Below are 71591 nucleotides of genomic sequence, written 5' to 3'. Positions count from 1 at the left end.
ATCCCATTGTGTGTGAGAGTCTGCGATGATCCCATTGTGTGAGAGTCTGCGATGATCCCATTGTGTGAGAGTCTGCGATGATCCCATTGTGTGTGAGAGTCTGCGATGATCCCATTGTGTGAGAGTCTGCGATGATCCCATTGTGTGTGAGTCTGCGATGATCCCATTGTGTGAGAGTCTGCGATGATCCCATTGTGTGTGAGAGTCTGCGATGATCCCATTGTGTGTGAGTCTGCGATGATCCCATTGTGTGAGAGTCTGCTATGATCCCATTGTGTGAGAGTCTGCGATGATCCCATTGTGTGTGAGTCTGCGATGATCCCATTTTGTGTGAGAGTCTGCGATGATCCCATTGTGTGTGAGAGTCTGCGATGATCCCATTGTGTGTGAGAGTCTGCGATGATCCCATTGTGTGTGAGAGTCTGCGATGATCCCATTGTGTGAGAGTCTGCAATGATCCCATTGTGTGTGAGAGTCTGCGATGATCCCATTGTGTGAGAGTCTGCGATGATCCCATTGTGTGTGAGAGTCTGCGATGATCCCATTGTGTGAGAGTCTGCGATGATCCCATTGTGTGTGAGAGTCTGCGATGATCCCATTGTGTGAGAGAGTCTGCGATGATCCCATTGTGTGAGAGAGTCTGCGATTATCCCATTGTGTGAGAGAGTCTGCGATGATCCCATTGTGTGAGAGTCTGCGATGATCCCATTGTGTGTGAGAGTCTGCGATGATCCCATTGTGTGAGAGTCTGCGATGATCCCATTGTGTGTGAGTCCGCGATGATCCCATTGTGTGAGAGAGTCTGCGATGATCCCATTGTGTGAGAGTCTGCGATGATCCCATTGTGTGTGAGAGTCTGCGATGATCCCATTGTGTGAGAGTCTGCGATGATCCCATTGTGTGAGAGTCTGCGATGATCCCATTGTGTGAGAGTCTGCAATGATCCCATTGTGTGAGAGTCTGCGATGATCCCATTGTGTGTGAGAGTCTGCGATGATCCCATTGTGTGTGAGAGTCTGCGATGATCCTATTGTGTGAGAGTCTGTGATGATCCTGTTGTGTGAGAGTCTGCGATGATCCCATTGTGTGTGAGAGTCTGCGATGATCCTATTGTGTGTGAGTCTGTGATGATCCCATTGTGTGAGAGTCTGCGATGATCCCATTGTGTGTGAGAGTCTGCGATGATCCCATTATGTGAGAGTCTGCGATGATCCCATTGTGTGAGAGTCTGCGATGATCCCATTGTGTGTGAGAGTCTGCAATGATCCCATTGTGTGAGAGTCTGCGATGATCCCATTGTGTGAGAGTCTGCGATGATCCTATTGTTTGAGAGTCTGCGATGATCCCATTGTGTGAGAGTCTGCGATGATCCTATTGTTTGAGAGTCTGTGATGATCCCATTGTGTCTGAGAGTCTGCGATGATCCGATTGTGTGTGAGTCTGTTATGATCCCATTGTGTGTGAGAGTCTGCGATGATCCCATTGTGTGTGAGTCTGCGATGATCCCATTGTGTGAGAGTCTGCGATGATCCCATTGTGTGTGAGTCTGCGATGATCCCATTGTGTGAGAGTCTGCGATGATCCCATTGTTTGAGAGTCTGCGATGATCCCATTGTGTGAGAGTGTGTGATGATCCCATTGTGTGTGAGAGTCTGCGATGATCCCATTGTGTGAGAGTCTGCGATGATCCCATTGTGTGAGAGTCTGCGATGATCCCATTGTGTGAGAGTCTGCGATGATCCCATTGTGTGAGAGTCTGCGATGATCCCATTGTGTGAGAGTCTGCGATGATCCCATTGTGTGAGAGAGTCTGCGATGATCCCATTGTGTGAGAGAGTCTGCGATGATCCCATTGTGTGAGAGAGTCTGCGATGATCCCATTGTGTGAGAGTCTGCGATGATCCCATTGTGTGTGAGTCTGCGATGATCCCATTGTGTGAGAGAGTCTGCGGTGATCCCATTGTGTGAGAGTCTGCGATGATCCCATTGTGTGTGAGAGTCTGCGATGATCCCATTGTGTGAGAGTCTGCGATGATCCCATTGTGCAAGAGTCTGCGATGATCCCATTGTGAGAGAGTCTGCAATGATCCCATTGTGTGAGAGTCTGCGATGATCCCATTGTGTGTGAGAGTCTGCGATGATCCCATTGTGTGTGAGAGTCTGCGATGATCCTATTGTGTGAGAGTCTGCGATGATCCTGTTGTGTGAGAGTCTGCGATGATCCCATTGTGTGTGAGAGTCTGCGATGATCCTATTGTGTGTGAGTCTGCGATGATCCCATTGTGTGAGAGTCTGCGATGATCCCATTGTGTGTGAGAGTCTGCGATGATCCCATTGTGTGAGAGTCTGCGATGATCCCATTGTGTGAGAGTCTGCGATGATCCTATTGTGTGTGAGTCTGCGATGATCCCATTGTGTGAGAGTCTGCGATGATCCCATTGTGTGTGAGAGTCTGCGATGATCCCATTGTTTGTGAGTCTGCGATGATCCTATTGTGTGTGAGCCTGCGATGATCCCATTGTGTGAGAGTCTGCGATGATCCCATTGTTTGTGAGAGTCTGCGATGATCCCATTATGTGAGAGTCTGCGATGATCCCATTGTGAGAGTCTGCGATGATCCCATTTTGTGTGAGAGTCTGCAATGATCCCATTGTGTGTGAGAGTCTGCGATGATCCCATTGTGTGAGAGTCTGCGATGATCCCATTGTGTGAGAGTCTGCGATGATCCCATTGTGTGTGAGAGTCTGCGATGATCCCATTGTGTGAGAGTCTGCGATGATCCCATTGTGTGTGAGTCTGCGATGATCCCATTGTGTGAGAGTCTGCGATGATCCCATTGTGTGTGAGAGTCTGCGATGATCCCATTGTGTGAGAGTCTGCGATGATCCCATTGTGTGTGAGTCTGCGATGATCCCATTGTGTGAGAGTCTGCTATGATCCCATTGTGTGAGAGTCTGCGATGATCCCATTGTGTGAGAGTCTGCGATGATCCCATTGTGTGTGAGTCTGCGATGATCCCATTTTGTGTGAGAGTCTGCGATGATCCCATTGTGTGTGAGAGTCTGCGATGATCCCATTGTGTGTGAGAGTCTGCGATGATCCCATTGTGTGTGAGAGTCTGCGATGATCCCATTGTGTGTGAGAGTCTGCGATGATCCCATTGTGTGAGAGTCTGCGATGATCCCATTGCGTGAGAGTCTGCGATGATCCCATTGTGTGTGAGTCTGCGATGATCCCATTTTGTGTGAGAGTCTGCGATGATCCCATTGTGTGAGAGTCTGCGATGATCCCATTGTGTGTGAGAGTCTGCGATGATCCCATTGTGTGAGAGTCTGCGATGATCCCATTGTGCAAGAGTCTGCGATGATCCCATTGTGTGAGAGTCTGCAATGATCCCATTGTGTGAGAGTCTGCGATGATCCCATTGTGTGTGAGAGTCTGCGATGATCCCATTGTGTGTGAGAGTCTGCGATGATCCTATTGTGTGAGAGTCTGCGATGATCCTGTTGTGTGAGAGTCTGCGATGATCCCATTGTGTGTGAGAGTCTGCGATGATCCTATTGTGTGTGAGTCTGCGATGATCCCATTGTGTGAGAGTCTGCGATGATCCCATTGTGTGTGAGAGTCTGCGATGATCCCATTGTGTGAGAGTCTGCGATGATCCCATTGTGTGAGAGTCTGCGATGATCCTATTGTGTGTGAGTCTGCGATGATCCCATTGTGTGAGAGTCTGCGATGATCCCATTGTGTGTGAGAGTCTGCGATGATCCCATTGTGTGTGAGTCTGCGATGATCCTATTGTGTGTGAGCCTGCGATGATCCCATTGTGTGAGAGTCTGCGATGATCCCATTGTTTGTGAGAGTCTGCGATGATCCCATTATGTGAGAGTCTGCGATGATCCCATTGTGAGAGTCTGCGATGATCCCATTTTGTGTGAGAGTCTGCAATGATCCCATTGTGTGTGAGAGTCTGCGATGATCCCATTGTGTGAGAGTCTGCGATGATCCCATTGTGTGAGAGTCTGCGATGATCCCATTGTGTGTGAGAGTCTGCGATGATCCCATTGTGTGAGAGTCTGCGATGATCCCATTGTGTGTGAGTCTGCGATGATCCCATTGTGTGAGAGTCTGCGATGATCCCATTGTGTGTGAGAGTCTGCGATGATCCCATTGTGTGAGAGTCTGCGATGATCCCATTGTGTGTGAGTCTGCGATGATCCCATTGTGTGAGAGTCTGCTATGATCCCATTGTGTGAGAGTCTGCGATGATCCCATTGTGTGAGAGTCTGCGATGATCCCATTGTGTGTGAGTCTGCGATGATCCCATTTTGTGTGAGAGTCTGCGATGATCCCATTGTGTGTGAGAGTCTGCGATGATCCCATTGTGTGTGAGAGTCTGCGATGATCCCATTGTGTGTGAGAGTCTGCGATGATCCCATTGTGTGTGAGAGTCTGCGATGATCCCATTGTGTGAGAGTCTGCAATGATCCCATTGTGTGTGAGAGTCTGCGATGATCCCATTGTGTGAGAGTCTGCGATGATCCCATTGTGTGTGAGAGTCTGCGATGATCCCATTGTGTGAGAGTCTGCGATGATCCCATTGTGTGAGAGTCTGCGATGATCCCATTGTGTGTGAGTCTGCGATGATCCCATTTTGTGTGAGAGTCTGCGATGATCCCATTGTGTGTGAGAGTCTGCGATGATCCCATTGTGTGTGAGAGTCTGCGATGATCCCATTGTGTGTGAGAGTCTGCGATGATCCCATTGTGTGAGAGTCTGCAATGATCCCATTGTGTGTGAGAGTCTGCGATGATCCCATTGTGTGAGAGTCTGCGATGATCCCATTGTGTGTGAGAGTCTGCGATGATCCCATTGTGTGAGAGTCTGCGATGATCCCATTGTGTGTGAGAGTCTGCGATGATCCCATTGTGTGAGAGAGTCTGCGATGATCCCATTGTGTGAGAGAGTCTGCGATGATCCCATTGTGTGAGAGAGTCTGCGATGATCCCATTGTGTGAGAGAGTCTGCGATGATCCCATTGTGTGAGAGTCTGCGATGATCCCATTGTGTGTGAGAGTCTGCGATGATCCCATTGTGTGAGAGTCTGCGATGATCCCATTGTGTGAGAGAGTCTGCGATGATCCCATTGTGTGAGAGTCTGCGATGATCCCATTGTGTGTGAGAGTCTGCGATGATCCCATTGTGTGAGAGTCTGCGATGATCCCATTGTGTGAGAGTCTGCGATGATCCCATTGTGTGAGAGTCTGCAATGATCCCATTGTGTGAGAGTCTGCGATGATCCCATTGTGTGTGAGAGTCTGCGATGATCCCATTGTGTGTGAGAGTCTGCGATGATCCTATTGTGTGAGAGTCTGTGATGATCCTGTTGTGTGAGAGTCTGCGATGATCCCATTGTGTGTGAGAGTCTGCGATGATCCTATTGTGTGTGAGTCTGTGATGATCCCATTGTGTGAGAGTCTGCGATGATCCCATTGTGTGTGAGAGTCTGCGATGATCCCATTATGTGAGAGTCTGCGATGATCCCATTGTGTGAGAGTCTGCGATGATCCCATTGTGTGTGAGAGTCTGCAATGATCCCATTGTGTGAGAGTCTGCGATGATCCCATTGTGTGAGAGTCTGCGATGATCCTATTGTTTGAGAGTCTGCGATGATCCCATTGTGTGAGAGTCTGCGATGATCCGATTGTTTGAGAGTCTGTGATGATCCCATTGTGTCTGAGAGTCTGCGATGATCCGATTGTGTGTGAGTCTGTTATGATCCCATTGTGTGTGAGAGTCTGCGATGATCCCATTGTGTGTGAGTCTGCGATGATCCCATTGTGTGAGAGTCTGCGATGATCCCATTGTGTGAGAGTCTGCGATGATCCCATTGTGTGAGAGTCTGCGATGATCCCATTGTGTGTGAGAGTCTGCGATGATCCCATTGTGTGAGAGTCTGCGATGATCCCATTGTGTGAGAGTCTGCGATGATCCCATTGTGTGTGAGAGTCTGCGATGATCCTATTGTTTGAGAGTCTGCGATGATCCCATTGTGTGTGAGAGTCTGCGATGATCCTATTGTTTGAGATTCTGCGATGATCCCATTGTGTGTGAGAGTCTGCGATGATCCCATTGTGTGAGAGTCTGCGATGATCCCATTGTGTGAGAGTCTGCGATAATTCCATTATGTGTGAGAGTCTGCGATGATCCTATTGTGTGTGAGAGTCTGCGATGATCCTATTGTGTGAGAGTCTGCGATGATCCCATTGTGTGAGAGTCTGCGATGATCCTCTTGTTTGAGAGTCTGCGATGATCCCATTGTGTGTGAGAGTCTGCGATGATCCCATTATGTGACAGTCTGCGATGATCCCATTGTGTGACAGTCTGCGATGATCCTATTGTTTGAGAGTCTGCGATGATCCCATTGTGTGAGAGTCTGCGATGATCCTATTGTTTGAGATTCTGCGATGATCCCATTGTGTGTGAGAGTCTGCGATGATCCTATTGTTTGAGAGTCTGCGATGATCCTATTGTTTGAGAGTCTGCGATGATCCCATTGTGTGAGAGTCTGCGATGATCCTATTGTGTTTGAGTCTGTGATGATCCCATTGTGTGTGAGAGTCTGCGATGATCCCATTGTGTGTGAGAGTCTGGGATGATCCCATTGTGTGAGAGTCTGCGATGATCCTATTGTGTGTGAGAGTCTGCGATGATCCCATTGTGTGAGAGTCTGCGATGATCCCATTGTGTGTGAGAGTCTGCGATGATCCCATTTTGTGTGAGAGTCTGCGATGATCCCATTGTGTGTGAGAGTCTGCGATGATCCCATTGTGTGTGAGAGTCTGCGATGATCCCATTGTGTGTGAGAGTCTGCGATGATCCCATTGTGTGAGAGTCTGCGATGATCCCATTGTGTGAGAGTCTGCGATGATCCCATTGTGTGTGAGAGTCTGCGATGATCCCATTGTGTGTGTGAGTCTGCGATGATCCCATTGTGTGAGAGTCTGCGATGATCCCATTGTGTGAGAGTCTGCGATGATCCGATTGTTTGAGAGTCTGCGATGATCCCATTGTGTGAGAGTCTGCGATGATCCTATTGTTTGAGAGTCTGCGATGATCCCATTGTGTGTGAGAGTCTGCGATGATCCTATTGTTTGAGAGTCTGCGATGATCCCATTGTGTGTGAGAGTCTGCGATGATCCTATTGTTTGAGAGTCTGCGATGATCCCATTGTGTGAGAGTCTGCAATGATCCTATTGTGTTTGAGTCTGCGATGATTCCATTGTGTGAGAGAGTCTGTGATGATCCCATTGTGTGTGAGTCTGCGATGATCCCATTGTGTGTGAGAGTCTGCGATGATCCCATTGTGTGTGAGAGTCTGTGATCATACCATTGTGTGAGAGAGTCTGCGATGATCCCATTGTGTGAGAGTCTGCGATGATCCCATTGTGTGAGAGTCTGCGATAATTCCATTATGTGTGAGAGTCTGCGATGATCCTATTGTGTGTGAGAGTCTGCGATGATCCTATTGTGTGAGAGTCTGCGATGATCCCATTGTGTGAGAGTCTGCGATGATCCTCTTGTTTGAGAGTCTGCGATGATCCCATTGTGTGTGAGAGTCTGCGATGATCCTATTGTTTGAGAGTCTGCGATGATCCTATTGTTTGAGAGTCTGCGATGATCCCATTGTGTGAGAGTCTGCGATGAACCTATTGTGTTTGAGTCTGTGATGATCCCATTGTGTGTGAGAGTCTGCGATGATCCCATTGTGTGAGAGTCTGCGATGATCCTATTGTGTGTGAGAGTCTGCGATGATCCCATTGTGTGAGAGTCTGCGATGATCCCATTGTGTGTGAGAGTCTGCGATGATCCCATTGTGTGAGAGTCTGCGATGATCCCATTGTGTGAGAGTCTGCGATGATCCCATTGTGTGTGAGAGTCTGCGATGATCCCATTGTGTGTGTGAGTCTGCGATGATCCCATTGTGTGAGAGTCTGCGATGATCCCATTGTGTGAGAGTCTGCGATGATCCGATTGTTTGAGAGTCTGCGATGATCCCATTGTGTGAGAGTCTGCGATGATCCCATTGTGTGAGAGTCTGCGATGATCCTATTGTTTGAGAGTCTGCGATGATCCCATTGTGTGTGAGAGTCTGTGATGATCCTATTGTTTGAGAGTCTGCGATGATCCCATTGTGTGAGAGTCTGCGATGATCCTATTGTTTGAGAGTCTGCGATGATCCCATTGTGTGAGAGTCTGCAATGATCCTATTGTGTTTGAGTCTGCGATGATCCCATTGTGTGAGAGAGTCTGTGATGATCCCATTGTGTGTGAGTCTGCGATGATCCCATTGTGTGTGAGAGTCTGCGATGATCCCATTGTGTGTGAGAGTCTGCGATGATCCCATTGTGTGAGAGTCTGCGATGATCCCATTGTGTGTGAGAGTCTGCGATGATCCCATTGTGTGTGAGTCTGCGATGATCCCATTGTGTGTGAGAGTCTGCGATGATCCCATTGTGTGAGAGTCTGCGATGATCCCATTGTGTGTGAGTCTGCGATGATCCCTTTGTGTGTGAGTCTGCGATGATCCCATTATGTGAGAGTCTGAGATGATCCCATTGTGTGTGAGAGTCTGCAATGATCCCATTGTGTGTGAGTCTGCGATGATGCCATTGTGTGTGTGAGTCTGCGATGATCCCATTGTGTGTGAGTCTGCGATGATCCCATTGTGTGAGAGTCTGCGATGATCCCATTGTGTGAGAGTCTGCGATGATCCCATTGTGTGAGAGTCTGCGATGATCCCATTGTGTGTGAGAGTCTGCGATGATCCCATTGTGTGAGAGTCTGCGATGATCCCATTGTGTGAGAGTCTGCGATGATCCCATTGTGTGAGAGTCTGCGATGATCCGATTGTTTGAGAGTCTGCAATGATCCCATTGTGTGAGAGTCTGCAATGATCCTATTGTTTGAGAGTCTGCGATGATCCCATTGTGTGTGAGAGTCTGCGATGATCCTATTGTTTGAGAGTCTGCGATAATCCTATTGTTTGATAGTCTGCGATGATCCCATTGTGTGTGAGAGTCTGCGATGATCCCATTGTGTGAGAGTCTGCGATGATCCTATTGTTTGAGATTCTGCGATGATCCCATTGTGTGTGAGAGTCTGCGATGATGCTATTGTTTGAGAGTCTGCGATGATCCTATTGTTTGAGAGTCTGCGATGATCCCATTGTGTGAGAGTCTGCGATGATCCTATTGTGTTTGAGTCTGTGATGATCCCATTGTGTGTGAGAGTCTGCGATGATCCCATTGTGTGAGAGTCTGCGATGATCCCATTGTGTGAGAGTCTGCGATGATCCTATTGTGTGTGAGAGTCTGCGATGATCCCATTGTGTGAGAGTCCGCGATGATCCCATTGTGTGTGAGAGTCTGCGATGATCCCATTTTGTGTGAGAGTCTGCGATGATCCCATTGTGTGTGAGAGTCTGCGATGATCCCATTGTGTGTGAGAGTCTGCGATGATCCCATTGTGTGTGAGAGTCTGCGATGATCCCATTGTGTGTGAGAGTCTGCGATGATCCCATTGTGTGAGAGTCTGCGATTATCCCATTGTGTGTGAGAGTCAGCGATGATCCCATTGTGTGAGAGTCTGCGATGATCCCATTGTGTGAGAGTCAGCGATGATCCCATTGTGTGAGAGTCTGCGATGATCCCATTGTGTGAGAGTCTGCGATGATCCCATTGTGTGAGAGTCTGCGATGATCCCATTGTGTGTGAGAGTCTGCGATGATCCCATTGTGTGTGAGTCTGCGATGATCCCATTGTGTGTGAGAGTCTGCGATGATCCCATTGTGTGAGAGTCTGCGATGATCCCATTGTGTGAGAGTCTGCGATGATCCCATTGTGTGTGAGTCTGCGATGATCCCATTGTGTGTGAGTCTGCGATGATCCCATTGTGTGTGAGTCTGCGATGATCCCATTGTGTGAGAGTCTGAGATGATCCCATTGTGTGTGAGAGTCTGCGATGATCCCATTGTGTGTGAGTCTGCGATGATCCCATTGTGTGTGTGAGTCTGCGATGATCCCATTGTGTGTGAGTCTGCGATGATCCCATTGTGTGAGAGTCTGCGATGATCCCATTGTGTGAGAGTCTGCGATGATCCCATTGTGTGAGAGTCTGCAATGATCCCATTGTGTGTGAGAGTCTGCGATGATCCCATTGTGTGAGAGTCTGCGATGATCCCATTGTGTGAGAGTCTGCGATGATCCCATTGTGTGTGAGAGTCTGCGATGATCCCATTGTGTGAGAGTCTGCGATGATCCCATTGCGTGAGAGTCTGCGATGATCCCATTGCGTGAGAGTCTGCGATGATCCCATTGTGTGTGAGAGTCTGCGATGATCCTAATGTTTGAGAGTCTGCGATGATCCTATTGTTTGAGAGTCTGCGATGATCCCATTGTGTGAGAGTCTGCGATGATCCTATTGTGTGTGAGAGTCTGCGCTGATCCCATTGTGTGTCAGTCTGTGATGATCCCATTGTGTGTGCGAGTCTGCGATGATCCCATTGTGTGAGAGTCTGCGATGATCCCATTGTGTGAGAGTCTGCGATGATCCCATTGTGTGAGAGAGTCTGCGATGATCCCATTGTGTGAGAGTCTGCGATGATCCCATTGTGTGTGAGAGTCTGCGATGATCCCATTGTGTGAGAGAGTCTGCGATGATCCCATTGTGTGAGAGAGTCTGCGATGATCCCATTGTGTGAGAGAGTCTGCGATGATCCCATTGTGTGAGAGAGTCTGCGATGATCCCATTGTGTGAGAGAGTCTGCGATGATCCCATTGTGTGAGAGTTTGCGATGATCCCATTGTGTATGAGAGTCTGCGATGATCCCATTGTGTGAGAGTCTGCGATGATCCCATTGTGTGTGAGTCTGCGATGATCCCATTGTGTGAGAGAGTCGGCGATGATCCCATTGTGTGTGAGTCTGTGATGATCCCATTGTGTGAGAGTCTGCGATGATCCCATTGTGTGTGAGAGTCTGCGATAATCCCATTATGTGAGAGTCTGCGATGATCCCATTGTGTGAGAGTCTGCGATGATCCCATTGTGTGTGAGAGTCTGCAATGATCCCATTGTGTGAGAGTCTGCGATGATCCCATTGTGTGAGAGTCTGCGATGATCCTATTGTTTGAGAGTCTGCGATGATCCCATTGTGTGAGAGTCTGCGATGATCCTATTGTTTGAGAGTCTGTGATGATCCCATTGTGTGTGAGAGTCTGCGATGATCCTATTGTGTGTGAGTCTGTTATGATCCCATTGTGTGTGAGAGTCTGCGATGATCCCATTGTGTGTGAGTCTGCGATGATCCCATTGTGTGAGAGTCTGCGATGATCCCATTGTGTGTGAGTCTGCGATGATCCCATTCTGTGAGAGTCTGCGATGATCCCATTGTTTGAGAGACTGCGATGATCCCATTGTGTGAGAGTCTGCGATGATCCCATTGTGTGAGAGTCTGTGATGATCCCATTGTGGGTGAGTCTGCGATGATCGCATTGTGTGTGAGAGTCTGCGATGATCCCATTGTGTGAGAGTCTGCGATGATCCCATTGTGTGAGAGTCTGCGATGATCCCATTGTGTGTGAGAGTCTGCGATGATCCTATTGTTTGAGAGTCTGCGATGATCCTATTGTTTGAGAGTCTGCGATGATCCCATTGTGTGAGAGTCTGCCATGATCCTATTGTTTGAGAGTCTGCGATGATCCCATTGTGTGTGAGAGTCTGCGATGATCCTATTGTTTGAGAGTCTGCGATGATCCTATTGTTTGAGAGTCTGCGATGATCCCATTGTTTGAGAGTCTGCGATGATCCTATTGTTTGAGAGTCTGCGATGATCCTATTGTTTGAGAGTCTGCGATGATCCCATTGTGTGTGAGAGTCTGTGATGATCCCATTGTGTGTGAGAGTCTGCGATGATCCCATTGTGTGAGAGTCTGCGATGATCCCATTGTGTGAGAGTCTGCGATGATCCTATTGTGTGAGAGTCTGCGATGATCCTATTGTGTGAGAGTCTGCGATGATCCTATTGTGTGAGAGTCTGCGATGATCCCATTGTGTGAGAGTCTGCGATGATCCTATTGTGTGAGAGTCTGCGATGATCCCATTGTGTGAGAGTCTGCGATGATCCCATTGTGTGTGAGAGTCTGCGATGATCCCATTGTGTGAGAGTCTGCGATGATCCTATTGTTTGAGAGTCTGCGATGATCCCATTGTGTGAGAGTCTGCGATGATCCTATTGTTTGAGAGTCTGCGATGATCCTATTGTTTGAGAGTCTGTGATGATCCCATTGTGTGTGAGAGTCTGCGATGATCCCATTGTGTGTGAGAGTCTGCGATGATCCCATTGTGTGTGAGAGTCTGCGATGATCCCATTGTGTGTGTGAGTCTGAGATGATCCCATTGTGTGAGAGTCTGCGATGATCCCATTGTGTGTGAGTCTGCGATGATCCCATTGTGTGAGGGTCTGCGATGATCCCATTGTGTGAGAGAGTCTGCGATGATCCCATTGTGTGAGAGTCTGCGATGATCCCATTGTGTGTGAGTCTGCGATGATCCCATTGTGTGTGAGTCTGCGATGATCCCATTGCGTGAGAGTCTGCGATGATCCCATTGTGTGTGAGAGTCTGCGATGATCCCATTGTGTGTGAGAGTCTGCGATGATCCCATTGTGTGTGAGAGTCTGCGATGATCCCATTGTGTGTGAGAGTCTGCGATGATCCCATTGTGTGAGAGTCTGCGATGATCCCATTGTGTGTGAGTCTGCGATGATCCCATTGCGTGAGAGTCTGCGATGATCCCATTGTGTGTGAGAGTCTGCGATGATCCCATTGTGTGTGAGAGTCTGCGATGATCCCATTGTGTGAGAGTCTGCGATGATCCCATTGTGTGTGAGAGTCTGCGATGATCCCATTGTGTGAGAGTCTGCGATGATCCCATTGTGTGTGAGTCTGCGATGATCCCATTGCGTGAGAGTCTGCGATGATCCCATTGTGTGTGAGAGTCTGCGATGATCCCATTGTGTGTGAGAGTCTGCGATGATCCCATTGTGTGAGAGTCTGCGATGATCCCATTGTGTGTGAGAGTCTGCGATGATCCCATTGTGTGTGAGAGTCTGCGATGATCCCATTGTGTGTGAGAGTCTGCGATGATCCCATTGTGTGAGAGTCTGCGATGATCCCATTGTGTGTGAGAGTCTGCGATGATCCCATTGTGTGTGAGAGTCTGCGATGATCCCATTGTGTGTGAGAGTCTGTGATCATACCATTGTGTGTGAGAGTCTGCGATGATCCCATTGTGTGAGAGTCTGCGATGATCCCATTGTGTGTGAGTCTGCGATGATCCCATTGTGTGAGAGTCTGCGATGATCCCATTGTGTGTGAGAGTCTGCGATGATCCCATTGTGTGAGAGTCTGCGATGATCCCATTGTGTGAGAGTCTGCGATGATCCCATTGTGTGAGAGTCTGCGATGATCCCATTGTGTGAGAGTCTGCGATGATCCCATTGTGTGAGAGAGTCTGCGATGATCCCATTGTGTGAGAGTCTGCGATGATCCCATTGTGTGTGAGAGTCTGCGATGATCCCATTGTGTGAGAGTCTGCGATGATCCCATTGTGTGTGAGAGTCTGCGATGATCCCATTGTGTGAGAGAGTCTGCGATGATCCCATTGTGTGAGAGAGTCTGCGATGATCCCATTGTGTGAGAGAGTCTGCGATGATCCCATTGTGTGAGAGTCTGCGATGATCCCAAAGTGTGTGAGAGTCTGCGATGATCCCATTGTGTGAGAGTCTGCGATGATCCCATTGTGTGTGAGTCTGCGATGATCCCATTGTGTGAGAGAGTCTGCGATGATCCCATTGTGTGAGAGTCTGCGATGATCCCATTGTGTGTGAGAGTCTGCGATGATCCCATTGTGTGTGAGAGTCTGCGATGATCCCATTGTGTGTGACATTCTGCGATGAACCCATTATGTGAGAGTCTGCGATGATCCCATTGTGTGAGAGTCTGCGATGATCCCATTGTGTGAGAGTCTGCGATGATCCTATTGTGTTTGAGTCTGTCATGATCCCATTGTGTGAGAGAGTCTGTGATGATCCCATTGTGTGTGAGAGTCTGCGATGATCCCATTGTGTGAGAGTCTGCGATGATCCCATTGTGTGAGAGTCTGCGATGATCCTATTGTGTGTGAGAGTCTGCGATGATCCCATTGTGTGAGAGTCTGCGATGATCCCATTGTGTGTGAGATTCTGCGATGATCCCATTTTGTGTGAGAGTCTGCGATGATCCCATTGTGTGTGAGTGTCTGCGATGATCCCATTGTGTGTGAGAGTCTGCGATGATCCCATTGTGTGTGAGAGTCTGCGATGATCCCATTGTGTGTGAGAGTCTGCGATGATCCCATTATGTGAGAGTCTGCGATGATCCCATTGTGTGAGAGTCTGCGATGATCCCATTGTGTGTGAGTCTGTGATGATCCCATTGTGTGTGAGAGTCTGCGATGATCCCATTGTGTGTGAGTGTCTGCGATGATCCCATTGTGTGAGAGTCTGCGATGATCCCATTGTGTGTGAGAGTCTGCGATGATCCCATTGTGTGTGAGTCTGCGATGATCCCATTGTGTGTGAGAGTCTGCGATGATCCCATTGTGTGAGAGTCTGCGATGATCCCATTGTGTGTGAGTCTGTGATGATCCCATTGTGTGAGAGTCTGCGATGATCCTATTGTGTGAGAGTCTGCGATGATCCTATTGTGTGAGAGTCTGCGATGATCCCATTGTGTGAGAGTCTGCGATGATCCTATTGTGTGTGAGAGTCTGCGATGATTCCATTGTGTGTGAGAGTCTGCGATGATCCCATTGTGTGAGAGTCTGCGATGATCCTCTTGTTTGAGAGTCTGCGATGATCCCATTGTGTGTGAGAGTCTGCGATGATCCCATTGTGTGAGAGTCTGCGATGATCCTATTGTTTGAGAGTCTGCGATGATCCTATTGTGTGAGAGGCTGCGATGATCCCATTGTGTGTGAGATTCTGCGATGATCCCATTGTGTGTGAGAGTCTGCGATGATCCCATTGTGTGTGAGAGTCTGCGATGATCCTATTGTTTGAGAGTCTGCGATGATCCTATTGTTTGAGAGTCTGCGATGATCCCATTGTGTGTGAGATTCTGCGATGATCCCATTGTGTGTGAGAGTCTGCGATGATCCCATTGTGTGTGAGAGTCTGCGATGATCCTATTGTTTGAGAGTCTGCGATGATCCTATTGTTTGAGAGTCTGCGATGATCCCATTGTGTGAGAGTCTGTGATGATCCCATTGTGTGTGAGAGTCTGTGATGATCCCATTGTGTGAGAGTCTGCGATGATCCTATTGTTTGAGAGTCTGCGATGATCCTATTGTTTGAGAGTCTGCGATGATCCCATTGTGTGAGAGTCTGCGATGATCCTATTGTGTTTGAGTCTGTGATGATCCCATTGTGTGTGTGAGTCTGAGATGATCCCATTGTGTGTGAGTCTGCGATGATCCCATTGTGTGTGAGTCTGCGATGATCCCATTGTGTGAGGGTCTGCGATGATCCCATTGTGTGTGTGAGTCTGAGATGATCCCATTGTGTGTGAGTCTGCGATGATCCCATTGTGTGAGAGAGTCTGCGATGATCCCATTGTGTGAGAGTCTGCGATGATCCCATTGTGTGTGAGTCTGCGATGATCCCATTGTGTGTGAGTCTGCGATGATCCCATTGCGTGAGAGTCTGCGATGATCCCATTGTGTGTGAGAGTCTGCGATGATCCCATTGTGTGTGAGAGTCTGCGATGATCCCATTGTGTGTGAGTGTCTGCGATGATCCCATTGTGTGAGAGTCTGCGATGATCCCATTGAGTGTGAGTCTGCGATGATCCCATTGCGTGAGAGTCTGCGATGATCCCATTGTGTGTGAGAGTCTGCGATGATCCCATTGTGTGTGAGAGTCTGCGATGATCCCATTGTGTGAGAGTCAGCGATGATCCCATTGTGTGAGAGTCTGCGATGATCCCATTGTGTGTGAGAGTCTGCGATGATCCCATTGTGTGTGAGTCTGCGATGATCCCATTGTGTGTGAGAGTCTGCGATGATCCCATTGTGTGTGAGAGTCTGCGATGATCCCATTGTGTGTGAGAGTCTGCGATGATCCCATTGTGTGAGAGTCTGCGATGATCCCATTGTGTGTGAGAGTCTGCGATGATCCCATTGTGTGTGAGAGTCTGTGATCATACCATTGTGTGTGAGAGTCTGCGATGATCCCATTGTGTGTGAGTCTGCGATGATCCCATTGTGTGTGAGTCTGCGATGATCCTATTGTGTGTGAGAATCTGCGATGATCCTATTGTGTGTGAGAATCTGCGATGATCCTATTGTGTGTGAGTCTGCGATGATCCTATTGTTTGAGAGTCTGCGATGATCCCATTGTGTGAGAGTCTGCGATGATCCCATTGTGTGAGAGTCTGCGATGATCCCATTGTGTGAGAGTCTGCGATGATCCCATTTTGTGTGAGAGTCTGCGATGATCCCATTGTGTGAGAGTCTGCGATGATCCCATTGTGTGTGAGTCTGCGATGATCCCATTGTGTGAGAGTCTGCGATGATCCCATTGTGTGTGAGAGTCTGCGATGATCCCATTGTGTGTGAGAGTCTGCGATGATCCCATTGTGTGAGAGTCTGCGATGATCCCATTGTGTGTGAGAGTCTGCGATGATCCCATTGTGTGAGAGTCTGCGATGATCCCATTGTGTGAGAGTCTGTGATGATCCCATTGTGTGAGAGTCTGCGATGATCCCATTGTGTGAGAGTCTGCGATGATCCCATTGTGTGAGAGTCTGCGATGATCCCATTGTGTGTGAGAGTCTGCGATGATCCCATTGTGTGAGAGTCTGCGATGATCCCATTGTGTGAGCTTCTGCGATGATCCCATTGTGTGTGAGAGTCTGCGATGATCCCATTGTGTGAGAGTCTGCGATGATCCCATTGTGTGAGAGTCTGCGATGATCCCATTGTGTGTGAGAGTCTGCGATGATCCCATTGTGTGTGAGTCTGCGATGATCCCATTGTGTGTGAGAGTCTGCGATGATCCCATTGTGTGAGAGTCTGCGATGATCCCATTGTGTGAGAGTCTGCGATGATCCCATTGTGTGAGAGTCTGCGATGATCCCATTGTGTGTGAGTCTGCGATGATCCCATTGTGTGTGAGTCTGCGATGATCCCATTGTGTGAGAGTCTGAGATGATCCCATTGTGTGTGAGAGTCTGCGATGATCCCATTGTGTGTGAGTCTGCGATGATCCCATTGTGTGAGAGTCTGCGATGATCCCATTGTGTGTGAGAGTCTGCGATGATCCCATTGTGTGAGAGTCTGCGATGATCCCATTGTGTGAGAGTCTGCGATGATCCCATTGTGTGTGAGAGTCTGCGATGATCCCATTGTGTGAGAGTCTGCGATGATCCCATTGTGTGAGAGTCTGCGATGATCCCATTGTGTGAGAGTCTGCGATGATCCCATTGTGTGTGAGAGTCTGCGATGATCCTATTGTGTGAGAGTCTGCGATGATCCTATTGTGTGTGAGAGTCTGTGACGATCCCATTGTGTGAGAGTCTGCGATGATCCCATTGTGTGTAAGAGTCTGTGACGATCCCATTGTGTCAGCGTCTGCGATGATCCTATTGTGTGAGAGTCTGCGATGATCCTATTGTGTGAGAGTCTGCGATGATCCCATTGTGTGAGAGTCTGCGATGATCCTATTGTGTGAGAGTCTGCGAAGATCCTCTTGTTTGAGAGTCTGCGATGATCCCATTGTGTGTGAGAGTCTGCGATGATCCTATTGTTTGAGAGTCTGCGATGATCCCATTGTGTGAGAGTCTGCGATGATCCTATTGTTTGAGAGTCTGCGATGATCCCATTGTGTGTGAGAGTCTGCGATGATCCTATTGTTTGAGAGTCTGCGATGATCCCATTGTGTGTGAGAGTCTGTGATGATCCCATTGTGTGAGAGTCTGCGATGATCCTATTGTTTTAGAGTCTGCGATGATCCCATTGTGTGAGAGAGTCTGTGATGATCCCATTGTGTTTGAGTCTGCGATGATCCTATTGTGTGAGAGTCTGCGATGATCCTATTGTTTGAGAGTCTGCGATGATCCCATTGTGTGAGAGTCTGCGATGATCCCATTGTGTGTGAGAGTCTGCGATGATCCCATTGTGTGAGAGAGTCTGCGATGATCCCATTGTGTGAGAGTCTGCGATGATCCTCTTGTTTTAGAGTCTGCGATGATCCCATTGTGTGAGAGAGTCTGCGATGATCCCATTGTGTTTGAGTCTGTGATGATCCCATTGTGTGAGAGAGTCTGCGATGATCCCATTGTGTGTGAGAGTCTGCGATGATCCCATTGTGTGAGAGAGTCTGCGATGATCCCATTGTGTGAGAGAGTCTGCGATGATCCCATTGTGTGAGAGAGTCTGCTATGATCCCATTGTGTGAGAGAGTCTGCGATGATCCCATTGTGTGTGAGAGTCTGTGATGATCCCATTGTGTGAGAGAGTCTGTGATGATCCCATTGTGTGAGAGTCTGTGATGATCCCATTGTGTGAGAGTCTGCGATGATCCCATTGTGTGAGAGTCTGCGATGATCCCATTGTGTGAGAGTCTGTGATGATCCCATTGTGTGTGAGAGTCTGTGATGATCCCATTGTGTGTGAGAGTCTGCGATGATCCCATTGTGTGAGAGTCTGTGATGATCCCATTGTGTGAGAGTCTGTGATGATCCCATTGTGTGTGAGAGTCTGTGATGATCCCATTGTGTGAGAGTCTGTGATGATCCCATTGTGTGTGAGAGTCTGTGATGATCCCATTGTGTGTGAGTCTGCGATGATCCCATTGTGTGTGAGAGTCTGTGATGATCCCATTGTGTGAGAGTCTGTGATGATCCCATTGTGTGTGAGAGTCTGTGATGATCCCATTGTGTGTGAGTCTGCGATGATCGCATTGTGTGAGAGTCTGCGATGATCCCATTGTGTGAGAGTCTGTGATGATCCCATTGTGTGTGAGAGTCTGTGATGATCCCATTGTGTGTGAGAGTCTGCGATGATCCCATTGTGTGAGAGTCTGTGATGATCCCATTGTGTGTGAGTCTGCGATGATCCCATTGTGTGTGAGAGTCTGCGATGATCCCATTGTGTGAGAGTCTGCGATGATCCCATTGTGTGAGAGTCTGTGATGATCCCATTGTGTGTGAGAGTCTGTGATGATCCCATTGTGTGTGAGAGTCTGTGATGATCCCATTGTGTGAGAGTCTGTGATGATCCCATTGTGTGAGAGTCTGTGATGATCCCATTGTGTGAGAGTCTGTGATGATCCCATTGTGTGAGAGTCTGTGATGATCCCATTGTGTGAGAGTCTGTGATGATCCCATTGTGTGTGAGAGTCTGCGATGATCCCATTGTGTTTGAGAGTCTGCGATGATCCTATTGTGTGAGAGTCTGCGATGATCCTATTGTTTGAGAGTCTGCGATGATCCCATTGTGTGAGAGTCTGCGATGATCCCATTGTGTGAGAGTCTGCGATGATCCCATTGTGTGAGAGAGTCTGCGATGATCCCATTGTGTGAGAGTCTGCGATGATCCCATTGTGTGTGAGTCTGCGATGATCCCATTGTGTGTGAGAGTCTGCGATGATCCCATTGTGTGTGAGAGTCTGCGATGATCCCATTGTGTGAGAGTCTGCGATGATCCTATTGTGTGTGAGAGTCTGCGATGATCCTATTTTGTGTGAGTCTGCGATGATCCCATTGTGTGAGAGTCTGCGATGATCCCATTGTGTGAGAGTCTGCGATGATCCCATTGTGTGTGAGAGTCTGCGATGATCCCATTATGTGAGAGTCTGCGATGATCCCATTGTGTGAGAGTCTGCGATGATCCCATTGTGTGTGAGAGTCTGCGATGATCCCATTGTGTATGAGAGTCTGCGATGATCCCATTGTGTGAGAGTCTGCGATGATCCCATTGTGTGTGAGAGTCTGCGATGATCCCATTGTGTGTGAGAGTCTGCGATGATCCTATTGTTTGAGAGTCTGCGATGATCCCATTGTGTGTGAGTCTGCGATGATCCCATTGTGTGAGAGTCTGCGATGATCCTATTGTGTGTGAGAGTCTGCGATGATCCTATTGTTTGAGAGTCTGCGATGATCCCATTGTGTGTGAGTCTGCGATGATCCCATTGTGTGTGAGTCTGCGATGATCCCATTGTGTGAGAGTCTGCGATGATCCCATTGTTTGAGAGTCTGCGATGATCCCATGGTGTGAGAGTCTGCGATGATCCCATTGTGTGAGAGTCTGCGATGATCCCATTGTGTGAGAGTCTGCGATGATCCCATTGTGTGAGAGTCTGCGATGATCCCATTGTGTGAGAGTCTGTGATGATCCCATTGTGTGAGAGTCTGCGATGATCACATTGTTTGAGAGTCTGCGATGATCCCATTGTGTGTGAGTCTGCGATGATCCCATTGTGTGAGAGTCTGCGATGATCCCATTGTGTGAGAGTCTGCGATGATCCCATTGTGTGTGAGAGTCTGCGATGATCCTATTGTTTGAGAGTCTGCGATGATCCTATTGTTTGAGAGTCTGCGTGATCCTATTGTGTGTGAGAGTCTGTGATGATACCATTGTGTGAGAGTCTGCGATGATCCTATTGTTTGAGAGTCTGCGATGATCCTAATGTGTGTGAGAGTCTGCGATGATCCCATTGTGTGTGAGAGTCTGCGATGATCCCATTATGTGAGAGTCTGCGATGATCCTAATGTGTGTGAGAGTCTGCGATGATCCCATTGTGTGTGAGTCTGCGATGATCCCATTGTGTGTGAGAGTCTGCGATGTTCCTATTGTGTGAGAGTCTGCGATGATCCTATTGTGTGAGAGTCTGCGATGGTCCCATTGTGTGTGAGAGTCTGCGATGATCCCATTATGTGAGAGTCTGCGATGATCCCATTGTGTGAGAGTCTGCGATGATCCTATTGTTTGAGAGTCTGTGATGATCCCATTGTGTGTGTGAGTCTGCGATGATCCCATTGTGTGAGAGTCTGCGATGATCCCATTGTGTGAGAGAGTCTGCGATGATCCCATTGTGTGAGAGTCTGCGATGATCCCATTGTGTGAGAGTCTGCGATGATCCCATTGTGTGAGAGTCTGCGATGATCCCATTGTGTGTGTGAGTCTGCGATGATCCCATTGTGTGAGAGTCTGCGATGATCCTATTGTGTGAGAGTCTGCGATGATCCTATTATTTGAGAGTCTGCGATGATCCCATTGTGTGAGAGTCTGTGATGATCCCATTGTGTGTGAGAGTCTGTGATGATCCCATTGTGTGAGAGTCTGCGATGATCCCATTGTGTGTGTGAGTCTGCGATGATCCCATTGTGTGTGTGAGTCTGCGATGATCCCATTGTGTGTGTGAGTCTGCGATGATCCCATTGTGTGTGAGAGTCTGCGATGATCCCATTGTGTGTGAGAGTCTGCGATGATCCCATTCTGTGTGAGAGTCTGCGATGATCCCATTGTGTGAGAGTCTGCGATGATCCCATTGTGTGTGTGAGTCTGCGATGATCCCATTGTGTGTGAGAGTCTGCGATGATCCCATTGTGTGTGTGAGTCTGCGATGATCCCATTGTGTGTGAGAGTCTGCGATGATCCCATTGTGTGTGAGAGTCTGCGATGATCCCATTGTGTGAGAGTCTGCGATGATCCCATTGTGTGAGAGTCTGCGATGATCCCATTGTGTGAGAGTCTGCGATGATCCTATTGTGTGAGAGTCTGCGATGATCCCATTGTGTGAGAGTCTGCGATGATCCCATTGTGTGAGAGTCTGCGATGATCCCATTGTGTGAGTGTCTGCGATGATCCCATTGTGTGAGAGTCTGCGATGATCCCATTGTGTGAGAGTCTGCGATGATCCCATTGTGTGAGAGTCTGCGATGATCCCATTGTGTGTGTGAGTCTGCGATGATCCCATTGTGTGTGAGAGTCTGCGATGATCCCATTGTGTGTGAGAGTCTGCGATGATAATTTTATGGAAAAATGCAATCAAAACAACTTGGAACTCTCAGTGCTGTTGGTCTGGAAAGTCTTTTGAATGGTTTCCTATTATTTTGTGATTGTTTGAACTGATATAAGTGGACATGACTGGATGGGATTTCGAGGCTAGAAACAGGAGTGAATTCTTACCCCCATGACGGGCTGAAGAGGTTAAATTGGCAAATTTGTGAATCCTGACCCCACCTTGTCGCCCACGCGCCTGTTTCCGGTTTAACCACGGTGGGTTTTGGTGATGTCAGAGTAACCTGCTCTGGAGAGGCGGGTCAGTCATTATAATGTGTAAATCAGGCTCCGTTCCGGAGATTTTGGCAGCGATTTAAATTGAATGCTGGCCGGCCAGGTTTCCCTGGGCTCGGGAAACCCAGCAGTTAAAGGGAGGCGGGAGCAGCCGGATCCATCGGATAAATGCTTTCCCAACATTGCTTGTGGGCCAGGAGGAGCAGGAATACTTGCCCCGGCCCCTCAGGCAAACTTTCTGCAACGATCAGCCGACGCCACCCACCCCCCACCCCCCCCCCTTCAACCCCCTCACCAACCCGTGAACTTTCCCAGTCCCCCCTCCCGATTGCCATTCCCCAACGGTGGCCTTCTCCAGCAGGCTTTCTCATCCTCTCAATCTGGCCGGCTGCTGGGCGGGAAACGGAGTACTGAGGCCACACTTGGAGTACTGTGTACAGTTCTGGTCACCCTATTATAGAAAGGATATTATTAAACTAGAAAGAGTGCAGAAAAGATTTACTAGGATGCTACCGGGACTTGATGGTTTGACTTACAGGGAGAGGTTAGACAGACTGGGACTTTATTCCCTGGAGAGTAGGAGGTTAAGGGGTGATCTTATAGAAGTCTATAAAATAATGAGGGGCATAGATAAGGTCGATAGTCAAAATCTTTTCCCAAAGGTAGGGGAGTCTATAACGAGGGGGCACAGATTTAAGGTGAGAGGGGAGAGATACAAAAGGATCCAGAGGGGCAATTTTTTCACTCAAAGGGTGGTGAGTGTCTGGAACGAGCTGCCAGAGGCAGTAGTAGAGGCGGGTACAATTTTGTCTTTTAAAAAGCATTTGGACAGTTACATGGGGAAGATGGGTATCGAGGGATATGGGCCAAGTGCAGGCAATTGGGACTAGCTTAGTGGTATAAACTGGGCGACATGGACATGTTGGGCCGAAGGGCCTGTTTCCATGTTGTAACTTCTATGATTCTATGATGATGAGGTCCTGCCGTTAAATTCAGCAGGACCTCCACGTTCCTGAATTTCTGGGTTCCTCCCTCCACAACTGTAATTGGAAAATTGCCCAGGTATGTCCTGTCCACAAAAAGCAGAACAAATCCAATCCGGTCAATTACCGGTTCATCAGTCTACTCTCAATCATCAGCAAAGTGATGGAAGATGTCATCGACAGTGCTATCAAGTGGCACTTACTCACCAATAACCTGCTCACTGATGCTCAGTTTGGGTTCCGCCAGGACCACTCGGCTCCAGATCTCATTACAGCCTTGGTCCAAACATGGACAAATGAGCTGAATTCCAGAGGGGAGGTGAGAGTGACTGCCCTTGACATCAAGGCAGCATTTGACAGAGTGTGGCACCAAGGAGCCCGAGTAAAATTGAAGTCAATGGGAATCAGGGGGAAAACTCTCCAGTGGTTAGAGTCATACCTAGCACAAAGGAAGATGGTAGTGGTTGTTAGAGGCCAATCATCTCAGCCCCAGGACATTGCTGCAGGAGTTCCTCAGTGCAGTGTCCTAGGCCCAACCATCTTCAGCTGCTTCATCAATGACCTTTCCTCCATCATAAAGTCAGAAATGGGGATGTTCGCTGATGATTGCACAGTGTTCAGTTCCATTCGCAACCCCTCAGATAATGAAGCAGTCTGTACCCGCATGCAGCAAGACCTGGACAACATCCAGGCTTGGGCTGATAAGAGGCAAGTTACATTTGCGCCAGACAAGTGCCAGGCAATGACCATCTCCAACAAGAGAGAGTCTAACCACCTCCCCTTGACATTCAACGGCACTACCATTGCCGAATCCCCCACCATCAACATCCTGGGGGTCACCATTGACCAGAAACTTAACTGGACCAGCCATATAAATACTGTGCCTACAAGAGCAGGTCAGAGGCTGGATATTCTGCACCGAGTGACTCACCTCTTGACTCCCCAAAGCCTTTCCACTATCTACAAGGCACAAGTCAGGATTGTGATTGAATACTCTCCACTTGCCTGGATGAGTGCAGCTCCAACAACACTCAAGAAGCTCGACACCATCCAGGACAAAGCAGCCCGCTTGATTGGTACCCCATCCACCACCCTAAACATTCACTCCCTTCACCACCGGTGCACTGTGGCTGCAGTGTGTACCATCCACAGGATGCACTGCAGCAACTCGCCAAGGCTTCTTCGACAGCACCTCCCAAACCCGCGACCTCTACCACCTAGAAGGACAAGAGCAGCAGGCACATGGGAACACCACCACCTGCACGTTCCCCTCCAAGTCACACACCATCCCGACTTGGAAATATATCGCCGTTCCTTCATTGTCACTGGGTCAAAATCCTGGAACTCCCTTCCTAACAGCACTGTGGGAGAACCTTCACCACACGGACTGCAGCGGTTCAAGAAGGCGGCTCACCACCACCTTCTCAAGGGCAATTAGGGATGGGCAATAAATGCTGGCCTCGCCAGCGACGCCCGCATCCCGTGAACGAATAAAAAAAAACACTCCCCCGCTCCCTCGCCACAAATATCGGGGCCAGACTGTTACCAGGTTGAGAGGTCTCCTTATCCCCCTGGAAAGCCTGGATTGCCGCCGTGTCCGATTTTAACCTGCTCTTCTGAGCAAGCGCCAAAGGCACTCACTTGAAGCCGGCATAGTCCATCTTTAGACATGCTAATCGGGCCCGGGCTGATGATGTCAATTGGACCCTGACGATATTTTAACTCAGGCCTCGCAGGGAAGGCACTGCGGCTCTCCTGCCAGGCTGAAGCACTTCATGAAGAGGCCCTGAAAGGGGGTATCTTTTACTTTCCTTTGTGGGGCCAGGAGGAACAATAATGTAATCACCTTTACCCACTGAATTGTCTTTTAATTAAAGTTTTTACTCGAAGGCCTTAGCCTCTCCCAAAAGCCTGGGCTTGGATTTGATATTTTTGCCTCGAGTTGTGATTCCGTGAGCTGGATTTGTATCCTGCGATCTCTTGTTTACCAGGATGCCTCGGTACCATTCAGTCAGCTGTATTGATGAAATATCCTTTAGCTCACAGCTCAGTCGCTTTTTTTCAAATAATTTTGAAAAGCAAGAGGACAAATTTCAAAAGCATTATTGAGGTTAAAAAAGAAGGAACTGTGTGAGAGCAAAACACATGAGAGTGTTCTGATTACACCCCTGTTGTAATGTTTGTTCTGTGTTCCGGAGACTTTAGAAAGCATACAAAGGTGGGGGTTAGAGAGAGGGAGAGAGAGAGGTGGGGTTAGAGAGAGGGCTGAGAGAGGGTGTGAGAGGTGGGGTGGGAGAGAGAGCTGGGGGGTGAGAGAGAGGGAGAGAGAGGCGGGGGTTAGAGAGAGAGGGTGTGAGAGGTGGGGTTAGAGAGAGGGAGAGAGGGAGGTGGGGGTTAGAGAGAGGGAGGTGGGGGTTAGAGAGAGGGAGGTGGGGGTTAGAGAGAGGGAGGTGGGGGTTAGAGGTAGGGAGAGAGAGGGTGTGAGAGAGAGAGGGAGAGAGAGCTGGGGGTTGGAGAGAGAGGGAGAGAGAGGCAGGGATTAGAGAGAGAGATGGAGAGAGAGGCGGGGATAAGAGAGAGGGAGAGAGAGCTGGGAATTAGAGAGAGAGGGAGAGAGAGCTGGGAATTAGAGAGAGAGGGAGAGAGAGGCAGGGATTAGAGAGAGAGATGGAGAGAGAGGCGGGGATTTGACAGAGAGGGAGAGGGAGAGAGAGAGAGGCGGAGGTTAGAGAGAGGCGGGGTGAGAGAGAGGGAGAGAGAGGCGAGGGTTAGAGAGAGGCGAGGGTTAGAGGGAGAGAGAGGCGAGGGTTAGAGGGAGAGAGAGGCGAGGAGGGTTAGAGAGAGGGAGAGAGAGAGGGAGAGGGAGAGAGAGGTGGGGTTTGGAGAGAGAGGGAAGAGAGGTGGGGGTTAGGGAGAGAGGGAGAGAGAGATGGGGGTTAGTGAGAGAGGTGGTGTGTGAGGGAGAGAGAGGCGAGGGTTAGAGAAAGGTGGGGTTAGAGAGAGAGAGAAATAGAGGCGGGGGGTTAGAGAGAGAGCTGAGAGGGTGTTAGAGGTGGGGTTAGAGAGAGGCGGGAGTTAGAGAGAGAGGGAGGGAGGCTAGGGTTAGAGAGAGGGAAAGAGAGATGGGGTTCGGAGAGAGAGGCGGGGGTTAGAGAGAGAGAGAGGCGAGGGAGAGAGAGGCGGGGGATTAGAGAGAGAGAGGGAGAGCTGGGGGTTAGAGAGAGAGGGAGAGGGAGAGGCGGGGGTTAGAGAGAGAGGGAGAGGGAGAGGGAGAGGGAGAGAGAGCTGGGGATTAGAGAGAGAGGGAGAGGCAGTGGTTAGAGAGAGGGAGAGGCGGGGATTAGAGAGAGAGGGAGAGGGAGGCAGGGATTAGAGAGAGAGAGGGAGAGCTGGGGGTTAGAGAGAGGGGGAGGGAGAGGAGAGAGCGAGGGTTAGAGAGAGGGGAGAGAGAGGCGAGGGTTAGAGAGAGAGGCGAGGGTGAGAGAGAGACAGAGAGAGGCGAGGGTTAGAGAGAGGGAGAGAGAGGGAGAGGGAGGCGAGGTGAGGGTTAGAGAGAGGCGAGGGTTAGAGAGAGGGAGAGAGTGGCGAGGGTTAGAGAGAGGCGAGGGAGGGTTAGAGAGAGGCGAGGGTTAGAGAGAGGCGAGGGTTAGAGAGAGGGAGAGAGAGGCGAGGGTTAGAGAGAGGGAGAGAGAGGCGAGGGTTAGAGAGAGGGAGAGAGAGGCGAGGGTTAGAGAGAGGGAGAGAGAGGCGGGGATTAGAGAGAGAGGGAGAGAGAGAGGGAGAGGGAGGCGAGGGTTAGAGGGAGAGAGAGAGGGAGAGGGAGGCGAGGGTTAGAGAGAGAGGGAGAGAGAGAGGGAGAGGGAGGCGAGGGAGAGAGAGAGGGAGAGGGAGGCGAGGGTTAGAGAGAGAGGGAGAGAGAGGCGAGGGTTAGAGAGAGGCGAGGGTTAGAGAGAGGCGAGGGAGAGAGAGGCGAGGGGTTAGAGAGAGGGGGGAGAGAGCTGGGGGTTAGAGAGAGAGAGAGAGGCGAGGGAGAGAGAGAGGCGGGGGGTTAGAGAGAGAGGGAGAGAGAGAGGGAGAGCTGGGGGTTAGAGAGAGAGAGGGAGAGGCAGTGGTTAGAGAGAGGGAGAAAGAGGTGGGGGTTAGAGAGAGGGAGAGAGAAAGGCGGCGGTGAGGGAGAGAGAGAGGCGGGAAGTAGAGAGAGAGAGAGAGGCGGGGTTAGAGAGAGGGAGAGGCAGTGGTTAGAGAGAGGGAGAGAGAGGCGAGGGTGAGAGAGAGAGAGAGAGAGGCGAGGGTTAGAGAGAGAGAGAGAGAGAGGGAGAGGGAGAGAGAGGTGGGGTTTGGAGAGAGAGGGAAGAGAGGTGGGGGTTAGGGAGAGAGGGAGAGAGAGATGGGGGTTAGTGAGAGAGGTGGGTGTGAGGGAGAGAGAGGCGAGGGTTAGAGAAAGGTGGGGTTAGAGAGAGAGAGAAATAGAGGCGGGGGTTAGAGAGAGAGCTGAGAGGGTGTTAGAGGTGGGGTTAGAGAGAGGCGGGAGTTAGAGAGAGAGGGAGGGAGGCTAGGGTTGGAGAGAGGGAAAGAGAGATGGGGTTCGGAGAGAGAGGCGGGGGTTAGAGAGAGAGAGAGGCGAGGGAGAGAGAGGGAGAGAGGCGAGGGAGAGAGAGGCGGGGGTTAGAGAGAGAGAGGGAGAGCTGTGGGTGAGAGAGAGAGGGAGAGGCAGTGGTTAGAGAGAGGGAGAGAGAGGGAGAGGCAGTGGTTAGAGAGAGGGAGAGAGAGGCGGGAGGGAGCGGGAGAGAGAGGCGGGGGTTAGAGAGAGAGAGGGAGAGGCGGGGTTAGAGAGAGGTGGGGGTGAGAGAGAGGGAGAGAGATGGGGGTTAGAGAGAGAGAGGGAGAGCTGTGGGTTAGAGAGAGAGAGAGAGAGAGGGAGAGGCAGTGGTTAGAGAGAGGGAGAGAGAGGCTGGAGGGAGCGGGAGAGAGAGGCGGGGGTTAGAGAGAGAGAGAGGGAGAGGCGGGGTTAGAGGAGAGGGAGAGAGAGTGGGGGTTAGAGAGAGACGGTGTGTGAGGCAGAGTTAGAGAGTGGGTTTGTGAGAGAGGCGGGAGGGAAGCGGGGAGGAGAGGGGAGAGAGGTGGGGATAGAGAGAGGGGGGGAGAGAGGCGGGGTCAGAGGGGAGGGGGGAGAGAGGGTGTGTGAGAGAGGCGGGGAGGAGAGGGGATAGAGAGAGGGGGGAGAGAGGTGGGGATAGAGAGAGGGGGAGAGAGGTGGGGATAGAGAGAGGGGGAGAGAGGCGGGGTCAGAGGGGAGGGGGCGAGAGGCGGGGTCAGAGGGGAGGGGAGGGAGAGAGGCGGGGTCAGAGGGGAGGGGGGAGAGAGGCAGGGTCAGAGGGGAGGGGGGGAGAGAGGCGGGGTCAGAGAGGCAGGGAGGGGAGGAGAGGGGGAGAGAGGGTGTGTGAGAGAGGTGGTGTTGGAGAGAGGGGGAGAGAGGTGGGGTTAGAGGGGAGGGGGAGAGAGAGGTGGGGTTAGAGGGGAGGGGGGAGAGAGGTGGGGTTAGAGGGGAGGGGGAGAGAGGTGGGTTAGAGGGGAGGGGGGAGAGAGGTGGTGTTGGAGAGAGGGGGAGAGAGGTGGGGTTAGAGGGGAGGGGAGAGAGAGGTGGGGTTAGAGGGAGGGGGAGAGAGGTGGGGTTAGAGGGGAGGGGGAGAGAGGTGGGGTTAGAGGGAGGGGGGAGAGAGGTGGGGTTAGAGGGGAGGGGGGAGAGAGGTGGGGTTAGAGGGGAGGGGGGAGAGAGGTGGGGTTAGAGAGAGGGGGAGAGAGGTGGGGTTAGAGGGGAGGGGGAGAGAGGTGGGGTTAGAGGGGAGGGGGGAGAGAGGTGGGGTTAGAGGGGAGGGGGGAGAGAGGTGGGGTTAGAGGGGAGGGGGGGAGAGAGGTGGGGTTAGAGGGGAGGGGGGAGAGAGGTGGGGTTAGAGGAGAGGGGGGAGAGAGGTGGGGTTAGGAGAGGGGGGAGAGAGGTGGGGTTAGAGGGGAGGGGGGGAGAGAGGTGGGGGTTAGAGGGGAGGGGGGAGAGAGGTGGGGTTAGAGAGAGGGGGAGAGAGGTGGGGTTAGAGGGGAGGGGGAGAGAGGTGGGGTTAGAGGGGAGGGGGGAGAGAGGTGGGGTTAGAGGGGAGGGGGGAGAGAGGTGGGGTTAGAGGGGAGGGGGGAGAGAGGTGGGGGTTAGAGGGGAGGGGGGAGAGAGGTGGGGTTAGAGGAGAGGGGGGAGAGAGGTGGGGTTAGAGAGAGGGGGGAGAGAGGTGGGGTTAGAGGGGAGGGGGGGAGAGAGGTGGGGTTAGAGGGGAGGGGGGAGAGAGGTGGGGTTAGAGAGAGGGGGAGAGAGGTGGGGTTAGAGGGGAGGGGGGGAGAGAGTGGGGTTAGAGAGAGGGGGAGAGAGGTGGGGTTAGAGGGGAGGGGGGGAGAGAGGTGGGGTTAGAGGGGAGGGGGGAGAGAGGTGGGGTTAGAGGGGAGGGGGGAGAGAGGTGGGGTTAGAGGGAGGGGGGAGAGAGGTGGGGTTAGAGGGGAGGGGGGAGAGAGGTGGGGTTAGAGGGGAGGGGGGGAGAGAGGTGGGGGTTAGAGAGAGGGGGGAGAGAGGTGGGGTTAGAGGGGAGGGGGGGAGAGAGGGTGGGGTTAGAGGGGAGGGGGGAGAGAGGTGGGGTTAGAGGAGGGGGGAGAGGTGGGGTTAGAGAGAGGGGGAGAGAGGTGGGGTTAGAGGGGAGGGGGGAGAGAGGTGGGGTTAGAGGAGAGGGGGGAGAGAGGTGGGGTTAGAGGGGAGGGGGGAGAGAGGTGGGGTTAGAGGGGAGGGGGGAGAGAGGTGGGGTTAGAGGGGAGGGGGGAGAGAGGTGGGGTTAGAGGGGAGGGGGGAGAGAGGTGGGGTTAGAGGGGAGGGGGGAGAGAGGTGGGGTTAGAGGGGAGGGGGGAGAGAGGTGGGGTTAGAGGGGAGGGGGGGAGAGAGGTGGGGGTTAGAGGGGAGGGGGGAGAGAGGTGTGTGAGAGAGAGTTTATCTTTTTTTAATGTTACTTCAATTTTCAACACTGAAACCACCAGTTGAATTTTGAAGCCAACTAATTCACTCACCTCGGTTTCGTAGACTGTTGGAAGAGGACATTGCTAATCCATTAATTCTAATTTGTAACATCGATGAGAAGGAGGGGGAGACACGGAGAGAAAGAGACAAATATGATCTAAATGTGTATTGTTCGTGTTGAGTATTTGAATGATGCAAGTGATCTGATGAATAAAAACATCCAACATTTTCCTGAGACTCCCGCCAAAATTGCTGTGGTATTCTCACCCAGGTAAAGCAGGGGGACTGTGGCTTTAACAAGAAGTCAGCAGGCAAAGGGAGACCTGTGGTTTTCAAGCACTGGAATTTAAAACTACAATTTGAAGTGCTTACTTTTGTTTTTTGTTTTTATTTCCTGCACCAGGTGTTTTTTTATTCATTCATGGGATGTGGGCGTCGCTGGCGAGGCCGGCATTTATTGCCCATCACTAATTGCCCTTGAGAAGGTGGTGGTGAGCCGCCTTCTTGAACCGCTGCAGTCCGTGTGGTGACGGTTCTCCCACAGTGCTGTTAGGAAGGGAGTTCCAGGATTTTGACCCAGCGACGATGAAGGAACGGCGATATATACCTAGAATTACATAGAATGTACAGCACAGAAATGGCCCAACTGGTCTACACCGGTGTTTATGTTCCTCATGAGTCTCCTCCCTACTTCATCTCACCCTATCAGCATACCCTTCTATTCCTTTCTCCCTCATGTGTTTATCTAGCTTTCCCTTAAATGCATCCAGAACATAAATGCTCCAGAACTAGCCGCACCTCTAGTCAATCTGTTTCAGTACAGCTACAACACTGGCATCTACCCGACAATGTGGAAAATTGCCCAGGTATGTCCTGTCCACAAAAAGCAGGACAAATCCAATCCGGCCAATTACCGCCCCATCAGTCTACTCTCAATCATCAGCAAAGTGATGGAAGGTGTCGTCGACAGTGCTATCAAGCGGCACTTACTCACCAATAACCTGCTCACCGATGCTCAGTTTGGGTTCCGCCAGGACCACTCGGCTCCAGACCTCATTTCAGCCTTGGTCCAAACATGGACAAAAGAGCTGAATTCCAGAGGTGAGGTGAGAGTGACTGCCCTTGACATCAAGGCAGCATTTGACCGAGTGTGGCACCAAGGAGCCCCAGTAAAATTGAAGTCAATGGGAATCAGGGGGAAAACTCTCCAGTGGCTGGAGTCATACCTAGCACAAAGGAAGATGGTAGTGGTTGTTGGAGGCCAATCATCTCAGCCCCAGGGCATTGCTGCAGGAGTTCTTCAGGACAGTGTCACATATAGGCCAGAAGGTTTTCTTCCCTGAAGGACATTTGTGAACCAGTTGGGTTTTTATGAGACGGTCCATTTTACTGATACCAGCTTTTTATTTCCGCATTTTTTAAAACTGAATTTAAATTCTCAAACTGCCCTGGTGGGATTTGAACTCCCGTTCTCTGGATTACTAGTCCAACAATATAGCCACTACACTACCCTACCGTACCCATTCACATACCCGATGGGCAGTGGATTCAGGGAATGGCTTTTTATTTGCAAGTGTGTGAGAAGGAGGTCAGTCTGTGGTGTCACAGTAGACTGAGTTGGGTAGAGGAGAAGCCGTCCGAGATGAACTGCTGTCTGGTGCTCTTTGCAGCAGTGAGCAAAGATTCCTCATCCTGACACTTCAGGTAGTTCTGGATCCACTGGAGTCAGGGTCTTCTCATCAGTCTCGTCAAAAGGCAGCCGTTCCTCATTGTCTCGGCAAAGAAAGTGTCGATGACCAGTTTAGTAGATGCACGTGTTCCTCTGCTGTTGTTCGGGGCACTCTGATTGGGGTCGTTGGTTATGGGAGCAGAGGGTAGGCTTTGTCACCCAGGAGCCATATATTGATTTGATGCTCTCTCCTGAAGAGTTCAGGGGGGGAACGAAGGATGAATGATGAAGGATGAAGGCATTGTGGCAACTTCTTGCACGTCGAGCATTGACATGGGGGATCCGCTGATTGACGTCGCATACCATCGGGACACTGAGGAACTGCAATCCCCCCATGTTCACGTAGTTGACTGGGTGTTCCCAACGCAATGTGGATGCTATTGGTTGCGCCCTGGACCTTGGGGAAGCTAGCAATTCCATAAAACTGTACGGCCCTTTCTCTCTGCTGCCTTGCTGCAATTCCAAAGGTGATGAATTGGGCTGCTCTGCTGTAAAGAACATCAACGATCTGCTGAATGTCCATACTGCTCCCTGACTGATATTACAGAGAATCCCCCGTGGCTGCCTGAAATGACTCTGTGCCTGTGCCATAGAAGTTGTGGGCAGAGGCCACTGAGAGAGCAGTGCAGGCAAATGAGTGCGGCGTCAGATCTTTCGGCAGCAGGTCACAGAGATGCCCCATTGCCTCTTTGGTGAAGTGCACTCTATTTATACATCTCCTCCGAGAGGTTCTGGTACGACCTGTGCTTCCTGTATATTCTCTGGGGTCGGGGGGGGGGGGGTGGGGAAGAGGCGGGGACTAATACTTGATGGGCTTCATCCTCTTAATAGTGCCGGACCCTCCCTAGCTCGGTTCGGTGGCGCTGCTCCTCCTCCTCCAGGATAATGGCACAGAGTGATTGGGAAAGCCGTACCCGCTGATGATGCTGGTACTTGTTGATGTGGTGTTTGTGGTAAAACAGGACTCGAATTGTCTCCTTGGTCGAGCGATGTGATATCCCCCTTGGGAGCCTGGAAAGACCATGGGACATAAGAGTTGAGGGTAGTGGTGACCTTCATGAAGCAGGTGGCACAGCACAGTCACTACAGAGCCTTCGCATCATCACACACTGTACCGCCGTCACACCCGGGTATGCCATCCATTCCCTAAGCGGGGGGGGGTGGGGGTGTTCCTACTATGGAGTGAAGCTGATGGAAGGAGATGTGCATGGCTCCCATTGGAGCCTCGGTTCAGTTGGAGTGTCTCAGACAGGTGCTGGCTGGAGGCTGTGCTGACTTCCACCACAACAGAGGGACGTCAGATGCAGTTGTCCCCCACAGACTGTTGCCAAGCAACTGGCTAAATAGGACACTGGCAACATGTTGTTCACCCATTTTGTAAACAGAGGCAGAGACTTGGTGGGATCTGGAGATACAAATGATGATTCAAACCGAGGACAGGTGCCCTTTGTTGGAGAGTAAATACCCTTGAGGAGCAAAACGAGGATTCCCCGCCTGTCTCTGGCTCGTGCTTGCTTTCTTTGCTCCATTCCGCCTCTCACTGTTACCCTACATTATCACCCACTGCAGTCTTATTCAGAAAGTTGTTATGTTCCAGACCAACTTCCGATAACACTGAGTAACCGTCAGAGGCACTTGGCAAATCCAGAATCATACCACTGCCGCAAAAAAACTGAGTTTAAAAAAAAAAAATGAAATCAGGTTTTGCTCGTGACTCAGCTGTTGCGGCAGTGAGTGGCCAAACATAGCACAAAATCCCAGGTGCTGACCTCACTCGCCGCAGTGTGAGCTGAGCTGGTCGTTGGCTGCTGCAATAAAAACAGAAAATGCTGGAAATACTCAGCAAGTCAGGCAGCATCTGTGGAGAAAGAAACAGAGTTAATGGGCTCGATTTTAACCTGGAAAAACGAGTGGGTTGGGGGGCGGGGGTGGGCAGTAAAAATTGGCAAAATCCAAAGCCCACCTCCATCACGCCCATTTCTGGTTTTCACGGGGGCGGGAGACCAACCCGCTCTCAGGAGGCGGGGCGGGCATTAAAAGCTTTTAAGGAGGCTGTGGGCCTCCATTTTCAAAGCTTTTTTGATTTTAGCCCCTGGGCTGCGGGATTCTCGGGCCTTCTCCTTCACACCGCGCGAGAGGAGGCGAGAAGGCCCGAGACTGCAGGTAAGTGTCTTTCCAGCACAGCTTGTGGGTCCGGAGGAGCAGGAGTGCTTCCCCCCCAGGCCCAACAAGCCTACCTGCAGTGACCCCTCCCCTCCAAACGATCGCTGACCCCCCCTCAACGATCGCTGACCCCTCTCCACCGATGACTGACTGCTGATCTCCCCCCCCCCCCCCACTCAATGACTGGCCTCCACCCCCACCCATCCATCCATCCAATCTAACACTTACCTGAAGGTGTCCTCTACCTCCCTCTTCTCCCATCTGACTGAGACCAGCCTGTCAAACCGTCAAAAAAAATAAAAGATGACCTGACGCCAAAACGGTAAGGATGTCCGGGAAACCCGTACTTCTGAGTTTCCCACCTGCAAATCAACCCCCGACCCCGGCCTAAAATTATGCCCAATGTTTCAGGTCAATGACCTTTCGTCAGATTGGGAAGAAGTTAAAGATTAAACAGTTTTTAAGCAAGTACAGAGGCCAGGGAAAGGTGGGGGGAGGAAATAACAGAAGGGAAGGCCTGTGATAGGGTGGAGTGATTAAATGACAAAAAGGATGATGGTGCAAGGCAAGGAGGGTGGGAATGGGACAAGTAAAGAAACAAAAGAGAGGTCTAGAGGAGCTGTAAATGGCAGCATCAGAACCATCACCAGCACCTGCTGTCCGAAAAAATGGGAGCAGTGGTTCTGATCTGAAGTTATTGAAATCAATGTTGAGGTTGTAAAGTGCCTGATCGAAAGATGAGGTCCAGTGGATACAGTATAGTAAATTGAAAGAAGTCCAAGTAAATCGCTGTTTCACCTGGAAGGAGTGTTTACGGCCCTGGACGGTGGGAAGGGAGGAGGTGAAGGGGCAGGTGTTGCATCTCCTGCGCTCGCACGGGAAGGTGCCGTGGGAGGAGAGCGGGTGTTGGGGGTGATGGAAGGGTGGACCAGGGTATCGCGGAGGGAGCGGTCCCTTCGGAATACTGAAAGGGGAGGGGAGGGGATGTGTTGGTGGTGCGATCGCGCCGGAGGTGGCGGAAATGGTCTGTTCGCCACAAAACACCGCCGCCCTTGTCAGCAGGTTTAATGACAATGTCAGGGTTGGACCTGAGTTCAGAGGGAGGTTAGAGTGGGTAAAGGGAGTCGAGAAATTGAGACGGCTGACTCTGCCACCAGAGCGATCCCACCACCAAACACATCTCCCCCTCCCCTCCCCTCCCCTTTCAGCATTCCGAAGGGACCGCTCCCTCCGCGACACCCTGGTCCACTCTTCCATCACCCCCAACACCCGTTCTCCTCCCCACGGCACCTTCCCGTGCGAGCGCAGGAGATGCAACACCTGCCCGTGCTCGTTCTCAAGAAAGGTCTTCGACCTGAAACATTAACTCTGTTTCTTTCTTCACAGATGCTGCCTGACTTGCCGAGTATTTCCAGCATTTTCTGTTTTTATTTCAGATTCCCAGCATCCACAGTATTTTGATTTTGAGTTGGCTGCTCCAATTAGCCTCAGTGCCACTACGCTAGCCAGATTACCATTGCCAACCACCTGCTGGAAATTGTGTGCGCGTACACATCGGGTGAGGACAGGATTGGGCTCAGCACTGATGCCTTCCCCAGTTGAATAACCTCCCGACTGTCACTGTCTAGGCTCATACATAAAGAAAGGCACTAGGATGAGGTAATGGAGGGCATCTGGGAGCAGGTGTCCTCGCCTTAATGTTCTGCTTTCACCTGATCCCACTAAAACTACAAGCCTGCCCCAACCGTCCAAAAAATGAGGGAGGCACTAATAAAACGAAATGGACGGTCTTTGTAAAGTGAAATCAAATAACACTTGTCGGATTCCGTTTCGAGGCACGGACATCGTATAGTCATGCACCTGGGCGCATTTTAAATAAACGCAAGCAGAGACACCTGCAACTGGTGCTGCTTCATCCCAGGCCTGTGTACAGTTAATATCACCAAACCCAGGAGCAGGCGTACTACAAATTAGACACATTGGCCTTTATCTCAAGGGGGCTGGAATACAAAGGGGAGGAAGGGATGTTTCAGCTGTACGGAGCCTTGGTCAGACCCCATCTGGATATATTGGCCTTGGAGGGGGAGCAGCGCAGATATCGGGGCTAAAAGGGTTAAATTATGAGGCCAGGTTGCATAGACTAGTCTTGTATTCCCTTGAGTTTAGACGGTTGATGATGATAGAAGGGTTCGAGAGAGTAGAAACAGAGAAACTATTGTAATTCTATTTCCTTTGATGGGGAGAATCCAGGACAAGGGACCACTATTTCAAAATTAGAGCCGGGCCATTCAGGAGGGAAATCAGGAAGCACCTTTTCACACAAAGGGTGGTGGAAATTTGGAACTCTCTTCCCCCCCCCCCCCCGCAACAGGCTGTGGGTCAACTGAAAATGTTAACACTGAGATTGATGATTTTTGTTGGGTAAAGAAATCAAAGAATATGGGGCAAAGGTGGGTGGATGGTACAGATCAGCCATGATCCAACTGAATAGCGGGAGATGCTCGAAGAGGCTGGATAGCCTCCTCCTGTTCCAGCCTGAAGAGTGAGGGCGAGGGTGAGCCTGAGGGAGTTGAGGGTGAGGGTCCATACACGGTCCCTGGGAGTGTGACCTGAAAGAAGTGATGGGGGTAAAACCTCAACATAAAATAAGTGGGGGCTCTGACTTTCAGCATTAAACCCTGAAAGTGCAGAGACCTCCCCCCCCCATATTCCCATTCCCCCCCTCCCCCCCACATTGCCCCCCCTTCCCCTCCCCCATTCCCATCCTCCCCGATTCCCATTTCCCCCCACATTCCCATTCCCCCCATCCTCCCCCCCACATTCCCATTCCCCCCCTCCTCCCATTCCCCCCTCCCATTCCCCCCCCCCATTCCCATTCCCCCCCCCATTCCCATTTCCCCCCCCCCATTCCCATTCCCCTCCCCCCCCCATTCCCCTCCCCCCCCATTCCCATTCCCCCCCATTCCCATTCCCCTCCCCCCCCCATTCCCCTCCCCCCCCATTCCCCTCCCCCCCCCATTCCCATTCCCCCCCCCCCATTCCCATTCCCCTCCCTCCCCCATTCCCCTCCCCCCCCCCATTCCCCTCCCCCCCCCATTCCCCTCCCCCCCCCCATTCCCCTCCCCCCCCCATTCCCCTCCCCCCCCCATTCCCCTCCCCCCCCCATTCCCCTCCCCCCCCCATTCCCATTCCCCTCCCCCCCCATTCCCATTCCCCTCCCCCCCATTCCCATTCCCCTCCCCCCCCATTCCCATTCCCCTCCCCCCCCCCATTCCCATTCCCCTCCCCCCCATTCCCATTCCCCTCCCCCCCCATTCCCCTCCCCCCCCATTCCCCTCCCCCCCCCCATTCCCCTCCCCCCCCCATTCCCCTCCCCCCCCCATTCCCCTCCCCCCCCCATTCCCCTCCCCCCCCCATTCCCCTCCCCCCCCCATTCCCCTCCCCCCCCATTCCCATTCCCCTCCCCCCCCATTCCCATTCCCCTCCCCCCCCATTCCCATTCCCCTCCCCCCCCCCATTCCCATTCCCCTCCCCCCCATTCCCATTCCCCTCCCCCCCCATTCCCATTCCCCTCCCCCCCATTCCCCTCCCCCCCCATTCCCATTCCCCTTCGCTGCAATTTTTACCCCAACAACAAAAAAAAACCCTTAGCAACGCTCCCCGAGCGGAAGTACGTGCGGCGGCCGGGCGTCACTTCCTGCGGTGGAGAGCTCGAGGTAGGTGGGTCGGTTTGGGGCTCTCGCGCTCAGTTTTTTTGTTTTTTTCCTCTCTCCTTTCCCCCCTTTTATTCCCCTTCTGTTGAATAGTTTGAGGCATTTCGTTTTCACAGCCGGCAACATGAGCGACACCGAAGAACAAACTTATATCGAAAGGGTGAGTTTCGGTCGAAATCCGGTGGATTTTTTTCTTGTTAATGTCGGGTCTCGGGGGGGTGGTTTTTTTTTGAATAGAGATTAGGTTCGGCGAGGTCCCGCCTCCCCTTCAGCCCGATTGGCCGCTGAGCCAGGCGCCGGGGGCCAATGGAGGCGCGCGGCGCCCGGTCGGCCGGTATTCATTGGCCAGCCGCGGTGCCTGTCACTCAGGCCGCCGGAGCCGGCTGCACCAATGAGGGGCGAGGAACCCGCCCCCCCCCCGCGGAGCTGGTCGCCTGCCGATTGGCCGCGTGGGGCTGTCGATCACGGCGACGGCGCTGCTGCTGCTGCTGCTGCTGACGGCCGGTCTCCCGGGCCTCGGCGCAGGGGCAGCGGCAGCGCAGCAGCGCCGTCGGGACCCTTGCGGCCGCCAAGCCTCCGCGCTGGCTGCATTATTGCAGCATTTCTGCATTGCAACGCGTGTTGGCGGATGCATTTTTAAAATCTGCAAAATGTTTTAATTTTTTGGAGTCCTCCATGATTTGAGAGGGAGATATTGTGGAATGTGGCCGCGTGCTCGTTCTGCAACCTCCTGCCTGCCACACTAGTGCATATTGTGCAGAAAGGCCTTCTAATGCAGTCAATAGCAAATAAAGTCTGTGATTCTAATTTAAGGGGTCTCCATGACTTTTTAAAAAAAAATATATATATATAGATGGGGAGGTGGATTAAAATTGCAGGTTGGAGAAAAAAAGGATTTGAGAAGGGGAGGGTTGGAAATCTGAAACAAAAGCAGAAAATGCTGGAAATGCACAGCAGTTGGAAGAAAAATAGTTCCACATTTCAAATGGGACTCCTGATCGGGACTGGTTAACTCTAGACCGGATGCTGGCCATAGCTGCTAGTTCACATTTCCTGTATTTTTGTTTGTGGGGATGGGGCAGGTTGGAGAGGAAGCTGCAGCAAGGAGCTACAAGTGATGCCATGGCGTGCCCACTTTCTGCAGTGCACAGAGGATCCTGGGCTACAAGCGAAGAGATTGTTCCAAGCTGCAGCCGACCTTAACGGTTTTTCTTCTTTTGGTTTAAATCCAGAGCTGCCTGCTGAAGTTGTCGCCATTTTGGGAGGGGGATGCAGAACGAAGTGGTGAGGGGTGGTGACTGAACATCGCAGCCAGGCAGTGGAAGTAAATTGTGGATGTTGGCAGTCAGTGAATGTGGCTTGTGGGAATCGAGAAATAAGACTTTGAATATTAAATACAGCGAGCATCAAAGTTGTATTTTACCAGCAGTCTTAGTCAAACATGGCCGAGTTGTCAGTTCCGCAGAGTGTGTGGTTTCAAGTGTAGTTGGATTTTGGAAATTAATTACTTAAGTTTACAAGGTTGAATAGTTTTGTTCCCCCAAAAGTAACAAGATAGTTTTTTTTCATATTTCTGTATTAATATCCCTTGTCTATATTGCATATATAATTTAATATCATTAATGTAAATGGCTTGATATGAATTTTCATTGTCTGCTTTGTTCCTGCCCTGCACATGTAAAATAATGCTGTCAGAAGTCTAGGGTTTGAAAAGGGACAGGGGGGAGGGGGAGTACAGATTGAAATCCTGCAGTGTTAAATTAACAGTAATAATAATCTGAAAGCACATTTAATTTGGATTTAGAGTGCCACCATATCACATTTAACAGGCATTGCATCTTTTGATCTTTAACATTTTAAAGCTGATTCTTTGTTGTAATACCACACCCACTGCAAGGAGCAGTTTCCATGACTTTTGCTGACAAATGTATTTTACCAAATTATTGTGCAAATATTTTTCTCTTTAACCCCCTCTCCCAAAACCCTGGTGATATTTAACCGGAGCTACCGACAGTAGAAGACAAGGGGGAGGGAGTTCCAAAATGTAAGTAAGGTATTTGCAGGGCTCAGCGGTAATATTTTCACTTCAGGCGTAACTGTTGTCCACTTTGCTCTGGGTCTCCCATACCCTCTGATGCTTCGTAAACAGTTGCACGGAGCTGCAAGAGAACTTACCCACCATGGGAAAGTACCGACTCTCTGCTCTCCCCCTTTTCCCAAAGCAGCATAGTTTGAGATTAGGAATTTGCAGCATTGGCAAGTTTTTCCCCCCCCATAAGCCCACGTTTTTCCTTTCCTTTGCACGGTGTGTGTTGAAATTTCATTGTGCTGAACATCCCTGACAGGAACTTAGTCTGGTCAATCAGTATTTTAAATACTTAAAAATTCATGACATAGTAAAAGGGTGCCTTGTATTTGCTTCTCAATATATTACTTTGAAAGTTTGACATGTGAAGCTATACAACGTGCCCAACTATGAATGCTCCAGAATCTGGATGGGGAATCCCCTTGGTTTTATTTTTGAGTCAATGAGCAAGATCTGATTTTGGTCAGACCCTAGATTCTACTGTTCATTGTATGTCTGGAAGTTTGATTTTGTCACCCTGCATTTAGAGAGGCCTAAAACATGATGGAGCTCTCCCTAAAGTGTTTGTCAGAGCACCTGTTGTTTTACATTTATTAGTAGTGTCACTGACATTGATGAGGGAAGAGTCCCAAGACAAAAAGAAGATAGAAGCATTAAGGTTTGTTGTTTTTATTTATATACTGTACTATAGGTTGATTTTAATTTTAAGGTTTTCAGTATTTGTGTGCTTTTTAATTGTTGAAACCAATGGCTGTTAGTGTTTATTTACCCACTGGAGCCACTTAGCTGCATTAATACAAATTGGTTTCTTTGACCTGGTAATCCTGTTCACAGGCACGTGGGCAAATGGTTAATTTAGAATCCTGGTTCAAAATCAATATTTTAGAAATTACATACATTTCTGCATAAATTTGTTTCAGCATGTGTAGAGTGCAATTTACTTGTGTCTGGGATGGTTACGGTACTAATACCTGCATTCAAGCAGTTCAAATTTGAAGTAGTTTGCACTGCCTGAAAACTTTGATAAAAATACAAATGCTGGAAATCTTTGATAGAAAATGGTGGAAGCATACAGTGGGTCAGTTGTCACCTGAGAATGAAATGTAGCTTGATGTTTTTGGATGGAACCCTTTATTAGAATTTATGAAGTCTGAATTTTAATGAAGGTTTGTACCTGCAGTGTCAGTCTATTTTTCTCTTTCAGCTACTATTTGATCTGTGCATAACCATTATTTTCTGTGTTCATTTTATGGACAGTATAATGCACTCAACATCAAGATCAGGGCTACTGATTTACGGTGACTAAGTAAAACTCCATTTTTATTGCACAGGATTTTTACCAGTGTTTTGGATTACATTCTGCATCTGTTCGCCATTCTGTTATCAAATTCCAGGATATTGTCCATTTTTCTGTGAAAACCGTAAATCAAAGTCTTTTTGGTCATGATTAATCTCCAGACTGGCCTCACTGAAGTGCATGGAGATATGAGGTCATTCATAATACTTTTTTTTAGATAGTTCTACTCCAAAACTCTTTTTAATGCTTTGATTTATCAGATGAAAGGATATGTTTATCTTTGCGTAGGATAATATTTGGAGAGATGAAGAGAGCAACTATAATTAATTTTGGCGATTAGTATAAGGACTACTTTGAGTATTCTGGAAGAACCATAAGAAACCAGTGTGTACTTGCCGTACTGTATTGTGATAGAATGCAGAAAGGAAAAAAAACCCCTGCAAATATTGAAAATCTGAAATGAAAGCAAGATGCTGGAAATACATAGGTTAGGCAGCATCGGTGAAGAGAAAAGGCAGTTTATGACATTTCACGTGTGTAATCCTTCATCAGATTTGAAGACTGAGGTCAACAGGCATTTAAGTAAGATTGGAGAAAATTGAGAGAAAAGGTGGAGAGAGGCCTGTCGCAGAGGAAGTAATGAATGCCTGATTGATAGAAATGCAGTTGAATTTTCAGTTTTTGGTGGAATTGTATTTCAATTCCCTAATCTGATCACTAATACTTGTTCTGTACAGTCTGTTACTGATTTTGTTAAATGGGTGATATTTTCACTTCTGCGCAAAAATTTTGAAGAATGCATTGCCTTGCCTTTGTCCTAACAGGACCACAATCTTCTTCGTGATGGCTAGCCATGACTATTTACATAAATGATACATTCAAGACTATTAAAACAAAGAAATGGGATTTTCTGCACACGTAGTATTGTGAAATAAGATAGTACTGTGGCACAATTTTAAATATCTGCAGTGGACAATATAATTTTCTTTTCCCCTGATAATTGTTAACCCTTTCATGGTGAGTGAAATGTGTGTTTAAAAGTTACCAGTATCTGCTATATTTTATAACATGAGGACAGGGACAGGAGAGAAATGTGTTGCCTGAGGTGGAGGTGGGTGGGTACAACAGGTTTGAGACTTTTATCTGGAATAGATATATGTAGATCTGCCTCAAAGGATACCTTAGAATAATGTAGCAAGAGTACAGATAACTCTAGGATGAAAGCACGGGTATCAATTCCACTTAAAATTCCTTTCCTTATTGGGATCATTGGTCAGACAAACAAACTTGGCATTTTACAGCCACCAGCTGAGAACAACATCCTGTAATATGGCATTTAGAGACCTGAGCACAGTGGAAATGTACATTGCGGGGTACAGTGCAGTTATGCTGGAGGCAAAGAAAAGTGCTCCTTGAACGCATTGCACTTATGTTTAAATTCCTCAATATTACAGAAGTCACCCCAGTTTCTCAGACATTGGCTGTCTAAAAGGAGGGTAGAAGAAAATTTCACTGTTCTTCCTTTAGTGGAGATAGATGTCATTGTTTGACAGAATTGCATGCTGCCGTGCGTGTCTTCAGTAGAACCAACATCCTATGCATATTTATGGATGATTAGAAAATGTCTCATCATAGTGTAATTCTTATACTGTATATGTACACGTTGGAGTGCAAGATCAGGCCCACTTGGTATAGATGTTGATAATTGGAGGGTAGTACATCTGTGTACCAACAGTACAGCAATCTTTCGTGTTTCTAAATATTTGGCTTTGAGATGTCATTGCATGGTTTTGATACAAAATACATTAAGTATACGAACAATGACGGACAGGAAAAGACCCTCTGGTTCATCCAGCCTATCCCACACAATTGTGGTACCTTGTATATCACAATATATACACCCCACACCCCACCCAAAACCCAGTGATCTCCTGGGAGAGGCGAAAAACCAGATTAAAAACCCAGGCCAATTTGGGGGAAATCTGGGAAATTCCTCTCCGACCCCATTGGCAATGGAAACGACTTCAAGAGATCCCACTGCTCTGATAATTCTACACATTACCTTTTGTAAGAGGTGATCTCCGCCCCAGCCAGAAACAGGTCCAGCTCTCGCTTGAAGGAATTCAGCGAATCGGCGTCCATCGTACGAGCCAGCAGCTTGTTCCAGAGGCCCACTATTGTCTGGGAAAAGAACCACCTCCTTACATCTAACCTAGATCTGGCCTCATACAACTTAAAACTGTGACCCCTGGTCCTACCTAACCTAAAGAACCTGTCTACTGGAACACAGTCTATTCCTTTCATCATCTTATAATCCTCAATCAGATCACCCCTAAGTCTGTGCTTCTCTAAAGTGTAGAGACCCAGCTCTTTTAGCCTATCTAGATAACTAAGATGCTTTAAGGTGGGAATTAGTCTAGTGGCCCTCCTCTGCACCCTTTCTAAAGCCTCAATATCACCCACCATGTGAGGAGACCTAAGCTGGACACGGTATTCCAACTGAGGCCTGACCAAGATCTTGGACAAGGACAAAATAGTCTGTATTTTAAATTGAGCAGGAAAGAAAAGTTCAAATTTTGTAGATATAACATTACTATTTATTAGTTGCGATTAACAGATCACTTAAATTAGATTCTTTCTCTCTACCCCTGGTCTAGCATGTGTCATTCAATGGGTTAGCACGTTGTTCTTTAATCTCTGGCACTTGGGTTTGAATGCAGGCTAGGTTGGTGGGATGTTCTTGTTTGCTCTGATTCTATGCTAAAAATGATTGTGCAGTTTCACAACAATAAATCCATTCAGTTGGAAATATGCAGTAATTTGAAATGCCCTTTGAGATGTCACATGATGGCTGACATGGGGAAGTGATATTGGCAGGCTGGGGATTTATTCCACCTCTTCTCCCTTCCCCAGAACAAAAAGACTAGCTCAGTTGGCATTCTTGATGAAGGTTTAGGGCAGATGTTGCCTCGGGTTAATGTCTCATCCAAAGGCTCAAGCCTTGAATCCACAGAGCCTTCTGTCTGAGGTGAGGGCATTGCTGCCGAGGTGGCCTGACACCCTTAATCTGGGAGGATTCTACACAAAAAGTAGTTCTGTTCCAGTAAAGTCAATAGAATGATGCCCTAATGGAACTGGGTGTTCACAAATCGGGGGTTTTAGCCAAATCTTGGCTCCCTTGCTGCCTTCAGCCAGCAGTTCTTAAAATATAAAAAGTATGTAACACTTCGGATTATATAATAATTCAGTGGACTATGTATGTTTCTACTTTTAAGGAAATTACTAGCAAAATCTGTTCTCTACACTACAGTTTAAGCTGGAGAGGGAGTGTAGTATGCTTATAAACTAGGGTTGCAACGGCCGTGCAGTAGTGTTCGGGAACAGAAGTTCCTGCAGGACACAACGATGTGATGCAGCGTGTTACTCAAACAGTGCAATTAAAGGTTTGGGCTACTTTAATCATAAGAACTTTGCAAACATATTTTCCTGGTAACTTTAAACTGGTGCAAAATCACCTTTATAAACAAAGAAGTCACTAGTTTATTTTTGTTAGAACTAGTGATTTGGGGCAATTCAAGTGGAAGGGCAAAATAAATTCCAGAAAGTTTCACAACTGCAAAATGCTTAGAAATCTGCAGTCTGTAACCCCATTGTTAGTGTCAGCTGTGGCCAAATTGCATTGACATTAAACTTCATACAAATATTTCTCCTCTGATTTTGCAGTTTGTGAAAGCCATTTTGAAATTGGTCAGCATCACAATTTTGTGAAAGTTGGCTTGTCTTCAGTTTCTAAGGGGAGAGACTCCAAAAGTTACAATATTTGTTAATGCTCTCCCAATCAATTCAGTCCATTCACACTTGAGTTCATTTGAGGTTAGCACAACAACAGCCAATGTTAAGAGCAAACCTGACACCAAAATAATTTGGTAGGGCAAGTGAAGAGCCAGCTAGCTTACCATGCCCACCCAGTAGAGAGTATATAGTCAGCTTATTGCACAGTTCTTGGCACTAAACTAATCTGAAAGAGCTTGGCGCTTGGGAGTTTCATGTTTGCAAACAATTTCTTAAAGTAAACCAACTAGCTTCATGATACTCTACAGATCCCTTCATATTTACAACAGTGTGCATTTTTAAATGGTATGTTTGTACAGAAGCTTCTAGAGATGCGTACTGTTTAATACTTAACGAGGTGTTGCTCAGAGCTGCTGCCATATTGCATAGTTTGCTGCTATAGGTAGTAGGTTAGACTATTGGAATGCCTTTATCTGACCCTACTCCTGTGACCCATAAATGTTAACTTTCCAGAGGGTCATCAATGCCTTTTGCAAAATGCGCACATCAGTAATTTGGCTGGCAGTAAGCATACTAGATAGACTGGCATAGCAAAGCAGTGCACTTGTTTTCTTGATATGATCTAAACAAATATTGAAACGGACTTGATGTTTTTTAAACTAATTGGAGTGTTTTATTTTCTCTTGCCTCTTCTGAAACTGCTCCTATATTCTAATTGTATAAATTGAATAAATAGCTGAAGTGGTTCAAATTATGCTGCACTACTGTAGTTGTTGGCCAATCCCACCACAGCAGTAGGGTCAGCAAATAGTCACAAAACTGGCAACACTTTGCAGTCTGTGCTCTGGCTAATATTGGTACACCATTAAACCAGGAAACAGTGTTACATGGCCAAGTTGTACTGCGTGCCACACATCAGTCAAACAATGGTACAGATTCCTGTTCCTGGATCAAAACTCAGCAAATTGTGAAAGCTCCTTTTAAATTTTAAAAAGTCTGCTGTTGGATTCGTTTAATTGGCCACTTTTTCTGTCTGACTATTGAGCGTTGACCAATCAACTTTTTATTCAGAAGCTTTGCCTGCCATGTCAAGAAACATTGGTGAGATTTTGAATACCCTTTCTCCTACCACTAATACAGTGTACTAAAACAATTAACTCACCTGCTAAAAGGTGTTAACTAGCGTATGGTTTTATAAGCTAGCTTATGCCTAGTGTGTTATCAACTCTAACTGTTTTCTTGAAAGAAGCTTTTGCATTTGATGAGTATTGTGAACAAACAGAAATCTGTGCTTAAGTAAATCAGTAGGGTTTACTACGTAACTGGTTTGAAGCCGGATGCTTTTGGCTCATGGATTATGTGGCCCACTGTGTGCGTGTTCATTTTTTGGTAAACGATAAATCTCTGTTCCTTGTATTTCAGTCAATTTAACAGAAGTTTGCTACAATGGTCCTTGCTGGTTCAACCAGTCAGACAAGTGAACTACGTGTAACAGTAGGGATGAGTGAAAATATGGACCTGAAATCCATAATCTGAATTTGGCCTGCTTTTCTAGCTGGTCCCAAGGTTATAGTCACCCTTTTCTCCTAAAACAGTGGAATTCAGGTTGGTCCATTGTCTGTGCTGACTTTCATTCCCACTCCCCTCCCCTCCTCCGGAAACATCTTATTATGAAATTGGATCTGATCGACTCCCATGGACTTGGATTGGTTCGGATCAAGTACTTGAATAAAGGGCTGTTCACCCATCCCCAGTATCTACTGTTTAGTTGCCCCAGTATGAGGAAGTCACCTTTTTAGCAGTAGTATAGTTATGCAGTCGATTTAATCATTAACCTCTTCGGCACTCTGTCGAGCAGCTCACTATACAGCATTGTTATGGCTGAAGTGAAGTTAATGTTTCAAGTTAATTGTCTAACTTTTTAAAAAAAAAAATTTGTGGAACTATTTTCTTGTGTTTTTCATTCACAGAATACTACACAGATATGAAATCTTGACTGTACAAGAAAGAAAATAGGGCAAAACCTAAACAGGTTGATGGTGTCTGGAGATGTGCTAAATTTGTACTTGGTTTATGATGGTGAAAGGGTTGCATCAATTTACAGTGTGGGCACCACTATCAGGGCTCGGCACTAACATTTGACTGCATGATGCACGTATTTCTAGGCTGTTTGTTCAGTGACAAATTAATTCCAAGGTGAATGATGAGAGAGTGGTACAGGCTTTTCTGTTGGTGCCATGAAGATCTGGTGCGATGAATAATCTGTCCAGCTGAAATGAGTTACACTTTCTTCAGTTTAACTTTTGGCTAACAGGTTTTTAACATTTCAGCGTTGTGTACGTCTCCAGGTAAGAAATAAATGGGTTAGGAGATGGTGAGTATCAGTCCAATGATGTCCTACCTGATATGTTTACACTGACCATTTTGGTGACTTAAGAACTGGAACTTAGTGCCAGCATTAGGAGCAATTGACCCCAAATTGGAAGGTTGAGACAGAATCTGAGTTGCCTGTCAAAAATCATTTGATATAATTCTGCTTGAATTGCACCTCATACTTGCTGACCAGAGTGACATTGAGAACTGGTGTGGGGAAGCCCATTCCCAGCTAGTTCCACTGGAAGAGGATGATTGGTGGGTGAGTGGCAAACCAAACCATCAAAATAGCTGAGATGATACCATTCTAAAGTTTAGTCCTTGCCAATTATTTGTTATTAAAGTAAAGAATGAGAGTTTTGGGTCACTTGGTTTGTAACTGAGTACCCAAATGTTAGTGTCGACCCTTGTGTTGCCTAGTTAAGAATCCTTCCCATGGCTATTATTAGCGATCACTGCCTGGCATAGTTTATATTTCCTATAACTACAGTTGTTGCAGATGAGAATCTTTGATGAAAAATTTCACTGGTTGTAACTGGTTAATCTCAGCACAGGTTTTCTCTGCAATTACATGCCTCATCCTGTTCTTTTTTTGTTAAGGTTAATGTTCATGAAGAAAAGAAATGTGGAAGAAGTCAATTGACAAGTTTTGTGTAATAATTGAAGCTCAGGAATAAGTGAAGCTGAATTGGGGAAAAAAAAAAGAATGCATGCTATAAAAAAAAGACACGAAGTCCCACAAATAGAATGTGTGCAGTGTGTGAAGTGGGAAGATGAACCGAGTGAGAATTTGAAACTGAAGAATGAAGAAAAGAAATAGAATGAAGTTAAGATCAGAAGTATCTGGAATCAGAAAGCACTACGCTAAGTAATTTCTAGTCTGTTTACGTGTACGTGCGGGGCTTGCGGTAGTCTCACGAAACCTTGAGTGAGACTTCACTCAAGGTACTTTTTATTTTTGAGTGAAATTTGGTTTAAAAAGTAAGTGAGCATGAAGACAAGTTTAGCTTCCTGAATTCTTTCACATGCCAGAACTTTTAATTTTGGATTGAATTGTAATTTTTTAATAAATTCACTCAAATCGTTTAGCTAACGTAAGCCCTTACCTGTATATTGTACTAAAAAAAGAAAAATGCATGCACTGTACAAACCAAGGTAGAAGAATACACTCTAGGGCTGTTAGTGCATTCTAGGAAAGTATTTAATGCCTGGGCAATCCTAATTGAAACTGCACGGGCTAAACAGTGGGATACAAGTTAGGTTGCCTGTTTATTCCATTTCAGATACTTTTAAGACTTTAATCAGATTATACTTTTAATAGAGCTGTCTTTTAGACTTTTAAAAATTTAATAAATTTATCTTTGCACGTAGGATTCGCGTTCCCCTTCTAAATCACCAAGTGGAAGTCTACATGGATCTGGCAAGTCTGCCAGCCAGTCTCCAGCAAATTCTGCTGAGCGCTCCCATTCCAAGGATGGGTCAAGGCACTCCAGGTCCAAGTCCAGATCTCGCTCGAGATCCAAATCCAGGTGAGTGGGCTGTTTCACTTTGCAACTTCAGATCATGAGTAGATTTTTTTTTGTGATTAAAGGCATAGTGGTCCAGCATCTGACTGTGTCTTGTGCTTTGGTACAACACCTGTTACTACAGTTCACATAGAAACTCCACACACAGTAGAGCTTGGAGGAAACTGCTATTGCAACACCTCAGTTAGTTGCTTCATATGGGAAGGCTGTTCAGCACTGTCCTTAAACTGAAATTTTCCTTCATTGCGAATGGTTTAGTGTTTGTAATCAATTTCAACTTGAATGGAAAATATAGAAATCTGTCTTTATTTTTTATGTATGCAAATTACTGCAGGGACATTTGATGGCCAAATGACATGGAGCTGCTCAGTAGCTTTGGTCATGAATTACTTTTTGACGTTCTTTCTTTAAGTGTAGTAACTATTATGTAGGCGATTGCAGCTGCCAATTTGCGCAAAGCAATGTTCCATAAGCAGCAATGAGATAAATGACCTGTTATTCTGTTTTCGTGGTGATGGGATAAATTTTAGCTAGGCTATTGGGAGAACTCTCCTGCTTCTTTAACGTCTACCCGAACAGGCAGATGAGGCCTCAGTTTAATGTCCCACCTGAAAGACAGCACTCCCAACAATATACCTGTGTTACACTGAAGTGTCAGCCTGGAAGCCATGACCTGAGGCAGAGAAGTACCATTTGAGCCGAGCTCAAGCTAAAGTCATTGCGTATCAGGCTGAACCAGGAAGTTGAATTTGCAGCCTGGTCTCTGCTGTATATTCAATCTGGATCTTTCTCCCTGGCTGATCCTTGTCAATTCCTAGCTTGCCTAATAGATGGAACAATGAGGCGGAACAAGACCCACACTGTTTGTGGAGCTGCGGGGCTATAGCGTTCCACCTGCGGTAAATGTTCTAAGAGGAAGTATAAATGGAGTGCACAAGCCAAAAGGAGAAACACAACTGGTACAGAACGCATGAGGCACCTGAAGGTGATGTATGGCAGATTCAGGAATGGATTTTGTAAAGGGACCGCCCCAAAGTCCAGACGTGCAATAGCTTCCTCCAGCACTGCATAAACTGTCGGTGTACCTACACAACAAATAAAGCTTTAGTTTGGAAAGTTGTTTTAAAAATAGACAATGTTTATAATTGAACCAAAATGTTACTGTGCTGATTCTTGAAACAATACATTAATTCTCTTTAATGCAGCTTCAGTGGATTAAAGTTTTAAAATGACTAGCATTTGCCCCTCAAAAAATAATGAGAAAAAAATGTTCCACACTAGACGTGTGTGGTACAATGGAGAAATGTGATTTGCTGAGTCGTGGCAACGAGGCAGAAAGAGAATTGGTATAATAAAAGTGAATCTATAAAACCTTTCAAAGTCCCCTGATTGTTGTGCCAAACTTAAAAGGAGGAGATTATAATGAGATGTAGGTGACCAACCCAACTACAGATGTGCAGGAACAACTGGCACCAAATTTATTCTTTCCAATATCCAAGCCACCAAGAACAAAAATATGTAAGAATGGGAGACATGATGGAGAAGCAAAGTGTCATTCAGAATCTCCCTTGTGCAGGCCAGAGACCCCTTAACAAAACTATAGTAATTTGCCTGCCACTTTGAAACAATATGGGAGAAAGAAGGCCCAGCCCCTGAGGATTAAAACAGCATATAGCTTGTGTCATCTCCCACCAAGTTGGCCATCATATTAAAGGTCATCTTCCTGTTGCTGTGTATTGAGGATGCATGTTCTTGCTATATATAAGAATAAACTGATAACTGACTTATGCATGTGTTCAGGGAGGCAGACCTTCTCTGGTAGTCCCAAAGCATAATGATGGACAATCAGTTCCAGTATAATACCAATTGGAGCCGTAACATCCTTAAAAATAGCTCAGTATTTGATGGAGGAAACCTGCAGGCTATAGAGCTGATCATGACATGTTAACGTGGAGGTAGCAGAACTGAAATTAGGCAGGTATAAAGTAGAACTTGGGCAAGATCTCAAGCTGACTCCTGGTTATTGCAGATAGGGACCAAATCTATTGCATATTTCCTTCCACTCCCCTACAGCAAGATCAACACTAAGCTAGTTGGATAGAGATGGAACTCACTGAGCACAAATATGAGGACCAATTTGATCCTAGCCATTTCAGTGGATTCGAAGTTGTCCAGCACCATCAATATCATGAAGTGCTTGAATATTACCAGGCTGTGCCCGAAATAAACTATCAAAAAAATCTTGTGACTTTCAATGTAAAAATGGCACTGAAGGATTGAACTGCAGCATTTTGAAAGGTGTCCAACGGCATTTTTCTCTACTCAGGAACCATGCATGTGTCCCTTCAGCAGTCGGGAGAGATGAGCTTTCTGCTGAGTGAGGGAGCAATTCAGGTGGTTGTGAAACCTGCTGCAGATGTCCCTCTCGTGCCTCATTAACCAGCAATTCGCATGAGGCTGTTATTGGTGATAGTAAAGAACTAGTGCTATTTTATGGAGTGGTGATTGGGACAGGGTTCAGAGTATTCCTGCTGCATTGACACCTAGGTTGAGTTGTAGGGATGTGAATCCAGTCCATTAAAAGCCTTGGCCTGGGCAATTTAGTAGAAACTAAGCAATTGGGAATTGACACTTGGTTTCCAACTTGCATGGGGTAACTAGCCAAATAAGCACGTGGCAACTAACCAAATCAAGGTAATTGTCTGAATCTGTGGTTTGCTGCTTCATTTCATTGTCGATAGTCTACCAGTCTATCACAGTTCTTTCTCCCTCCCATTGCTTTGCCTGCGGTTGGTAACTTGGTGGAGTGAGGAAAGCTACTTTGTCTCATTATTCTGCATTGCTGTTCCACAGCGATGACTGAAAGATGGTTTACTTCTGGATGAAAACTAATATTGTAAATAAAAATGTGTTGATCAAGTTTATTGTACAGTGCCATGATTATTGATATTTCAATACTTGTAGAGTTGAAATAAGTGGATTTAAAAAAAAATGAAAGTCAAACTTTCACCCAATGTTTGACACAGGTCTTGGCATCCCAAATTAAGTTTAGCAATACCGTGTGGAGAAATACTGGACAAAAATGCTGTTCCATGTATAAGACAACACACTGGTCATTATATCTCAGAGGAGCTGCAAAAATATTTTTAAACATTCATATATCTTCAGTTAAAAGCCTACCAGAAGTATTAAATAAACTGGCCAGTAGGGGAGCATGATTAACTTGAGAGATGATCATAATTTAAGTTGCAAATTATCTGCTCAGTCCTGCTTGTGGAAATTAACCATGTATTGGGGATGACTGGTCCTTTATATCAAAGTATATCCAGTATTTAGTTCCCATTTTAGTGGAGTGCTTTCTTTTCATAGTATGTTTCCATTGCCTATTGAAAAATAGAAACATATTTGCTATTTTTTTTAAAAAAGTTCACCGTGGGTCTCCCAACCTCTATAGCCGCTCTTGTTGACTGGGATAAGCTGCCTTTTGTCCTGGAGCAGCGATTCATTTTACGTTGGACTGGATTGGGAGCCAACTTGGAGCTGCCTGATCCCAGGAAAGCGTGCTACTGACTTGATGAAGTGAAGTGAATTGAGTTGATCTGGTTCACACTCAATCAATAATGTCATAGAAAGTGGCTTTGGAAAACAGACCTGAAAAGGCACATTTGAAGACTTCAAAGAAAGCAAATATTTTTTCTACATAAACATTGAGGGAATACTTTAAAGAGTGTAATCTTGCTCATCTCTTTCCCCCCCATCCCAACTCTCCTGCCCTTTTCAGAATAACTGTTATTTGCATCTTGCAGTAAAACTAACAGTGCACCGATTCTGCAGGTCTGAATCCCGGAGGAGTTCTCGCAGGCGTTACTCAAGGTCTCGGTCCCGGTCTCGTTCTCGCCGCAGGAGATCCAGGAGCAGGTCCTACAGTCCAGATTATAGGCGCCGCCGCAGTCATAGCCGATCTCCCATGTCAAATCGCAGGCGTCACATTGGCAATCGGGTATGAGTCAAATCTACATCATTTATTTGGAATCCTGTTTTCCCTTTGGAGTTTTAGTAACATTTTTAAATTGAGGTTCATGTTGGCTTTAGTGAAAGGAACGAATTATTCATGTAAATTGTGAAATAACTATTGTTTAGCCATGTTAATCAGTGGTGCATTAACTAATGGAAAATATAACATGATTGTAATATGTGATGTTGAGATCACTGACTATAGACAAGTAAATGCACTGTCAAAGGGTTACCTGCCATACATTGAGCTGAGGAAGAATGCAAACAAAACGTAGACAATGCTCATGCTCTAACAGCATGGTCACTTGGAGAAAACACTAGTTGGTATCACCCCCACTAAAGGCAGGCTTGATATTTACACATTAAAGAAGTTATTCCAATTTGAGATGGCAGTTCTTTTTAAGGAAACTATGTTTGCTGTGCTCATGTTTCTCATTTAATGGGGGAAAACTCTTCATACACAGCAGCTATGAGCTGGGTTTAGTAATTGAATCTATGGCCACAAAAGGAAGAAGCATGCTTCATCCATCTATCAGAACAAACCTGCTGTATATCCTAGTAAATGTTTTTATAAGAGCGCAGATCAAACTGTTAAATGAGAAATGCTTGTGAAAACGGAAAATTTGGCAGCCAGTGGAGTTGATTTTTGAAGCTTTTGCTTCCACTGTACCTGGAGTCTGTTCCATTTAGTGGCCACTCTGAAGAACTTCCTGGTATCTGTCCTAAATTGATATTTGAGCCTGCTGTCCCTTGTCTGCCTCTAACAAATTAATTTAAAGTATTTGTCTGGACTTAACTTTTCCATACCGTTTACTATCTTATATTTCTGTAATATGACCTCAGTCACTGCCATCAAGAGCCTGGGTTTTTCCAGTCCTTTCCAATTTCTTATCCATTGCCAAGATTTACCCTAAACGTTCTCAGATTTGAGTTTAACTAATAGCCTTTTGTCAAATGACTTTTGTAAGTCTAGGAATAACACATCGTGGGGCTTACCGCAATCCACTTGGGATGTCACTTCCTCAAGGGAGTTAAGGGTGTTGGTTGAGTAGGATCTTCCCCTTCTGAATCATGTTCACTGTGGTTTACTAGGTTTTACTCTGAGGTTTTGCTCTTATTATATTGAAGTAAGGCTAATGGGATGGACAATTAAATCTAAAATGTCCAGAAGTAACACATGCACATATGAAGTTAGATTGTAGGAGTGAAAATTAAGATCAAGGAGAGGAAGAAAGATCAAGGAAATGATTCAAATGTGAGAGACATATTAGCAGAAGGGATAAAAATGGGGAGCGAAGCAAAGTGATGAGAACAGCAGCAAATAAAAGGAAAATGTGGAATCTGGAGAACCGAGCGAGTAAAGGGGACACAAAGGTGGTCATGACTCAACTGTGTTTGGGCGGAGGGGTGGGGTGGGGAGAGAAAGAGAGCAAAATATTGATCAACGTTCTTTATATTATCAACAGACAGCTTGGTTCAGTTGGTAGCACTCTTGCCTCTGAGTCAGAAGGTTGTGGGTTTAAGCCTCACCTGAACACACACAATCTCGGCTGACACTCCAGTGCAGCACCAAAAGTTAAACTGAGGCCCTGTCTGCTTGTTAAGGTGGATTATCAAAGACCCCATACACTATTTGAAGACGAGTAGGCAGTTTGCTGGTGTCTATGGCAACATTCCTCCCTCTGGCAATGCCACCAGAAACAGGCTATCTGGTTATTCATTCATTTGCTGATTGTGGGATCTTGCTGTGTAAATTAGCTGCTGCATTGCCGACATAAGAACAGTAATCTATTGGTTGTAAAGCTCTTTGGGATGTCCTGAGAATGTGAAAAATACCATATAGATACAATAATTGTTGATCTGCTTTTTGACCTGGTTGTAAACCATGGGTCTAGTTGTAATATTTTGTATTAAAAAAAATGTTCGCACTTTTATCGTTGCTCATTCTGCACACAGGTCCAAAGTTTTTGTTTTAAATAACATTGCAAGCCAGAGTAGATTTCCAAATAAAAGGAAATGTATTTTAGATCATTAAATCATGCATTGACTTCCTCTGCCCACTCCCCCCAAATTGATAGGAAAGTGCTACAGCTGCAACACATGTATTGCAGGGATGTTTTGGGGCAACTGTGAAGGGAAACCAGCATTGCTAATTATTTTGCTTGAGCTGCATTCTCAGGAACTTCGGATACTCCGGAGTAATTATCTTGTGGAAGGAACCATCTTTAAGACTAGTTTTATTGCATTGAAAATTAGCATTTCCTATTTTTTGGAACATATTCCCTGAAGCTGGTGATGGCATTGGTGTTAGCATTTTCATTCCTCCACTGCTGTAACTTGGTAAACACCAACTTCAGCTATGGTTTGTGTCATTCCTACATTACAACAGTGTCTACACTTCTGAAGTACTTCATTGGTTGTAAAGCACTTTTGGGTGTCCTCAGGTTGTGACAGGCACTATATAAATGCAAGTCTTCAATTCTTTCTTTCATTTATGCCACCTGAGAGCAACCCTTGTTCAGCAGTGGAGGGGGTGGGGATGAAATCCCTGTGCTGCAAACATTTCCATTTAAGCCCTAGGTAGGTTTAAGAGCTACCCATGGGGTCCAGCGTACCCAGGTTTGATACTGCACTGGATTTACAGTCCATATGGTATGAACCCTAAGCAGAGTGAGACTCTCTCCTTCAGAGCCCTGGCTCTAGTTCTAACGCTATTTAATGTTGATACGAAGGAGAAAACATTCAGCATTGATAAAATTGCAGTATAAATGCACCTGTAGGTTCATAATTTCAACAAAATGAGTACTGGAAAGTAATGCGCAAGTGATATTTTCGCCTCTTGAGAGTGCTTTGCTTTACTAATTGTGTGTGCGTTCTGTGCGCAGGCTAACCCTGACCCCAACACTTGTCTGGGAGTTTTTGGACTAAGTCTGTATACCACCGAGCGAGATCTTCGAGAGGTCTTTTCGCGGTACGGCCCTCTTGCAGGCGTCAATGTCGTCTACGATCAACAGTCAAATCGCTCCAGAGGCTTTTCTTTTGTCTACTTTGAGAATGTTGACGATGCTAAAGAGGTAAGAGTGTAATGGTTGGAAATTTCAGTAGAATCACTGGATTATTGGGTTGCATCTAAAATCGATGTGCGAGTGCAGTGACTTTCAAGTACAATTAAGTTCTGGTTCCATCACATAGCTAGCACTAAAGCTTTAATTTTCAATACATATGTTTAACATTAGATAGGTTTGGTATTATTGGGATTCATTGTTACTGTTTTAAAAATCCCTTTTGGCAGGCTAAAGAACGTGCCAATGGAATGGAATTAGATGGGCGTAGGATTCGTGTTGATTTCTCTATTACTAAAAGAGCTCACACACCTACCCCTGGAATCTACATGGGAAGACCAACCTAGTAAGTTGATTTGATTCAACACTCTTGCCAGAAGAGACAGGATTAGTAATTGCAGGGTGGCTGCTCCCAGTGGAAATAATTCTGGTCATGACAAAGCAATTCTATACATGTAAATAGTTATTAACCATATCTGTAATGTGTTCTGGAAGATCATATTGCCGATATTAAAAGAAGTGACTTCTTAAAAGTATGTGGAGGCCAGAGAATGAATGTCTGATAGGATTGCTTTTGTGAGGATTGGGGGCGGGTGGAGCTGGGATAATAAGTAACAGGCATCCGGGGTGAAAATTGCAGGGTGGGGGAATAACGGTCAAAATGGAGGGGGAGGGGTTGAGGTGCTGGATTGCTCGTGCATAGAGCCAGCGTGGACTCGATGGGCCGAATGGCCTCCTTCCGTGCTGTATCCTTTCTATGATTCTAAGAGAGGGGGTAATTTAACTTAGTTATACATGGAGTGTGGTTTTAGTCTTCCTCCTTCCAAATGGGCACCCATCTCACTACTATTTTGAGCCACTAACTGCACAGTGCACAAGAGTGCCTGAGTTAATGCACTTTTAGGTGTTCTGAGTCAGGAATTGCATCATCTCTCCATTGGCATGACCAAGACTGAGCTTGTTATGTGGAGATTCACATTACAAACCTGTGTTCTACCACCCTGTGGCACTCTTCTATTGTACTAAGGCATGCTGTGGTTTGGGTTGATGAAGTGAGTGAGAGGAGTCTGTTTAACCATTGTTGTTTTTACTTCACATTGCAGTAGTTCACGCCGCAGAGACAGCTATGACAGATATGACAGATACGATGATCGGGACTATTACAGCAGGTCCTACAGGTACGCGTGCAGATATGAAGCAACTTTTTTAAAACTATGGGAATATAACTTTTATTTCAAGTGGCAATGTTCAAATGTTGCCTGATTCAATCTACACCTCATTTTGCTTATAGTGTTTAGTTTTAGAAACTTGTTTTTTAAAAAAAAAACACAGGAACCTTGTACTGCATTGAAGTTGTAAGCCTGGTAATCTGTATAATGCATTAATTGTATCCTGTAGTGTTAAAATTGTTAATCTAAACAAAGTGAGAATGGGCATGCACACACTATTGCAATAAAGCGAATTGTGTGTACAGCTTTATTTTTCTGGGAGAGGTGATGAGCAGATAATCCTGACTAACATTTCCCTGTTTGAAAAGCAAAATACTGCGGATGCTGGAAATCTGAAATGAGAACAGAAAATGCTGGAGAAGCTCAGCAAGTTGGGCAGCATCTGTGGAGCAAGAAACAGAGTTAACATTAATGTTACAGGTCGAAGGTCTGACGAAAGGTCTTCGACCTGAAACGTTAACTCTGTTTCTTTCTCCACAGAAGCTGCCTGACTTGCTGAGCTTCTCCAGCATTTTCTGTTCTTATTTCCATGTTTGAGCTATGTTTTCCCACAGGTAAGTTTGGCAGTGAGGCTCTATGAACATTTGCCACTGTCTTCCCCTCCAGCAGGACCCCCAGTAGGATATACTAAATGACTGGGAGTTAGTTTCCAAGGCCAGGAATTATTTATCTGCTGATCAGCGCCTTAGCTGCTCAGGTTGATACCTGCCCCTTGATATGAGCAAGAACCCTGGGTGGCCGTTATACTTGCTGATGTAGACCCATGACTTTAGACTTTATCACAATCATGTATTTATCTACAATTTGATCTCTTACTTTTGAATAGGTTACTGGCATATCTGTTTTAACTGGTTTGTTCTAAAGTTCAGACTTGCATACACCCTCATATTGTGACTTAACATGTCTTCAGGCTAAGATCAGTTTATTTCAAAAGTGTGGGGTCAAAATGAAATTATCTTCTGTAGGGAACTTGAAGCAGTCATGTTTTTATGTTCCTTTCTTCAGAGCCACTTATCCCAAACTGCATGAATACTCGTACACCCTGTGCAAGGCATAGCCCATATAAGGTGGTTAGGTTTGGGTTGCTTTGGCTTAAAGAGGCTCACATGTAAGCTAACAACCATAAAGAATGTAAATCTAGTTGGCCTTTGGGAAGCAGGGCTGCCATATGTTTAAAATAGCTCAGTAGCAAACAAGAACACCATGGCAAAACAAGTGTTTGAAATCATTGTGATCTGTGGTAAGGACTGCAAGTTGCAATGCACACTTTGAGCAGCGACGATAACTAATGCTGTGTAAGCAAAGCTTGTCAATAGTTTCTCCCACTATCAACTTACAGCTTGGAGATAAGGAAATATCAAATGTCATATTGGATCTGGAGATACATGCGGGCTTTTTGTTTTGTTAACCGTGCCATACAAAATGTGAGCCCACCTCAAAATTAATACCCTCAAACTAACGCAACGCCGTAAAAAGTTGTATCCTTATTAGTTGTCGCAGATGCAGCTTCTTCCACAATGCATAACTTCAATAATTGTGTGGACTCCTGCACTTGTCACCAAACCAACTTGTTTCAGTTAGGCCACTTGCTGAGGCTCATATGTCTCAGCAGTTGACAGAAATCGTAGCAAAGTGTGGAACAATGCAAATACTGTTGGTCTTAATGTGAGCATGGTTTTTGACAGAATTGCAAGGCCCCATTTGCAACCCAAAAGGATTGAAAAAAGACTGATGGAAAGACCATCAACTTGTGACATATCAGGCAGACAAGTTAATTTGATAGCCAAGAATGACCACTTGCATTAATGTAGTACTTTTAACATACTAGATGTTCCAAGGTACTTCACAAAGAGAGTAGCAAGGGGAATGGGTGAGGGGTTGGGCAGGTGACTGGAGGCTAAGTTGAAAATGTGGGTTTTTGAGGAAGCTTTTAAAAGGAGGACCGAAAAGTAGAGAGGTGGAGAATGTTGGGGTGGGGAGGAGCAAGGCCATCGAATTTCTGGATGACTGGATAGTATACTGAGCTGGAATTAGTATGTCTTCTCTGAAAATAAATGCTGGACAGTTGGGACATCAAGGTCTAGATTCCTATCAACAGTATGAAAGCAGTGTTGTGGTGGCCCAGTATTCTTCCAACAATCTTGAGGATGAGCTTTTAATGACTATAGAGGAAATAAAATGATCCAATCCCATTCTCAAAGTAAATAAATCTCATTCTGCTTAGTGCAACATAATTGCATCAGCTCAAAGGTTGGATCTTTCAGGCATATCATTGCAAACGTATTGTAACAAAGTGGATCCCACACACTGTTAAAGCCTGGACTTGTTACTATGACCATTCTCAACGATAGAATGGTCAATATTCATGGTGTCCAAAGAGATCTTCACCTAGTTTGTCATGATTGATATTTTTGTTATACACTTGACTGCTCGCTAGAGTCCAACTTATCATCTTGCTGTGATTATTGAGTACAACTCCAACTGCTTATAGCGAGCGCATTGGTGCTAACGCAGTTTCCCCACTATGCGTGTTGGACGGTGTGTATGAATTTGGTTATGTGCAACATTTTTTTTCTGCTCCAAACTTAAATGTAACGAGGTTCACTTTTACTTGCAAACTCGCTGTTTCATATTTCAAGGCAAGCTTGAGTGCTTCAATAAATCCCTTTCCACTTAGAGAGGATTAAGTATACACAGTAATTACACCTTAATGAAATGCAAACTACTCACTGAACACCTGTTTCTGGAAGCAGTGACTTTGTAATTGACAATCATGGTAATGGAGAATGGTTTACGCGATTTGCCTGATTTAAACATGGGTTTAAGTGGTGGGGTCTGCAACAGCACCTGGTTATTGAAAACCATGTTATTTACAACTTTAAGCTTAATCTTTCTGCTATTTGATTAACCCCCTCCTCACAAAAAAGTTGCATTAAATTATTGTAGTGGAAGGCAGGTTTTCAGGCTGAAAGTTTATACCAGGTTTTAGCCATCTGTTCTAATAGATGCATGTACCATCTACTCTTGCTAACTTGAAAGTTGACTTTTGCCTAGGAAAGAAATGAATTATCTAGTAGGTCAAATAAAACAAAGCAAGAGGTGTTTTATTGCACTTGGTAGCACTATCAGAATACCTATTGCTGGGTGATCTTGAAAGAAACAAGATGCTTAGTCCACCCTGTTTTGTCAACTGCTCCAGGTAATTTTACCAGCACATGAATGTATTGCCAGACACTAGCACTAATTGTTTAAAACAAATAATTCATTTGTGCAGTGGTGCATTTTGTTAAACTAATTAAATGCTTATATTTTATAGTATTTAATCTATCTAGACTGCTTTTTGAATTATTTCTGCCTCTTTCCCAACTTCTATACGAGTGTTAACGGTTGCAGTGTTACATATAAGGCTAATAGCATTAAATACAACAAAGCTTTCACTTTATATTTCTGTAAATTAATTCCCTATAAATTGATAATGTTGCCTCTCAATATGCTGATTTTGATGGTGACTTTTCACCTCTAATTGTGTGTTGCCCCTGTGCTTTGATATACCATTGTTGGTGACTGCTTCCTACCTATACACTCTAGTCACTGTTCACAGCAGGAACAAGGAAACTAGGCTTCCTGTATGTTCTATAAATTGGATGGTGTGTAAATGTACTGTGATTATGTGGAATCCCTTGTTGCTTTTATGTTAGTGTGTAGTTACTGGCTTCAAACCCTCCTGGAATTCCATTGCTCACTGGCCACTCTTTCTGTACGCGATAAAATGGAAATTGCGACAAAGTTTGGTCCTGTTGCTGTGGACTAGAGAGTCCTGTTCCCAGCCAACCACCTTGTTCCGTTGCCACCTGTTGTGGGTGTGTCGCGCTTGCACTCCTTGGTATCCTGTGTAATGAGATTTCTTTGTTTCAGAAGACGTTCTCCCTCTCCCTATTATAGCAGGGGTGGCTATCGTTCTCGCTCCAGGTCACGTTCTTACTCTCCACGTAAGTACAGGGTGTTCACTGATCAATAAGTACTTGTTGTGAGTGGTTTTGATAACGTAGATAGGGAGAAACTGTTTCCACTGGCAGGAGGGTCACTAACCAGAGGACACAGATTGAAGGTCATTGGCAAAATGTCCAGGGCAAAATGAGAATTTCTTTTTTACACTGAGTTGTTATGATTTGGAATTCACTGCCTGAAAGGGCGGTGGAACCAGATTCAATAGTAACTTTCAAAAGGGAATTGGATAAATGGTTGAAAAGGAGAAATTTGCAGGGCTATGGGGAAAGAGTAAGGGAGTGGGACTAATTGGATAGCTCTTTCAAAGAGCCGACACACATCGGGTACGGTGCCATAGTGGTTATGTTACTGGACTAGTAATCCAGAGGCCTGGACTAATAATCCGGAGTCACCAGTGCAAATCCCGCCACGGCAGCTGGGGAATTCAAATTCAATAAATTAAATGGTTTAAAAAAAACTAGTATCGGTACTGGTGGCCATGATTGTCGTAAAAACCCATCTGGTTCACTAATGTCCTCTAGGGAAGGAAACCTGCCGTCCTTACCCGGTCTGGCCTATATGTGACTCCAGACCCACAACAATGTGGTTGATTCTTAATCGCCTTCTGAAATGGCCTAGCAAGCCACTCACTTGTTCAAGAAGGCGGCTCACCACCACCTTCTCAAGGGCAATTAGGGATGGGCAATAAATGCCGGCCCTACCAGCGACGCCCACATCCCATGAACGAATAAAAAAAAGATGCAGACATGTTCTCCTTCTGTGCTCTATGATTCTACTTGTGCAATAGAGATTTTTATAGTTTAAGTTACTCAACCAGCTTGCCAGTGCATGATCCTTACAGAAGACTTATGATGCTGTTGAATTGCCTGTAGTTTACTTTCGTTTAAGAAAAAAAATTACTTCTAGCCATTGTATGGCCATGTGATGACCCTCAGTCCTGGAAATCTATGGCTTGAAAGGCAGTTGCTAACATGTTTAATTGTCTAGGTAATGAACTTGCTTCAATTGAGAGAAGTATATCATGATAATATTAGATTGTGTTTTACATTTTCACTATTACTAAACCACATTTAAGTTAATGGTTACAGAAATATTGAGACTGCAATGTGGCCTTTAATCAGACAAGAAGCTACATCTACAAAAAAAATAATTCAAAAAGGGAATAGTGCCAGAGGACTGGCGGACAGCTAATGTTATTCCTATATTTTAAAAAAGGAGATAGAACAAGTCCAGGGAACTGTAGACCAGTTAGCATAACGTCAGTGGTAGGAAAGATAATGGAATCTTTATTCAAAGATGTAATAGAAAAACATCTAGAAACTGAAAATATAATAGAGAATAGTCAGCACGGATTTCAAAAGGGAAGTCATGCCCGACCAATCTTAATGAATTCTTTGAAGAAGTAACAAAGTGTAGACAAGGGCAATGTAGATGTAAATATTTGGATTTTCAAAAGGCATTCGATAAGGTACTGCACAGTAGACTCATGACTAAGGTCAGAGCATGTGGAGTCAGGGGACAAGTAGCAGAATGAATAGCAAGCTGGCTACAAAACAGAGTAGGGGGTTAAAGGTAGTTACTCAGACTGGCAAAAGGTGGGAGGTGGTGTTCCACAGGGATCGGTGCTGGGTCCACTGTTGTTCACCATTTACATAAACGATTTGGACTCGGGAATCGGAAATACAATTTCAAAATTTGCGGATGACACCAATATGGGGGGTACAGTTAATACCAAGGAGGACTGCGACAAAATACAGGAAGACATTAATAAACTTGCAGAATGAGCATGTAATTGAATTTCAATATAGTAGTGTGAGGTGATACATAATGAGGAGGCCACATACTCCTTGGGAAATACGAGTCTAAATGGGGTAGAGGAGCAAAGGGATCTAGAGGTACAGATACACAAATCACTAAAAGTAGCGACACAGGTTAATAAGGCTGTTTTTTTTTAAAAAAACAAACCGAGCACTTGGGTTCATTTCGAGGGATAGAATTGAAAAGCAGAAGTTATGCTAAACTTGTACAGAACCTTGGTTTGACCACATTTGGAATACTGTGAACAGTTCTGGTCTCCACACTATAAAAAGGATATAGAGGCACTGGGGAAGGTGAAAATGATTTACTAGAGTACTAGCAGAACTGAGAGATTGAATAGGCTGGGGCTCTTTTCTCTAGAAAAGAGAAGACTGAGGGGTGACCTGATCGAGGCTTTTAAGATTATGAAAGGGTTTGATAGGGTAGATGTAGAGAAGATGTTTCCACTTGCGGGGGAGACCGGAACTAGGGGCCGTAAATATAAGATAGTTACTGATAAATCCAATAGGGAATTCAGGAGAAACTTCTTGACCCAGAGAGTGGTTAGAATGTGGAACTCACTACCACAAGTAGTTGAAGCGAATAGCATAGATACATTTAAGGGGAAGCTAGTTAAACACACAGAGAAAGGAATAGAAAGATACGTTTTTTGGGTCAGATGAAGAGGGGAGGGAGGAGGCTCATGTGGAGCACAAACACCGGCATGGACCTGTTGGGCTGAATGGCCTGTTTCTGTGCTGTACATTCTTTGTATTCTGGGCTCTAATTTTTAAACTGTAAAGTTCCTTTTTGATCTTTTACTGGCTCATGTACCAAGTTAGTTGTTGCCACAAGACTCAACTTTTGCCGTTTGTGGTAGAAGTACTTACCATCCGTTTGCCACCTGTCCACGGTGAGCTGCTGAGATGAACTCAGTGGAGTGGAGGGTCCAGCCTGCATTCTTCTATCTGGCGTTCCTCCATTTGTGTACTTGTAATGGGAGAAAGAAATTAAATGGAGTGGGATTTGCTTAGTTGCCAATCCAAACTGTGCCACTCAAGGGATGCAGGAGGTTTTCAAATGGGAATGGGGAAGAGAAAAAGGATATTTTGCAGGAGCCTGGTCAGGGTGTTCCTTCGTGCTGCCTTGGACGCATGGGTGGTCTGGGAGCAGTCTGTGCTCCTGCCCTGAGCAGAAGAGGTACCAAGTATAACAGGTTTACTCTGATTCAAGGAATCGTTTTTGCTCAGGTAATATACCATGTTTATGGTCTAAATTACACCAAGATAAATCTTCCATACAATTTCATGCTGTCCCTGTCATACGTATACTGGAGCAAATTGTACACTGATGTGTCTTGCAGTTTTTTTTCATCAAAATGGAAACAGTAAATTTGCTACGGATTATGCTAATGGACTGAAAAATTCATCGACTGCAATTTAAAATCTCACTCAACTGCAGCAAAGTTATTAGAATTTCACTCAACTCCAATTAAGTGGACGTTGTTTACTTAAGAATGGAGATAGCAACATGTTGGTCATACAGGTCACACATGACAAGATGGTGTGGGTGGGACTCTGCTCTGGGCCACCTTTGGCCCGCAAGCCCTGGAAATCCAGCCCATGAAGCCCTGGCAGCTCAGTCCTGGTTTTGTTTATATTACTTGGTTTGTCTTGTTTGAATTTTGTGGGCCTGGAAGTTTGAAATAGGCTGTAAACGTTGCTGTCCTCAAGTCAGAACAGAAAAGGTTTGAGTGATAGCAGCTATGGAACTGGATTGGATTTAGACTTTACATGTGGCCTCAGAGGCTCCATGGTTTGCACCTTAAATGTGCTGAAGACAAAAACATTGGACACTCCTGCTGTACTGATCTGTGTGACAGAATTTGAAGGCTATGAATGATAACTTCTTATCTCTTTCAGGTCGCTACTGAAGACCCGATGTATCCAAATAGCAACCTAGAGGCCAGCCGACCTATTTGCTGAAGATTTCTTTTATATAAAACAAATTTTTTTAGTCATGTTTGTGTAAAGTTTTTTTTTCTTTCAAGAGGTGTTTAGTGAGAAGCTTAAAATGTTCTGGTTGTACTGCGTGGTTATCAGTAAAATGGCCATCATTACATCCTTGGGCTAGACCAACATGAGCTTTGTTTTCCCAATCTTGAGCAGCTTTTGAGTGTCGAGAGGAACGGAATGCAATGGTGAATGACCGTACCGCTGCTAATGTTTCATTTAACAAGACGTATATTCTTTGAAGTTTGGTGGCAGGAACTAATATTGGGTTTGTGTAGGACTCAACATGTGTGCAGAATCCAGACCTGCACTCATCGGTGTCCTTCATTCTCATTCAGTCCCATGAACTCAGTGAAGGGCTTTTTTCCTATAATGTAGAGTAAATTAGAAATCCTAATTTTTTTTAACTAGCAAAACAGTACTTTCACTAATTCCAAATTTGAAGTCTTTGGTAATTGAACAAATTCTTAAATGAAAACTGTTTGTAGTAAATGGTGTTGGAATTCTGAGTGGAAGAATTTTTTTTAAAGTCCACATCAAAAAGAAATCTTTCAATGCCAATCACAAAACCAATGGGGAAATGCAGCACTTGAGTCTGGCCTTAACTCTGTCAACTAATTGTAATTAGCTGAATTTGGTTAACTACTGATCTTTTTTTAGTTCCTTTAGATTAAGTTATTTAATCTTTCATGGGGCTATTTTTGTATCCCATCAATAATATTCATTCGTATCCATAAATCTTCTGGGTTCATGTTGTAAAGAGACTGTTCTGTTTAATGGGGATTTTTGTACCAGTGCAAAACCTGTGGCACTGAATAGAAGTGTGTGTGAAACGCTTTTAAATATCTGACGCAAAATGAATATTAAACTTCAGCAAGAACTGCTTTTTCTTTATGTTTCATGTTTCTCTTTCATTTGCTATATCAGTCTTCATTTTATTAGTTGGATTGGCCTTGCAAGGGTTTATTATTCTTTGTAACCTCGGATATTAAGCAGCACAGCAGTTGGAACAGTCGTATGATTAAATGCAAGAGAAGTTCATGTTGCCACTGTTTGGTGCATCTTCTCTGTTTAGATCGTGTTTTGTTCACTGCATGACTAGCTGATTTTATATTTTGTTTAGTAGGATACTAGGGGTGCGGGCTCCCAACGAGCAGAGCTTGTGCAACTGACGGCAACATCAGGGCAAACTTGCCCGATTGGCCAAGTCCACCTTGATGACTTGTTTTTCTTGCCACGTACCAACTGCTCTGAGACAATAGGTGGGTGACTGAGTGCTCTGATGGCTTGTCCTTCCTTCTGTTTCAGCACCTGCGGCCAGCAACTGAGTGCAATGCCAGATGGGTGCAAACCCACTCCATGCTATTCTATGGCCTGCTGCATTAGTACTTCTTACGTGCTGTACTGCTTTACACAGTGACCACTTATTCGAGTTTATTGGTATAGATGGGAACAGATGGCTGCATTGATCATAGAGGCAGCTATTTTTAAAAGGGAATCTGGAAGCAAATGATTTCTGTGGTTTTGATATTGTAAAATTATGTGATAACCGTTTCTACAGGGTCCATGTAAAATGTTGCCTGGATTTCTTTCCCCTTCCTGTAACTCTTGTGGTGTTTATAGGTGATCTTACTGTTTGTGCAGTCCAACCAGAAGGGCTCATCACAGAAGAGGAGCAATGGGATTACAGGGTTGGTTTTTGGTGTCCGTTTACTGCTTGTCATAGTAACAAGGACAGTACTTCAAACATTTGCATTAAAATATGTCAAAACAGTTATCAAACATGCATTTTTTTATTGGCGTCACTAAAGCACAAAAAAGTTACGCATTGGGTTTTTCCTTAACTGTGCTTATGGCTGGTCTGAACTTTTCCTCCCTATTCCCTCCTAAGCTGCCATCCCACGCACTTATCCTCCTCTCTGCAATCACTGCTCGTGGAATTGAGACTCCACATTTGATCCTGCTGGTTGCTGGTCCGAGAATACTTGGGAGAAGTGGCAGTGGGTATCGAGAAGAAACTGTCTTCCTTCAGTCCAGTGCATGCACGTTCAGCCAGCCATGGTTAATTCTGCATTTGACCTGCAGGCAAGGGACAGAGTTCCAGAGACTGCTGCCATGTTCCGTTGAGGGGGAGAAATCTGGTTTGAATGCTGACGTACAGCAATTCTTGGCTTACTGGGCAATGGCCAACTCCAGTGGTGCTGTAGTCACAGTCTTGTTTTTTTCCTGCTATCTAGCCGACTGGCCATCGTTTGAGACATTGTAAGATTTTACAGTCCATGAGCAAGAGGTGAAATTGCAGATTCCCTCAGTTGGTGAATGTAGGTTTTGAAAAAAAGCAAAGTTGCTGCTAGTGACACAAACATCTAATCTTGTGAAGAATTTCTAATGTACCAGTTTTTCCTTACTTGATGAATATTAGTAGTTGTAATCTGATGCACCTGAAAATTGCTAATCTCTGATTGTGGTACCAAAATTGCACTCGAATAGGCAGCTATTGATACCAGAAGTTCACAGGCAGAACTTGCAATATAGCAAGCTACCATTTAAAGAGAAAGAAAGAACGTGCCGTTCACATCCTCGGGGCAAGTTCTTCACAGCCAGTGAGGTACTTTTGAAGTGGTAGCTACTGTTGTAATGACATTCTTGTCTCTGGAAGTTTGGTGATCTGTTACTCAGTTCCATAGAATTTTGGTTCTGGATTGTACCTTCCTATTGCCTCACCCACAACAGAAAAAGTGACCGCGTTTTCACCCAATGTTTTCTTGCATTGCTACCTACTTTGACTGGAGTAAGTAAGGCCAGTTGATCCTATTGCCGGTGGGATAAAGCTGCTGACTTTTTTTGGACTGCCACAGATTGTTCCCCTACTGATTTGCAGGACACCTGTCCCTGTTGTCTTTCACTGTCGGATGTCACCATTCTTTGTCATGTTTTGAACTGTGAAGATTGTTCCAAACTCTGCTGAAGGGAAAGAAAATCTTACATTTTGGAACTGCCTGAGGAAATGCGTCACACCCAGTGAACTAGTTTTGAAGTGTTTTCACCCATTTTGTAGGTGGACGTGGCAGCCAATCTGCATACAGAAAGGTCCCACAAACAGTGAGATGAAAGACCAATTAATCTGTTCTTGATGTTGGTTGAGGGAGGATTATTGGCTAGGACACCACAAGAACTCCCTGCTTTCTTAGTGAAAAAGAGCGGTGTGATTTTATTTCTGTCCACCTGGACAGGCAGACGAGGCTTTGTTTTGACGTCTCACCTGAAGGACATTACCTCTGACGATGCATCATTCAGCACTAAAAGAACTTACATTTATATAGCGCCTTTCACAACTTCAGGATATCCCAATGTGCTTCAGCCAGTGAAGTACTTTTGAGGTGTTGTCACTGTTGTAATGTAGGAAATGCGACAGCTGGATTGCACACAGGAAGATCCCAGAAACAACAATGAGATTAATGACCAAATTTTTTTTTAAAAAGTGATGTTGGTTGAGAGATAAATGGTCAGGATACTGGAAGAATTCCCCAGCTCTTCGAATAGTGCAGCACTTCCTCAGTACTGCACTAAAGTGTTAGATGTCGTGTTCCAAGCCCTGCCTGTAGCCATGACCTGAGTTGGAGGAAAATGTGCTGCCATTCAGCCAAGCTGACACTTCAGTGGTGGAAGGAAACTATAGATACATGAATGTTGGAGTTCAGTTCTCTGGGAGGCACTCCCCAGACATTGCTCCATTCTGAGGCCAGAATCAGATAAATTTACGACACAGAAGGAGGCTATTCAGCTCATCGTGTCTGTGATGTCCGAGAAAGAGCTATCCAGCATAATCCCACTTTCCAGCTCTTGGTCCGTGGGAACATCATCGTAAATCTCTTCTGTACCCTCTCGTGCAATCACATCTTTCCTGTAATGTGACCAGAACTATATGCAGTACTCAAGCTGTGACCTAACTAGTATTTTATACAGTTCTAGCATAACCTCCCTGCTCTTATATTCTATGCCTCGGCTAATAAAAGGAAAGTATTCCATATGCCTTCTTAACCACCTTATCTACCTGTCCTGCTACCTTCAGGGATCTGTGGACATGCAATGCAAGGTCCCTCACTTCCTCTACACCTTTCAGTATCCTCCCATTTATTGTGTATTCCCTTGCCTTGTTTGCCCTCCCCAAATGCATTACCTCACACTTCTCCGGATTGAATTCCATTTGCCATTTTTGTGCCCACCTGACCAGTCTATTAATATCTTCCTGAGGTCTACAGCTTTCCTCCTCACTATCAACCACACAGCAATTTTTGTATCATCTGCAAACTTCCGAATCATGCCCCCTACATTTAAATCTAAATCATTACTATATACTACAAAAAGCAAGGGACCCAGTACTGAGCCTTGCGGAACCCCACTGGAAACAGCCTTCCAGCCACAAAAACCCTGTCAACCATTACCCTTTGCTTCCTGCCACTGAGCCAATTCTGGATCCAACATGTCACTTTCCCTTGGATCCCATAGGCTTTTACTTTTCTGTCCAGAAATTTTGACTTTTATATGGCTCGAGTCCACCCAGAAGATTGATTCAAATTGAACCAGGAAGCTAGTGGGAAGTCGTTTTAAAATATACATTAGTATGATTTTTTTTCTTAGTGAAATATTTGGAACAAAATGGTAGGTGTACTTGTCCAATACGTTAGCCACAAGGTTCATGTATGTGGCTAATAGAGAATCCAGATGTGGCTAATTGCATTTGATTAGTTTTTTTTTAAAAATGAGTAATACAGACAGTCTTTGGGCATGTGATCTCAATACTGCATGTGTACTTTAAATTTTTTGTGCGTTTGATAAAATGGTAAGAAGAAAAGCAGTGTGAGTGTGTTTTTTGATTATTGTGTATTTATTGAGTAATGATACACATGTGAAGTGCATTTCCCCGTATTGTGAAATGGTTGGTGAAAAAAAGTAGGTCCAACTTGCACAGAAAGGTGACAATGAACAGGTCAGACCACGCATAGAGTACAGTTTTGGACACCACACTGCAAAAAAAAATGCTTTTAAAAAGAGTCATACGTGTGAAAGAGGTGACTCATGAGGAAAGGCTGGAGAATCAAACTTTACAGCCTAGAAAGAAAGGGCTAAGAAGGATCTCATTGAAGCAAATAATCTGCCAGTTGAGTGTGGTAGAGACTGAAGATCAGTGACATTCAAAGGATTCTGAATTGGAAAGATTACTTTTCTTTGTGGGATATGGGGAGGGGATTTGCTATGAGGGGCGCCTTAAGGTACCAAAGGGAGCTTTGATGGGCCCAATGGTTTGACTGACCATTTTTCCAGCCTCAGACTGAAATCCTTTAGGAAGGACAGATTGTGAAGAATTTTCATCTGGAGTGCTGGTTGACAATTCTGTTGTTAATATGCATTCCAAAGCAAAATGGTGTATTGAACTGAAAGTTCAGCGATGGGAGATGAGATAACTTGCCTGTCGTAGCCGGAGAAGCTGATCTTTGGGTCAGAGTAATTGACAGTCTCTTTATCCAATTGGGATTCCGATTGTGCACTAAAGCCCACTTTTGAGACACTGAAACAGACAGAAAATTGCACTGGTGGTGCTTTGTGGTTGTTCACCGATGAGGCTGAAAAAACCAGCAATACTGTGTGCAACATAGTGCATCTATTAGTAATGCCATAGAATACGTTTGTCACACTTTGAATGCAATCTTCCTCCCTCGCTCGTGTGTGCTACCACAAATCACACGTTTCTGTATGAGTGCATATGGAAATCTTTGCAATGCTTCTTTGAGGTGGCAGAAGTTATGCTTGCAATCCCCAGTGAGGTTCAGAACAGGTTAATGGGGTGCCCCAATGGCCTTTCAAAAGCTAATTGACATGTGTTCAGTCATATGACTAAATTGGTGAAGGTAGAAAAATACTTATAGCCCCTCTGAAGGCTCAGTTGAGAAGTTCAATGCCAGTTTGGAACTGAGCCGTATAGATCAGGAAGTTCTATCCTTTGGCCTGTGCTGACTCTGATCTCAGCGCCCTCATCTAGGGAGGGGAAGAATTAGAATCTCCCACTCTTTATCACTTAGTAGCTCTTGCTGGAAACTGTGTAGATGCCAGCAGTGATGCCCTTCCACGACCGAATAGCCACTCAGACTCTGTATTAGAGGGCAGGTTTTACCTGTGCAACCATACCCAGGTATGAGGCAGTGCCTTCAAGGGATGGAGTGAGGGGGCAAAGGGAAACTATATTGCAGTCCTTTCCCAGTGACTTTCTGAAACTGCTGATCAAAATTGCTGCAGGAGTTCCTCAGGGCAGTGTCCTAGGCCCAACCATCTTCGGCTGCTTCATCAATGACCTTCCCTCCATCATCAT

General features: G+C 46.4%; 1 protein-coding gene across 2 annotated transcripts; it reads left to right on the top strand.

Moving 5' to 3' along the window:
• The first annotated feature begins 38021 nt into the window (after positions 1-38021).
• On the top strand, positions 38022-66118 carry LOC137316293 (transformer-2 protein homolog beta-like). 2 transcript variants are annotated; one of them, XM_067980363.1, is made up of 8 exons: positions 38022-38188; positions 48948-49105; positions 52937-53102; positions 56002-56190; positions 56409-56524; positions 57282-57356; positions 61326-61396; positions 65135-66118. In XM_067980363.1, the coding sequence occupies exons 1-8, from the start codon at positions 38153-38155 to the stop codon at positions 65143-65145; spliced, it is 822 nt and encodes a 273-aa protein (XP_067836464.1). In that variant the 5' UTR covers positions 38022-38152; the 3' UTR covers positions 65146-66118. The 2 variants fall into 2 exon arrangements, with proteins under 2 accessions (XP_067836464.1, XP_067836463.1); XM_067980362.1 differs by having other exon boundaries at positions 61323-61396.
• Positions 66119-71591: the final 5473 nt, after the last annotated feature.

The sequence above is a fragment of the Heptranchias perlo genome, unplaced genomic scaffold (assembly GCF_035084215.1).
Source record: "Heptranchias perlo isolate sHepPer1 unplaced genomic scaffold, sHepPer1.hap1 HAP1_SCAFFOLD_582, whole genome shotgun sequence".
NCBI lineage: Eukaryota > Metazoa > Chordata > Chondrichthyes > Hexanchiformes > Hexanchidae > Heptranchias > Heptranchias perlo.
This window is presented reverse-complemented; position numbering and strand designations above follow the sequence as displayed.

Bases quoted from the DNA above. Each gene is read 5' to 3' on its own strand.
- LOC137316293 (XM_067980362.1), top strand. From the start codon at position 38,153: ATGAGCGACACCGAAGAACAAACTTATATCGAAAGG. The intron at 56,191-56,408 runs GTAAGAGTGTAA...CCCTTTTGGCAG, and splicing joins ATGTTGACGATGCTAAAGAG to GCTAAAGAACGTGCCAATGG. The intron at 57,357-61,322 runs GTACGCGTGCAG...TCTTTGTTTCAG, and splicing joins TATTACAGCAGGTCCTACAG to AAGACGTTCTCCCTCTCCCT.